Source organism: Barbatula barbatula (assembly GCF_947034865.1).
Source record: "Barbatula barbatula genome assembly, chromosome: 25".
In the NCBI taxonomy this organism is placed as follows: domain Eukaryota; kingdom Metazoa; phylum Chordata; class Actinopteri; order Cypriniformes; family Nemacheilidae; genus Barbatula; species Barbatula barbatula.
The window spans coordinates 915,703-987,791 of record NC_136788.1 but is presented as its reverse complement, the minus strand read 5'-3'; the positions used below and the strand labels follow the sequence as shown (position 1 = coordinate 987,791).

Below are 72,089 nucleotides of genomic sequence, written 5' to 3'. Positions count from 1 at the left end.
CACGCTGATTTTCAGGAGGGAAGCTCATTTAATCTCAGGGCACACCGCACTAAGATTACTTCAAATGGGAGCATTGATTGGTCAAATATTCATAAGTGCTTCTCTTTGGGGTAGTTTTAATTGTGTTTCCAACTTCAGACAAGACTCATCGTATGATATTCCAGTATGTCACTCAATGTGCACCACTCCACTTGGATCGCAGAGACTCCTGAAATGAGAACGAGAAGATATTTGCTCCAACTTTAGCATCTGTCTTTCCAAATTGACTAGAAACTGCTATCAAAATGGGGTACATTTTTGCTGACTGTCTTTGTGTCTTCAATTACGTCTCTCATTTCCTACAATTAATGCACAGTTCAAAGACTCACCTGGACGACTACAAAGAGAAGCATTATTTTTTCTTCAAGAATAAGTGCTTCTCTTTGGGGCAGTCTTGTTGGTGTGTGCTCATCATGTGGTTTAAACCTTCACAGCAACCTCTTCAGACACTAGGGGGTGCTATAAGTTATCTCCACTAGGGGTTACATCTGTATGTTTTGCATGCCTGTCTCTTTTTTTTCTCATTTAGCAAATTCTTCCTGGAATAAATGCTATCCATCATTAAAAACATGGGAGGGAAGGTCTGAACAGCTGCAGGAACCTAAGGTTTTCAAAAGCGAGAAAGGTCCAACACATTTTGAAATGGGCAGAGTTGTTCCAAGGACATTACCACAGCAATCAAAACTTGATGGGCCCAGAAGGCTTAAAAAGTGTGAACGACCAATAAAGAGCCAGGTGGACACGCTTTAAATGGTAGCTGTGGACTGCTAGCCTCAAATCAGATTTACCCTGCATCATAGAACATGCTCCTCGTGTCTCTGTCTGTAAGTTATCTCCATTGATTCCACACTGTTTTCTATTTAAAACGAGCAATGTCTTATGCTGCCACTATTGGTACCCTCACAATGGCATTGACTTGTCAGCTTTCTAGAGTAAGTGCTATTTGTTGGGGTAGTTTTAAGTGACTTTTGCTGCAACAGTGAACAACCTTCTGGAACTACACACTGATTTTCAGGAGGGAAGCTCATTTAATCTCAGGGCACACCGCACTAAGATTACTTCAAATGGAAGCATTGATTGGTCAAATATTCATAAGTGCTTCTCTTTGGGGTAGTTTTAATTGTGTTTCCAACTTCAGACAAGACTCATCGTATGATAATCCAGTATTTCACTCAATGTGCACCACTCCACTTGGATCGCAGAGACTCCTGAAATGAGAACGAGAAGATATTTGCTCCAGCTTTAGCATCTGTCTTTCCAAATTGACTAGAAACTGCTATCAAGATGGGGTACATTTTTGCTGACTGTCTTTGTGTCTCCAATTACGTCTCTCATTTCCTACAGTTAATGCACAGTTCAAAGACTCACCTGGACGACTACAAAGAGAAGCATTATTTTTTTCTTCAAGAATAAGTGCTTCTCTTTGGGGCAGTCTTGTTGGTGTGTGCTCATCATGTGGTTTAAACCTTCACAGCAACCTCTTCAGACACTAGGGGGTGCTAGAAGTTATCTCCACTAGGGGTTACATCTGTATGTTTTGCATGCCTTTCTCTTTTTTTTCTCATTTAGCAAATTCTTCCTGGAATAAATGCTATCCATCATTAAAAACATGGGAGGGAAGGTCTGAACAGCTGCAGGAACCTAAGGTTTTTAAAAGCGACAAAGGTCCAACACATTTTGAAATGGGCAGAGTTGTTCCAAGGACATTACCACAGCAATCAAAACTTGATGGGCCCAGAAGGCTTAAAAAGTGTGAACGACCAATAAAGAGCCAGGTGAACACGCTTTAAATGGTAGCTGTGGACTGCTAGCCTCAAATCAGATTTACCCTGCATCATAGAACATGCTCCTCGTGGCTCTGTCTGTAAGTTATCTTCATTCGTTCCACACTGTTTTTTATTTAAAACGAGCAATGTCTTATGCTGCCACTATCGGTACCCTCACAATGGCATTGACTTGTCAGCTTTCTAGAGTAAGTGCTATTTGTTGGGGTAGTTTTAAGTGACTTCTGCTGCAACAGTGAACAACCTTCTGGAACTACACACTGATTTTCAGGAGGGAAGCTCATTTAATCTCAGGGCACACCGCACTAAGATTTCTTCAAATGGAAGCATTGATTGGTCAAATATTCATAAGTGCTTCTCTTTGGGGTAGTTTTAATTGTGTTTTCAACTTCAGACAGGACTCTTCGTATGATATTCCAGTATGTCACTCAATGTGCACCACTCCACTTGGATCGCAGAGACTCCTGAAATGAGAACGAGAAGATATTTGCTCCAACTTTAGCATCTGTCTTTCCAAATTGACTAGAAACTGCTATCAAGATGGGGTACATTTTTGCTGACTGTCTTTGTGTCTTCAATTACGTCTCTCATTTCCTACAATTAATGCACAGTTCAAAGACTCACCTGGACGACTACAAAGAGAAGCATTCTTTTTTCTTCAAGAATAAGTGCTTCTCTTTGGGGCAGTCTTGTTGGTGTGTGCTCATCATGTGGTTTAAACCTTCACAGCAACCTCTTCAGACACTAGGGGGTGCTATAAGTTATCTCCACTAGGGGTTACATCTGTATGTTTTGCATGCCTGTCTCTTTTTTTTCTCATTTAGCAAATTCTTCCTGGAATAAATGCTATCCATTTTAAAAACATGGGAGGGAAGGTCTGCGAACAGCTGCAGGCACCTAAGGTTTTTAAAAGCGACAAAGGTCCAGCACATTTTGAAATGGGCAGAGTCGTTCCAAGGACATTACCACAGCAATCAAAACTTGATGGGCCTAGAAGGCTTAAAAAGTGTGAACGACCAATAAGGGGCAAAGTGGACATGCTTTAAATGGTCGCTGTGGACTGCTAGCCTCAAATCAGATTTACCCTGCATCATAGAACATGCTCCTCGTGTCTCTGTCTGTAAGTTATCTCCATTCGTTCCACACTGTTTTCTATTTAAAACGAGCAACGTCTTAAGCTGCCACTATCGGTACCCTCACAATGGCATTGACTTGTCAGCTTTATAGAGTAAGTGCTATTTGTTGGGGTAGTTTTAAGTGACTTTTGCTGCAACAGTGAACAACCTTCTGGAACTACACACTGATTTTCAGGAGGGAAGCTCCTTTTATCTCAGGGCACACCGCACTAAGATCACTTCAAAGATTACAACTGTCTTTAAATTAGAGTGTTTCAAATCTCCCGCAACAATAAATGCAGCCTCAGGGTGAGCAGTCTGTTGTTTACTGATGGCTGCATGCAGTTCTTTCATAGCAACCTTTGCATCAGCATCCGGTGGAATATAAGCTACCATTATAATGGTGGAAGTGAATTCCTGTGCCAGATAAAACGGTCTACATTTAACCATGAGTATTACATTTAACCATGAGTATTACATGAGTATTACATTTAACCATGACTCAGGGTTAGCCAAGCAGTGTCTCCTAACAATAACAGAGTTCGTGCACCAAGCTTTGTTGACATAAATACACACTCCACCTCCTCTTGTACGAATTCCTCTGCCGTTCTATCTGCCCGGTGTGTGTTGTAGCCCGCTAACTCAACTTTGTCCGGTATGCCGCTGTGTAGCCATGTTTCCGTGAAGATTATGACATTGCAGTTCGAAAGTATTTTGCTGTTGATGGTGGCTTTAAGTAAAGTGAAAACATAGGATGCAGTTTTCCTATTGCAAATATTAAAGAATCATGAAGATTTAATTATCCATTTTAAATGGTTTATTTGCTAATCCTGAAACCCTAATAATACAAACAGTTGCGATTTACATACTAGTAAACCCAGCAACATTATTGGCCATTAAAGACATAACTGATAAATAAATGCCTTAATACTACAGCAAACAAGAATGTCTGAAACTATGCCGAGGGAATCGTACTACAAAGCTGCTAAAATAACACCTTAGAGTCATTGAATGGGAGTACTGGCTGGCAAGAAATTACAGATATGACATTCTCTGATGTCTCATTTATGATATCAGGAAATTCAATGTGCATGAGTTTATTTAGCCAGTTGCTCTACATTTTCTGTCCATAAATGATCAATGATCGAACATTAGCAAGGAAAATGCTATGTAAAGAGAGCGGGTGTGGTGTTAGTTTTAGCTTAGCTCTTAGCCCTCCGCAGTTCCCCCTGCCTGTTTACGATCTCGACGCCGTCAGCGAGCACTTCCGCCCGGTTGTGTGGGGTGCGTAGCATCGGGTGTTCTGGCGATCTCGGGGACGAGTTCGAACGCTCTAACCCCCAGGCCACAACTGACCCCACAGCTAGACACAGGTGCTCCTCTACGCTTAAAGAAGATTAAAAATGACAGCCCGACACCATGGTATAATGAAAAACTCAGGCTCTAAAGGAAGCGGCACAAGAAATGGCAACTTAAAGAAAAAAACATTTCAGGTATTTCGTACAGCATGGAAGGATAGTATATGAAAATACAGGAAAACCCTAAAAACGTCTAGATCCGCCAATCTTAATCATTAATAGAAGAATACAAGCACAAATATTCATAAGTGCTTTTCTTTGTGGTAGTTTTAATTGTTTTTTTAAACTGCAGACAAGACTCATCTTATGATATTCCAGTATGTCACTCAAGGTGCAGCACTCCATTTGGATCGCCTAAAATCCTGAAATGACAACAAGATGATATTTGCTCCAATCTGTCTTTCCAAATTGTCTAGAAAGGATTTGGAAACATACCCAGGTAGCAAACAGAAGTTGGGCCAACGTCAATATTGGTTGGTTACGTTGGGCCAACCTATCTGACAGAAATACAACGTTGGGCCAACGTTGGTATGGTCAGCTGCAATTGCCCACCACTTCCCTCAAATTATATATATATATATATATATATATATAATTATTAAAATAAGTATAATTATTAAATTATTAAAATAATCATTGGTTGTTATTATCTTAACAGATAATTTTCTTTTGATGTTTATTGTTGTTGTTAAATAAAAAACCATAGTAACTACACTTTTACTATAATAAAACCATTTTGATACATTTTTATAAAGGTCTGTCCATTTAGAACAAAATGTGCATTTATGTAGAAGTAATTGAACACACCCCCGGATGAAGATCTAAAAAGCTATGCTTTAAAAGCACAATATTTCTGTTTATTTTAATACAATTTAATGTTAAACAAGTTCTACCATCTTTATTGTTTTTAACATGTTGTCTTTTGTTATGTGTTATTAGTCATGTTCGACTTCATGATGACGTCAACGTATCGCGAGAGCGAGTCGAGAACTGACGCGTAGAGATCTAATTTCGAATCGCTCTCGCGGTACATTGACGTCATCATCCTGTCAGTGCCGCATGAAGCTACACACACGTATTTGTGGGCGCGTGCGCGCCTCCGTCCTCGTGAGTTCAGAGTCAGAAGTTTACCTCAGACGAGTTTCCGTTTCTGTTGTAAATTCTGAGGTAAGTTTTCATTAATTGAATTTGTGAATTTCTTGCAAAAAAACTTTTTTGGGTTGTGTAATTAAAATAGAACGACACACCTTAAATGTTCTAAAAAGTTGTTTGTATGTTTGTTGTTTTTACAGGAGTATATGCTGCTGCTTCTCCTCCTCCGCTCCGTCTTCATCATCAAATAGCTTCAAATCTGCAAAAGAATTTGGCCTTCTTTCGCATTTTCTTTGCCTCCTTTTTTGTCACTTTGGTTCCTTGTTGATTTCTTTGACTTTGTTTTACTTTGCTTTGCATTTTTTCTGCTGTTTTTTTTTGTTAACAATAAATTTCATTTTTATAACCAATTCAGTTTGTCTGTTGTTCTGTTTTAATGCAATTCAACAATGAATAGGCCATATCACAATCTTAAAATGGTCCGTTGGCCCAAAGTTGTTTTAGTGGTTTTTAAGTTGGCAGAAGGTTGGTAAGGTATTTTTTAGGTTGGCAGAAGGTCTGCTGGCCGCCCAATAACATGGTTGGCCCAACGTTGGCCCAACGGACAAAATTACGTTGGCCCAACGTTGGGCCAACGTCTGTTTGCTACCTGGGTAAGAGTCCAAGGGGGGAAAAAAGAAAAGTCCAAACAATGGCGAGACTGGGGAATAAGACGGGTGTGCCTAACCTAGCTTTTGCAAACTGGACACATAAGCACAACTTTTCCATCGCTAGGGTAAAACCGAGAAACGTGCATTGTATGCACAGGAAAAAAGAGGCTCCACGTCAGTGGCAAGTTATTCTAATCAAATGAAGGACCTCACATTGTTACATGCCGCCACAAATACAAATATAAACGGCAGTAAGCTAATAGTGTTATGATGTATAGACAGAACCCAAGCGCAGGCAGCGGTTTGCTAAATAACAAAACCTTTATTAAAACAAAGACCCTCGATGGGGAAAACATGAACACAAACAAGACTGAAAACTAAAACTTCCCACAAGGGGGACAAAACAAACAAGGTCTTAAGAATAACAAACTATAAATCCACAAACTGAGTCCAGGGAACAGGAACACGGGTAATCCAGACAGACTAGGAAGGGTAAATGTGCAAAGTGTGCAAAATGAACCGACAAGGGACAGAGGGGAAACTGGGGCTTGATAAGGGGAAACACTAACAAGGACTGATGACACAGGGAGAGTGGCCGCAGGTGACATGGATGAAACACTAAGGGAAAGCTAACAGGAGGATTGCACGAGGCAGGTGAGGGGACTGAAACACTAAGGGAAAGATGGACCAGGGCTGGAGACAAGACTAACACTAATGGACCGCTAACCGGGGAAACATGGGGCGGGACTATAGGACGTGACACCGGAGAGAGAGCATGGCTTCTCAAACCAAAACAATGCTCTTTCTCCACACAAAACACATGGGACTGACATGACTCGAAAACCAAGACAAGGAGAGGCAGGATCATGAAAAATAGTGTTTAAACTACCTTTTTCTTCTTCTCAATATGTGTTTACTAATATGTGAGTACAGGTTTGAACAAAACTACATTAAGCAAATATATTCTACTCAGTTGTTTTAATTTTAAGTTTTGAAGAAATATTTTGTTAAGAGAACTGAAATTTAGAGTTTTGCAATTGAACAGTTAAGCAATTGAACAGTTAAAAATAAAGTTAGAAAAAGTTACAGTAAGACTTTCTTTGAAGCCCATGCTTATAATGAATTATAGCCCCATTTATAATTATTAATAGGTACTTATGACTGTTTTATAAATATATTTATAAAGAAACAACAAATCCTATCGCATTTATAATATCTTTATTGCTTCTCATAAGCGATGCATTTGCTTTTTAATGTGCTTATTAATTCAATGTATTAATTATGGTATGGTATGGTTCCCTACTGTGTGTAAAAAAAGACATTGTGTACATCCCACCACAAGAGCTCACACACAACATCTAGAGCAAGCATGGCAGACATTTAAAACAGATGTTCCCTCGGCATCGAGGGAATCGTACTACAAAGCTGCTAAAATAACACCTTAGAGTCATTGAATGGGAGTACTGGCTGGCAAGAAATTACAGATATGACATTCTCTGATGTCTCATTTATGATATCAGGAAATTCAATGTGCATGAGTTTATTTAGCCAGTTGCTCTACATTTTCTGTCCATAAATGATCAAATATAAAAATACTATAGTTTCAGACATTCTTGTTTGCTGTAGTATTAAGGCATTTATTTATCAGTTATGTCTTTAATGGCCAATAATGTTGCTGGGTTTACTAGTATGTAAATCGCAACTGTTTGTATTATTAGGGTTTCAGGATTAGCAAATAAACCATTTAAAATGGATAATTAAATCTTCATGATTCTTTAATATTTGCAATAGGAAAACTGCATCCTATGTTTTCACTTTACTTAAAGCCACCAATAATGCATTTTTAGAGGGTAGTAACTGTATTATGACAATAAGTAACTTAAAACATAGCTATTAACAACAATACAAACAACTCAGTTATTTGACATAAAACTAAAACTGCATTACTAACAAGCTACTATAATATAATGACATTATAACAGTGCAGGCTGCATCTTTATAAATGCACCCATGGAACCATACCGTACCGTAATTAATACTTCAGTATATAATGGATTATGAGCATGCACATTGAAAAAAGCAATTGAATTGCAGGGCATATACAGTGTAAAGTTATTTTTAATCATATTAAAATATTACTGGAGAAAAATTATTGTAAAATTATTGTATGTTTTACAGTAAAACATACAACATGTGAATACATTTACAGCAGGTTGAATATTGTCTTTAATATTAATACATTATTTCAACTGTCAATTAAATAAGTTATTGTAAATTCTACAGGAAAGTTCTCACGTTGTAGCCCTTTCCATGAATACACATTTTAATGCTACAGCATATGATGTTCTAGGGAATTGCATGCTTTAACCTTTATAGCAACAGATTGGGAAGGGCCCTTTTCAAATCTAACATGACAATTCCTCTAAAGCAAGATTTAAATTAAATGTGGAAGAACTTGACTGATCAATAAACTGCTAAAAACGTCCCGTTACTATATCTTGTTTCGTCACGCTCACAATTGCCAATTACATTACATGAATCACGTAAGTGACATATTTTCCATTTAAAACTGCATTTTGCAGTTTGCATCCGTGGATCCTTTAGCTCAACATTTCTATCGTTGCAAAATATTGATTGTTTAGCCACTTATATCGTGTGTTGCACTGGAACCTTAACTGTCTTTTATTGGATTGGTCAACACAATGTGCCTGTAAACGGTAACTTCCGCCTTCTTACATTTGATTGGCCAATGTCCACCTTAATTTCCACTGACAGACCACTGAGTAAAAAAGTTAGCAGGCAAATTGTATTACACACCACAGAAAAAAATTGGCGGGTACCACCATGGATGAGAAATGAATGTGTGGCGTGGGAGCGTGAGAAAACAGTCAATTGCGTCAGTCTTCCGGCAATTGTGTGAGAGTTGGCAGCCCTGATTGAATGCATTTATAAACTGCTTCAGAGATCTAGAACAATGGTGTAATAATGCAAATGTAACTTTAGGAATTATGCGGTAACCAAAGAAAATCACCCTAGAATTAGCTAAATAACTTTTATCAAGCAGCTTCTTGAGGTTTTACCCTGAGATGCTTTTAAACTGTATTTAGGTTTTTAATATAAATTGACACAACGAAACATCTGATCTTTTTAATAACATGAGAAACATTTCACTCAAGTGACCAAAGAATGTTGATGGTAATTACATACACCGCCATGTGACTATTGTTTCAAATAAAATCCTTATTTGTCGTTAAATGATTTGGTAAGGTCAATAAAAAGACTTAATTAGTTATGAATCAACATTTATTAGTTATAATAACTGTATGTACACCAATGGCACAACACATAATGATATGCATGAACAATTTTCACAGCTGTGACAAAGTGAAAAATGTTATACCACTTTCCTTTTGACTGTAATTTTCTCTCCCTTTTCCATAAAAAATCGCTAAAGGATGAGAGAAAATAATGACACAACAGATGGTTTTAAATGTAAGACCAATGTAAAAAAAATGTAAACTAATGATGGCTTCAATAATATTCAATTAGGTAAGAAGAATCAACTTCAACTTGGGTTCATATAATATTAATATGATTCTCAAAATAAAACAGTATCCGTAGATGTCTTAAAATATAATAATATACTTGAAAATCAAGCGAAGAAGCATGGAACGGAGAAAAAAAACAGTTTTACAGATACTGTAGATTTGTCTCAACACAGAATTAGTACAGCATGCTTTATAATATAAAAATCTTTTGCTTTTAAAAGATGTTACACCAAACTGTCAGACATAGTTTTTTAATACACACATGCACAAACATATATATATATATATATATATATATATATATATATATATATATATATACTGTATTGGACTATCAGATTTGAAAACATTTGTGTATTGTATAGCACCATCTAAAAAAATCCATTTTTAGATGCCATATTTAATACGCAAATATCCATTTGTATCATCTATAACAGATTAATTTATGTGGGAGAAAACATTCCAAGCACAGAATAGATACGAGAATGGATACAGAATTTCTGAAAGAGCTACATACAGCTAGTCAGAATTAAACTTAAATCAATATATTATCTTTCTATAAGAAACATTTAGCTCTACTATTCAATTTATCCAGCACAACGGATTACCAAAAAGGGATTACAAAAAAACTTCAGTTAATTTGTCACAACATTAAAACACTATATTTATGTTTCTACAACTGAAAAACAAAATAAGTACAGTATGTTACCCACAATATTTACAAAAAGTGCAGAGGCACTTTACCTTCATGTGTTTAGGAATCTGATTGGTGTCCATGTATCTAAAGAAAGCTCAATGTATCTCTTGACATCCGATGGTTTAGCCGATGACCCACATGTTCTGATTCAATTCAACATAATGTACGTGGCAACTTAAGCCTAACTTCATATGGCATTTATTATCTTGGCAAAGGATATAACACTGAAAAATCAAAACGTTTCTGAGGTTATGCAAGTTCTTAGAAACAAACACGAATTTGAAATATTAGGGAATAGTGTTTTGCCCCTTGTTACACAAAAATTAAAAATATCCACAAATACATTTCTATGTGTCTGTAATTTATATATCAATCCGAATTTGTTGCTTATTTGAAAGAAAATATGTATTTTTGTCTAAATCTCTGACTGGCATAGTGAGGTATGCGGACATGACAGGTGTGTGCTGATATGTCAGTGGGTAAGGCAGTGATGAAAAAAAGTCGCAGCATTGTGGGGCTAAGGAACAGTCTGGTACATTATGAACTGTAAATGCTTTAACGATGCCAGAGGTAGTGCTTTGGATCATTATATCTCCAGGATAACCCATGATTTACCCCCTTTCAATGGAATACTTTGCTGTTGTTTTAATAGCAATTGAACCAAGCATAAAACAAAAAGATTGTAATTACAGTAGCCTTGGCAATTTCTCGTTGAGGTAAAAAGTCATTTAAAAGGGTTGTAAACAACAATGACAACTACTGTATGATGAAGCAGAAGTGAACACATTAGGCATTAGGTATTTAGAATTGTATAAATTCACAATGATAGCATAAAATAGCTCTCTCCAGTTTAGAAACAGGGCCATAATACAAATGATTTCATCCGCCCGCACTAGGAGTGTTTCGTCCCTGACAAAGCGACTAAATCGTTTACATGCCTGAGAAATATTTCTACATCATTTGATGTTGGTTTTGTCCAGAATTTAGTATACAAACTATAAAAACCTTGTGAATGTGCTCTTCATTTTGGTCCTGGACAAAACGAATAACCCAGCTCGACCCCCTGTTAATATGTGTGTGTGTGTGTGTGTGTGTGTGTGTGTGTGTGTGTGTGTGTGTGTGTGTGTGTGTGTGTGTGTGTGTGTGTGTGTGTGTGTGTGTGTGTGTGTGTGTGTGTGTGTGTGTGTGTGTGTGTGTGTGTGTGTGTGTGTGTGTGTGTGTGTGTGTGTGTGTGTGTGTGTGTGTGTGTGTGTGTGTGTGTGTGTGTGTGTGTGTGTGTGTGTGTGTGTGTGTGTGTGTGTGTGTGTGTGTGTGTGTGTGTGTGTGTGTGTGTGTGTGTGTGTGTGTGTGTGTGTGTGTGTGTGTGTGTGTGTGTGTGTGTGTGTGTGTGTGTGTGTGTGTGTGTGTGTGTGTGTGTGTGTGTGTGTGTGTGTGTGTGTGTGTGTGTGTGTGTGTGTGTGTGTGTGTGTGTGTGTGAGTGAGTTAGTGGAAAAAGGGTAATTCATCCCATTTCAGATTGCAAAGCAGGTGTCCCAAACCTCAGCAGTCCTGCAATGTCTTAGCACATCTGGATTTCAAAGCTCTATTGGACTTAGCGATGAGATGTTTCCACGCAGATACCATCAACTGTACACATGTGCAGGCATGTACAAGGCAGTACAAGGAAAATAAGCAGTGCATTGCATATGTCCGTATGACAGCTCTGTCTGAAACAACAGGGCTCTTTTAAACCTGACGTGGTAACTATGATAATTGTGTTTGAATGGCTCTTGTGCTTCTTTGACAGAATAAAGACTAAATCCCACCCCTACCCAATCCTATAAAAGAGCTCAGAGGGGGGAGGTGCCAAACGTGGCTTGTGCTTTACATCTATGTGCAGTTGCCTCCATCCCTGCTGCTGTATCCTAGCAACAGCACATCAGCCTTATGACAATAGAGGTTATAAGATTTGTTTAGAAATAACGTTGTGCAAGACAGTTCGGTTGTCATAGTGAAGATGATCTAGAGGTGAACAAGTTTATACATTGTAGCTTCATATAAAGAGCAGCTGGGCATGAAAATGAATCTAGTAAACTGAGTTATCTTTCTTGACCCTTCCACACCATACATAGACTTGGGATGACATATACTATATTTATCAGGATCATGTATAGTTTATGTAACTGCCTCATATATTTAAGGCAGATGCACGTGTGAGCCTGAGGCTTCACATTCTTGTGTTACATCAGACAACCAAATAGTTAAACGTGTTAAAAAAGGACAAAAACCATAGAAATAAACTACAAAACCCATCAGTTGTTCTATGTGCATGATTCTCTCTTGTTTTGGGTGCCGAAGATCTGTGTGCTTTCATTCATTGTTTTTCCAAGGTTCTTCCTCAACAACTGTGTACTCCGCACTTGAGCCGTGTGTGGCTGCCAAGGTTACCTGAAACAATTATTATAAAAACTAAGTGCACAGCCTTGTTAAATTTAAACATCATATGTAAATGTATAATGGTAGTCAAATTTGCTCCATTTTCCATGACAATAACAATTTTACCTGTACAAGACCATTCAATGACAAATATGAAGACTGATGTACAATTCCAAATCAGAAAAATAGAGAAAAATCTGAAAAATGCTATTTGCAAATATCATAAACCCATATTTCCTTCACAATATAACATAAAAAACAGATCAAATGTTGATACTCAGCAAATGTACCAATTTGGAAATTGATGTCTCAAAAAGGTTGAGATAAGGCCATTAGTGTTCACTTGTGTTTACTCACTGTGTAGCATGTGTTCTGCTTTTAGCAACACTTTGTATAAGTCTGGGAACTCAGGGGACCAGTTGCTGTAGTTTTGGAAGATAAATGTCCGATTGGTGTTTGATACCAGATTCTTAAACCGGACCCGTATGATTAGAATAGTAATTTATTGCTTTCCTCAAATACAATGCATTGGTTTGCTGAATTAGCACCTCTACCACCAGCAGGAAAAGCTTTTGTCTACCGTCATCATGAAATAAAATATATTGTGCTATAATTTTGCAATACTGACATGCACTGCAGTGTGATTTTCATCTTAATCCATCAGGATTGTTTTTTAAATATTACAAGTGTACCGAGGTCAAACGATCTATTTCATGAGAATAAAATGCTAAAGGGATCATCATCTGCAGCGAGTCTTCAGATGTAGTTTAATATGAGTGCCAGACGAAATGATATGTCAGCTGTTTTATTGAAAGACTAAAGGCTTTCATGACCTACAACATCTTGATTCACGTCTGAAAGAGATCTGACGGTGTGCTTTGCATTCACAGATTTCTTTCTTATTTTATGGCTTCAGTGCAGAAGGTTTGCAACGCAATTGTTTTGTTATATGCAAAACGTCCCAGTTACGACTGTAACCTCCGTTCCCTGATGGAGGGAACGAGACGTTGTGAGAGACTGACTGGGGTTTGATTTTGAGAACCTATCAACTCCAAGATAATTAAAAAACACGCCAATGGGCTTGGCGAATGGCACGCGCACGCCAGTCTCCGCCCTGTACATACGGGTATAAAAGGAAGATGGCGGTGGTCATTCACTTACCCTTTGTACTGAGGAACCTGAGAGCTCCTGCAGTGGCTCGGTGAAGTACTGTGGCATGAAGACACAACGTCTCGTTCCCTCTTTCAGGGAACGGAGGTTACAGTCGTAACGTTCCCCTTCAGGCGGTCTCTCGACGTTGTGAGAGACTGACTGGGGATATATCTACAAGCCACAGCGCTACGCGGTATCACGACCTTCAGCGGCGCGACCCTGACCAGACTAGCGAGTCACAAGAGTGCTACCGCGAGACGTAATCTTCCAGTAACAGAGTAGTGGTCATACGAAGAAGCCTGTACTAACGGTCGTCACGGACAGTGGTGTACCCCTCTATTAACGATGTGCTATCCAGAGCCGAATACTGGGGAAACACTGCTCTTCTCTTGAAGAGTGTGTTACGGAGGCCACATCCTACCCAGCGGGGAGGTTACATGTGGAGACACTAACATGGTCTCACCAGTGGGGAGAACGACATACAAAAGAGAGGTGTCAGCCTGAGTAGGGGGACAAAACCAGGTGGGAAGGCCACCGGCGGGGAGGTCACAGATTCACCAACAGGGAAATCGGGAGTGAGGAATTCAACATACGGGATGAACCATAGCCCAACCCGCAGAACTTCAAATGTCTGCCAGAGAGACACCATGTGCCAGTGCCGCGTGGAGTGGGCTCTCACTGCCAGTGGGCACGGGCGATCTTGGGATTGGTACGCCACCGAGATGGCCTCGACAATCCAGTGCGCCAATCTCTGTTTGGAGACAGCCCTCCCCGGGTGCTGTCCGCCAAAACAAACAAAGAGCTGCTCGGAGCCTCTAAGGCTCCTTGTGCGGTCCAGGTAGAGACGTAATGCTCGTACCGGACACAACACGTTGGAGGTTGGGTCTTCCTCCTGGCACCTGGTCCTTGAAGGGAGTGGTGGGAACCTTGGGCACGTAGCCGGGACGGGGTCTCAGGATCCAGCCTGTAAGACGGTCTCCCGGACCGCTACCGCCAAGCCCCTCAAGCTCTCCTCGTCCCGTCTAGGGGCCAGGCATGGAGGTTCCAGAGGCCTGGGTTGGGTTGCCAAACTGTGCCCTTCCCCTGTGACAGAAGGTCCTTCGTCAGGGGAATTAGCCAAGGGGGAGCTGCCGCCAGATCTACCAGATCCGAGAGCCAGGTCTGGGTGGGCCAATAGGGCGCCACTACCAGAACCTGATGCCCCTCTTCCCTGACCTTGCACAGGACCTGTGGAGGCTCACTGGGGGGAAGGCGTACTTCAGCTTGTCCCACGGCCAGCTTTGCGCTAAGGCATCCGAGCCTAGGGGACCCTCGGTCAGGGAGTACCAGAGCGGGCAATGGGTGGAGTCCGGGGAGACAAACAGGTCCACCTGTGCCTGGCCGAACCGCTCCCATATGAGCCGGACTGCCCGGGGATGGAGTCGCCACTCTCCATGGGGAAGCCACTGACGAGAGAGCGCATCGGCTGTCTGGTTCAGGTTGCCCGGGAGAAAGGTGGCCCGCAGGGATTTGGACACCTGCTGACTCCATAGGAGGAGGCATCGGGCGAGTTGCAACAACTGCCGTGAGCGTATGCCGCCCTGGCGATTGATGTACGCCACAGCAGTCGTGCTGTCCGACCGGACTAGCACGTGTTTGTCCTGCACAAGGGGCTGTAGACTCCTCAGTGCCAGACGGATGGCCAGCAACTCTTGGCAATTGATATGCCACCGCAGTCAGGGGACCGTCCAGCGACCCGAAACTGCGTGCCCTTCGCACACCGCACCCCACCCTTTCTTCAGCGGGGTCGAGGGACGCTTGATCAACCTCAGACAGTTCAGCACCAACTGCGCACGCTCGCTGGTGAGCAGGAAGTCTCTCGAAGAAGAGTCGAAGTTTAGACAGCATATGTCAAAACAGGTTCCGAAGAACAAAGGATAAGTGAATGACCGCCGCCATCTTCCTTTTATACCCGTATGTACGGGGCGGAGACTGGCGTGCACGTGCTTTTTCAAAGGTGTTTTTCAATTATCTCGGAGTTGATAGCTTCTCAAGATCAAACCCCAGTCAGTCTTCATTCACAACCAACTAAAGGGGAACACACACTCACTGCCTCGTTTGACCTCACACGCCTCGCCACAGCCGGTACTCACAGATCAGGAAACCCGCTTGATCTCATCTACACCCGCACCTTATGCTCTACACATACGTTCTGTCTAGATATAGATAGCTCGTGCCACCCCCTCCTGCCCTTGGCTGTCTGACATCCTCTGTGAATTGATATGCCACCGCAGTCAGGGGACCGTCCAGCGACCCGAAACTGCATGCCCTTCGAACACCGCACCCCACCCTTTCTTCAGCGGGGTCGAGGGACGCTTGATCAACCTCAGACAGTTCAGCACCAACTGCGCACGCTCGCTGGTGAGACGTGCTGTCATATGGACAGAAACTAGTTCCATACCGAGATAAGAGGAGCTCTGCGCGGGTGAGACCGTACCCCCCGCCGTCCAGGCCCTTCAGGACTCTCACCTGAAAGACCTGGAGGAATGCCATGGCATGGAGGGCGGAAGCGGCTCGTCCAGCAGCATTGTAAGCCCTCGACACCAGGGTTGACGAAAGCTTACATGCCCTGGACAGAAGTCTAGGTTGGCCTCTCCAGGTGGCAGCAGTCTGCGGGCACAGGGGAACCGCAACATAGCCTCTAGCCGCCCCACCATCCAGGGAGATCACAGCTAATGAGCTCTCCAATCTGGAACGTGCAGAAAAGGGCGCATTCCAAGATTTAGTGAGCTCCTCATGCACTTCCGGGAAGAACGGCACCGGGGCCCAGGAACCACGCATCCAACCGTGAGCGTTTCGGGAAGGCGGTGTCACACATTGCAACCCGATGCAAGCGGCTGCCCGGGAAAGCATGGCTGACATCTCAGCATCGGTTTCCTCAGGGGCTCGACTGCCCGAAGGCAGGAGCGCCAAGAAATCCTCCGCATCCAATGCCAGCAGATAGCTGTCCGATGCAATGACAGATATCTCGTCCTCATCCCTGTAAGGAGTCATTCCGCCCGTAGGGGACGTACCAGATGAGCGTACTGGGGTATGGGTGGTCCGCAAGCTCACAGCTGACACTCTCGTCGGAGTGTCAGACAGACGCACCTGGGAAGCAGACAGGGTGGCGGCGACATTCGTGAAGAACGAAGCCAGCCGTGACCGCAACATCCTGATTGCCATGCCTCCGCAGACGAGGCATGCCGAATCAGTGAACGCTGCCTCAGCATGCTTGAGCCCCAAGCAAGTGACGCAGGTATCATGGCCGTCAGACTCCGGGATGAGTCTGTCACACCCAAGGAGGCAGCTACGAGACATGCTCGCAGCTGCAGAAATTATGCTCTTTTAGCTCTGTGGCTCCTCTGCCGAAACGCCCAGGGGAAAATCCACACCAGAAGGAGAAGTCCGCTGCGCTGCGTCGTAGATCCAGCAGGAAGTCTCTCGAAGAAGAGTCGAAGTTTAGACAGCATATGTCAAAACAGGTTCCGAAGAACAAAGGATAAGTGAATGACCGCCGCCATCTTCCTTTTATACCCGTATGTACGGGGCGGAGACTGGCGTGCACGTGCTTTTTCAAAGGTGTTTTTCAATTATCTCGGAGTTGATAGCTTCTCAAGATCAAACCCCAGTCAGTCTTCATTCACAACCAACTAAAGGGGAACACACACTCACTGCCTCGTTTGACCTCACACGCCTCGCCACAGCCGGTACTCACAGATCAGGAAACCCGCTTGATCTCATCTACACCCGCACCTTATGCTCTACACATACGTTCTGTCTAGATATAGATAGCTCGTGCCACCCCCTCCTGCCCTTGGCTGTCTGACATCCTCTGTGAACACTCAGGGCTGCTGAAAGGAAATGACACAAGACCAAGAATCCTGCTGTCCTAGAGGACTACCAGTAATTACTCTCATCTTTCTCTGCTAGTGTTACCACAGCAAAAACATATTTTTATACAACCAAGGTGGGCAATGCACCTAAAACTCATCAGCTTTTCAAGACCTTTAACTCTCTTCTTTGCCTCTCTTTCACTACCTCTTTGACTGCTGAGGACTTCGCTGTATTTTTCACTTAGAAAACATCATCCACCAGCAAAAAATTCTCAGCACCGCAGACCTCGGTACACACTACCCTCACTTCAAACATTGAGCTCTCCTCTTTCGCCCCACTGACTGAAACCGAAATTACCTGACTTCTCTCCCACCACCCCACCACCTGTCCCCTTGCCCCAATCCCCTCCCATCTCCTTCAGGCCATATCCAGCACACTCACACCTGCACTAACACACCATCAACATCTCCCTGCTCACCGGCACTTTTCAATTCACATGAAAACAGGCCCAGGTCACGCCCCTACTTAAGAAACCAACATTGGACCCCGCTTCTACCGACAGTTACAGACCTGTCTCTCCCCTCCCTTTTATTGTTAAAACTCTTGAAAGGGCAGTTTTCAACCAGGTGTCTTCATACCTATCCCAGAATAGTATTTCCGGCACACCCCATGGTGCAACACAAGGTGGTCTCACCATCCACCTTGGCAATTCCACAATCACGAATCAGACAGGAACCTCTGAGTCATATTTGATGAACAACTGTCCTTCAATGATCAAATTGCAAAGACAACGCGGTCATGCCTATATGCCTTATTCAACATTCGAAAAGTTAGACCCTATCTCACAGAGATGAGGCACAACTCCCTGGTAATCTCAAGGTTGGACTACTGCAATGCTCTCCTTGTTGGTCTTCCTGCAAAGGCCATCAAACCACTTCAGCTGGTTCAAAACGCAGCAGCATGCCTCGTCTTTCAACAGCCTAAAAAGGCTCATGTTACAACCCTTTTCATCTCTCTCCACTGGCTGCCGGTTAAAGCCCGGATCAGATTCAAGTCACTGATGTTTGCCTACAGGACTATCACTGGATCTGCAGCGGCATACCCCACTACACTCCTACACCCTATCAAGAACCCTGCATTCAACAAATGAGCGGCGCCTTGTAATGCCTTCTCATAAGGGCAGTAAACCAGCAAACATGCAGTGCCTTTTATTTCCTTCTTTCCTGCTCATTCTCCTTCACAACTCCTTCCTGGTGGAATATTCTTCCTAACGCGGTCCGGTCTACCATATCTCTCACAACATTCACAAAACTACTTAAAACCCATATTTTCTGTGAATAATTAACAGACAAATGAAAAAAAAACTCTCTCTCATCTCAACAGGTCGTGGTCTAGCTTTTGTCGAAACTAGTAAGTTTGTATAGCACCTATCGCGTCTAGGCTGAGAAGAGGGTTTAGGGTGGGCTTGGGGTTAGGGGCTCCAAAATATCTTTAAAACCATAAATATTCATGAAACTATTGATACTTACAAGTAAAATAATAAAAATGCATAAATTGAACAAGCAAAAGCAATAGAGTATCCTGAATGTCAATACATGCATGTCAACCGAAGGTCGAAATAAGCTAATGACACTAGAGGGTACTCATCCTGTCATAATAAAATGCTTGTACAAATGATCTACAGTATAGGCTCGTTTGTTTTGGAGGACAGTCTCCGGATTCTAGCTGCTCGACTGTCCTGGGGCTTCTTTGTCACACTTTTCATTTCATTATATTGTTACACAATCTGTAGACACGGTTTTTAACAGATTATTAGACCTTTGCTCATTGTTACCTCATAGCCTCTACAATCATGTCACTGACCTTTTGGCAGGTACCCTAATTAGTTTCTTTTTTTAAAAACACTTACCTTTATATCCTTTTTTTACAGTCCCAACTTTTTTGAGACTTGTTGCAGCCATCAAATGTAAACTACAGTACAGTGCTGAGTTAATATCAACATGATTGCATTCAGTTTTTATTTACGTAGTGTCCCAAATTGTTCTGATTTGGAGGTGTATTGTATTGAATGAAACCAAAAGTTATTTATTTGAAAACTTTACAAGGTACAGCATTTTTACAGACATTTGTGAGTGATTATTTGCAAAGCTTCTACCGTGGTTGCATTTGTAGATAAACTGGGTTAGTTTTGGTTGATTTAGAAAAAGAGCATGCAAGCTATGAACAGGAGCAGACCTTCTGACTACAGAAATCTTGAATCAAATCTTATTAACAGCCCAATATGCCATGTGCACAATTAATAGTAAATCAAAGAGATTTGATTTTTGGATTTGTATAAACTATATGTGGAAAAAGGCACAAAATCTGCTCCCTGCATATTAAAAAATAATTTAGATGTATGTATGTATTTATTTTTATATCGATGGACGGATGGATGGATAACATGCAAGGATTTGTGATGAGTAAGATATGTCTACGTCCGCAAGCGTGATTTGTACCTTGCAATCATCTACTAACACAGAATTTTGAGCAGCATGGACGCACTGGTTGGAGTTGTTTTCGTGATGGTTTTTGAGGTCATCATAGTAGGACTGGGTCTTGGTCATCTCTATGTCATCTGACTTTCCATGCTGTGCATCTAGGGCATCAAGCTCTGCCTTGGACAAGTGGTAGACAATGCCAGCCCCATAGGAGTCTCCAACCACATTGACTGAGGTACGGAAACGATCTCTGTAATGAATAAATAAGCAGGTTAAAAGCTTCGCTTCAACATGCAAACGATTTCCAAACCTAAATAAACAAATCAGGAATAAATATAGATTCACAGTGTAGATTCAGAATACCCACAGAAGCCAATCAACAGCCACCAGCAGACTGATGTCTTGGGTTGGCAGTCCTACAGCTGTCAGAATAAGTAGCATGGTAACAAGTCCAGCACTCGGGATACTCGCTGCTCCGATACTGGCAAGTGTTGCTGTAAGACTAAATTGTGGAAGGAAGGGTACAAGCACTTGTTGAATATTCAAATCTAGTAGGCACTCATCCTGTATTCAATGCAACACAAAAAAATGTCTAACTGGTATAAAAACACTTGATTTTTGTGTTTAATATGTGATTTATGCTCATCTTATCTACTTACGTTTTGGAAAGATGATAATATATAATTATGAATTCTTAATTTATAAGTTATGAATGAACAAGTTGAATTATATGTTTAAAACAAAAGATTAAAAGTAAGTTTGTTCATAATAGATAAATATAATATACAGTATGTAAATATTCTGTTTTACCTGACAGTGACAATCTGACCGGGATCTAAATAAATTCCATTCATTTGGGCAATGAAAATGGCAGCGACAGCCTCATAGAGAGCCGTGCCATCCATGTTAATGGTTGCTCCGACTGGAAGCACAAAACGTGTAACTCTTTTGTCAATACCGAGGTTCTCCTCAAGACAACGGAACGTTACAGGCAGAGTACCGGCGCTAAAAGAAGACAAACAAGTAAGTTATGCTTGGATCTGTGTCTCAACAATTAGCATTTTGGCTGGCTAATTTAACAACAATCTTAACTAAATGTAGATACATTTATGTTTAGATACAGTAATGTATTTTTTCATGCAAAACATTTTCAATCACGTTTTTAAAAACAACCACATAACAGACCATTCGGGAAGCGGACATCCCCCAGGGCTAGCTGTGGATTATCCCGCTTATACCATGGTCATTTGCCAAGTTAAAGCTGCCAATGATGTTCACAAAAGTTATTTTGTCAGTTAATTTCAAATGTTGATTAAATTGAATGTAACTGCCCTATTGAATGGTTTTAATGCACGCCTTCCAACCTATCAAAATCCAGTATTCAAACAGACCATGATATATCAATAAACTCTTTTTGTCTTTTTGTTAATATCAATTACAAATGTTCTAATTTTATTTGTCATAAATCGCCTACTGCACATGTTAAATGTGGTGATTAATAGATCTGGTAAAAAGCCATTTTAATGCAAAACCCGAAAGATGTCTCATACCTAGAGGCTGTGCCCAAAGCAGTGATCCAGGCTTGGAAGATACCCATGAAGAACGAGTAGGGGTTTTTCCTCACAATTGCAAAGTAGATACACGGCAGGAATATGGCACCATGGATGATCAGACCAATGATAACTGTTACCATGTACATCCCCAGTTGCCTAGCCACTACCTCCAAATCTCTTATGGAGATGATCTTTCCACAGATGAGGCAAGCGATGCCAAAGGGTGAATACCTATGAAATGATTGTGATGTGAGTCCATCCATGTAAAATTTATAGAAGTTCCTAACTATGCTGCAGTTTGAAGATTAAATAATTACCACATGATCATGATAACCAGCTTCATTACAATCTCATTGAGAATGTTGAAGAATTCAATCATAAGCTTGGCTTTTTCTCCCATCTTGCCCATACAAATACCAAAGGCGATGAAGAATCCAATTATTCCTAGAACATATCAATGTCAACAAGTAAAATGTGAACTATATGAATAGAAAGTAAGGACACGTAGTTGTCTCAAAAGTAATGCCCATACCTAACACATTCATTCCACTCTTGTATTGCAGAGATTTCTTGTCTATGAAAATTGGGGGAGGCTTGGTGGCATTGGAGAGGAAGTCACCCGTGCTATTGGTATCATCAAAATCAGGTAGAACCTCTACCTTCTTTACAACAGTTTGGACCTGTGTATTTAAACATCACATCAATTAATTCCCCATTTCATAGCAATTTCCTAATGAGCGCATATAGTAGGACGCATCTTACCTGCTGGAAGCAAGCCTGAACCAAGTTCTCGGGAAAGAGGTTTCTGATAAGATCAAAAAAGGCATCAAGACTGGAAACCTCATCGTTTTTGGCTCCCTCTCCCAGATTCTCCTTGAGTTTTGGATTACCAGGGTGAATGAGAAGCACCAGGATAACCCCCAGCACAGCCGCAATGATAGTGGTGGTCATATAATAAATCATGGCTCTGGAACCCAGACGACCACTTGACTTTGCATCCAGACCAGAAAGACCTTTGTAAAAAAGAATTTAGCTGATTATTGTACACTTATAGTTTTCTATTCGGTTTCAGATTGCTAAACGGTGTTTAATAGTATACAGGTCAACCGGATTTGTTTATCGGTTCAACTTGTCATTTAGTCAGCTGTTCAAATCTTGTTGGTTACAGCTTTGTGTTACCTGTAATTAAGCTGGAGATGATTAAGGGAAGGATGAGCATCTTTAGCATCCTCATTAGAATATCTCCCGGGAAAGCAATTACCATAACAATGTTGTCATCAATCGGGGAAGCAACACGCAGCAGCATGCCAGACACAGCTCCCAAAATCACTCCTATAGTGGAACAGTGTTAGAAAGAACGTATTCAGATTTTTATAATAATTCAGTAAACAATTAAAGAGCATGAAAAACCCCAAAATGACCCAAAAGCATATTTAGAAAGGTGTATTAAAAGGTAAGTACCTAAAATAATCTGCAGTTTAAAGATTTAAACAGAGATGTTGACACAGAGGCAAAAGTTACAGCTTGCATCTTATACTTATTTGTGCCCATAATTCAAAATTATTTTTATGTTTTTATTTTGCACACTTCATTTTGCACAATTTACCTTGAATTTCAGTAATTTATTTCAGCACTTAGGCTGCAAAGTTGTGTATAAAGAAAATACCAAAGTTGCAAACCCTTAAAATGGATCAAAAAGAAGAGCTTGAGTGTGAATTAGGGTCCCCATATAAAAGCAACATAATGCTCTCTCCCAACACATAACGGACCACATAGCTGGCTCTGTGAATCATTTGCAAATGTAACCCACAAATTGCAAGAGGATCAACGCACTTAGTATGCTATAAGAAAAAGACGTTTTAGACAATACCCCTGCAGGCTTCTGAAAAACCATGGCGGATTTATACAGCTATATACTGTATCAACCATTATGACGGTTTTACTGCAGTAACAGTAGTTTAATGGTTACACTTTTAACCCTATAACACTTATAGTTGTTCCCCTGTCAAAATGACCTGGCTACCGAAGAAAGCTTATAAATCCCATCACGCTCTCTAAGATCTCAAAACGCAGGACTTTTGATAATACCTAGAATAACTAAATCCACCAAAGGGGGTCGAGCTTTCTCATACGTAGCACCTAAACTCTGGAATAACCTTCCTGATATTATTCCAGGATCAGACACACTCGCCCAATTTAAATCTAGATTAAAGACACATCTGTTCAGCCAAGCATTCACTTAAAGCTAAATATGCAAAATAAACCACCAGGAGATGCTGACATTAGATATTATTTACTAGAATAATTGGGTTTATTATATAACACACCATGTAGTGTGTTTTACCCTTTCTTGGGTTTTTCGTTTTTCCCCTGTAAAGCTGCTTTGGAACAATGCAAATTGTGAAAAGCGCTATATAAATAAAAATTGAATTGAATTGAATAAATCACTGGTTAAATGATTTTATCACCAAATATTGAATTCAATCTTTTTGTCAACTTGTTTTTTTCCTTTAGGACTAGTTTTGTGTTTCTTTTTCAAACAGATTGTAGGCCTAGTTCATCTGGGCTTAGACACCTCAGACTTTGGCAGAAAAAATATTTTTTGGCGAATAATTTTGGCAATTTTATATAAAATATAACCAAAATTGGCTTTGTTGTTCACATTGGCCTACTTTAATCTAGACTGATTTATTTAACCAGGAAGTTTTTTAGCCTCCTTAAAGTTTTCAGCTATATTTATTTGATTTACTTTTGAAATTTGACCATTGCTCAGCTCACGTGGCATCATATTTCTCGCCTACTGTTTTTTGCATACTGAGATACTATTCATGACTCATACTCATTTTCACCTACTATACAGTATGGAAGTAGGCGATTTCAGACACAGCCCTAGTGTCTTAACACTAGGTCGAACCTTTATGAATCTTATCTTATCACTTGTTCTTAAAGTTCACCCAAATAATTAAACTCTGTCATCATTAACTTTGTTTTGATGAACACGGAGAAAGATATTTGGAAGAATGCTAGCAATTATCAATTCCAGTTACATCACTATAGTAGGACAAATTAAACAGTATTCAAAGGTCCCCCAGAACTCTTTCTTTTCCTTGATTCTTCAAAATATCAAACTTTGTGTTCAACAGAACAAAAATTATACAATCTATGTTAGTTGATGATGTCACAGAACTGAAATTGCTAATATGTAACCATATATATGTCTTTTTTTAATTTATACAGGATAAAAACAACTTGAGGAAGAGTAATTTATTTTTTGGTGAGCTGTTTAAGTCTAGGAATAAGAGTAAAATGACCTCATTCTTAGAATTGTGACACACTTTAGGCCACATTTTTATTCTTGGCAGCATTATACATCCAGCCCCTGGTCTGTTCATCATTGACTCCATCTTTAATTACATGAAAGTAAGAAAGTTGTGTTTAAAAGAGAAATGGTCAAAATGCTTTAATTAGTTAGTTTCTATGTCTTTCTCCTGCTGCTGTTTAGTGCAGCCATGATTTCTTTGAGACTTCTGTGAACTATCTTCGAATAATTTAGAGGAACCATGTGTGATTTTCAGGCTGTTAATAACCTTCTATATTACTCACTGCCTATCATATGTTCCAACAACTGCAGAAGGCAATACTTAAAGAAAACTAATGCCTGATTTGCTGCGAAATTGGATTGATCAGCTCTTCCCTTTATCATTCTCGAATTGAAAGGTTCATATTCATAATGAACACACTTTGTGCTAATTATTAATAAAGTACTGGTAATGTAATATAGTCTAATAAAATGTGGTTCAACAAACACATAGACAGCGTTTTCTCATTTTGAATTTAACTTTTGATTTCCCTAGAACGTGCAAAATACATTACTGTAACAGCACAATTACAGTAGATAAGTCCCATCTACATAGAAAAAGTATTACACGTTGCCACATTAACATTATTCATCTACCACATGCACATCGGGTGAAAATAATTAGCCCTGAACATTTCACAAAAAACAGCCGTTGTATAAGGTGACACTTCCGAATGAGAGTTTCGGAAGGAGGGACTTCATAGAAAGAAAAAAACGATCGTTTTACGAGAAGATGGAGAGCAGTGAACAATACACTTGAAATATGTTGAATATAAAGTGTTTTTTAAAACTAGAAACATGAACATCCATTGTTCCGAAGAAGGGCCCCTTTAAAAAGTGTTATATGCTCTCCTACTTGTAAGTCGCTTTGGATAAAACCTTCTGCCAAATTAATAAATGTAAATGTAAACTTAATTAAAAGTGTGTGAGATCAAGCCAAAAAATAATACATATTTATAATAGTTTTGCACATAATGCAAAATAATATTTTGAGATTTTCTTTTATCTAAAGTCAATCTAATCTAAAGTCAATCATCAGCTCACTGGCTTCCGGTAGACGGAGTTTCACCTCACTGCAGCGGAATCGGTTTGTTGTATCACTGCACTTGTACTTTCTTTCATATTAGTGTATTTTATTCATAGAATACATTGTTACTTATCACTGCTGTTGCTAAACTTATCCTGATATCTCAATGACCATCTCCTGGTTATTTACTTGAAGATCTTAAACCAAAACACTCAGCGGCGTTAGCATAGCACAAGCGTGCTAGCTGGCTTTCTGTTTACACTGCTAAATATCATCTCGCCTTCTAGTTTTCTTGTGTGCTAACGGTTTCTCTCTTAAGCGTATATACTAAGAATCACCGAGCAGCCTTGGTAAATTGGAATTTCTCTTCAAACCCGGTGAGTTATGGCTTCTTCTCTTATTATTGTCACTTGCACCTCATGTCAAATGTTTAGCTTAGCCTTCTCTGTCAGCGGCGAGGGCTTTACATGCGATAAATGCAGGGAAATAGCTTGGCTGACAGAGAAGATCTCAGAATTAGAGTCTCGCATCCAATCTTTATCTGAGGATAGTAAGAATGTAAGGAGCTTAGAAAACACTTTGGATGCGAGCAATATTAGGGCGCACAGTTCGGTTCCGGTTGAACAACCCCCGCAGCTGGGAAGCTTTGTGACTGTGAGATGGAGTAGTTGCAGGTCAAAACATCACTCAACCGTTCCGACTACAGTCTCGAACAGGTTTGCCCCGCTCAGTGACGCACCGACTGATAAACCTGCTGAAAGTGCCCTAGTTATCGGTGATTCTATTGTTCGGAACGTTAACATAGAGGCACCAGCCACCATAGTCAAATGTTTACCGGGAGCCAGAGCGCCTCACATCAAGTCAAATTTAAATGTGCTGGCTAAGGCTAATCATAAATTTAGTAAGATTGTTATTCACGTCGGCACAAATGATGTTCGACTCCATCAATCGGAGATCACAAAAGATAATATTAAAGAGGTGTGTGAGCTCGCAGGCACGATGTCAGAGACTGTAATATTCCCTCGCCTAAAAGGCAGAGGGGAGGTATTGCTGCACTTTACCGTAACTCTTTTAGCATTTCTCAGAAGTCTAATCCTAAATACAATTATTTTGAAGTCATGGTACTTGATGCATCAATACCTAATACTAAGGACAAAACATCTTTAAAATGTATTCTGGCTATTGTATATAGGCCTCCAGGGCACCACACAGATTTTATTAAAGAATTTGGTGGGTTCTTATCAGAACTTGTACTGGCTGCAGACAGAGTCCTTGTTGTTGGTGACTTTAACATTCATGTAGATAATGATACAGATGCTTTAGGAATGGCTTTTAAAGACACTCTTAACTCCATGGGCGTTAGTCAAGTCAAGTCAAATCTTTATTTATAAATCCGCTTTTTACAATTTTCATTGTTACAAAGCAGCTGTACAAGAAAACATTGACTATAAGTAAAACATAAAAGGTTATGGAAGTCAAAACACAGGTCAAATATCAGACACACAATAAATTCCTATATGCAGAGTTAATTAAATAAGACTATCAAATTCTAGCAGCCCCCCCGGCCAGGCAAACAGTGCAAAACAGTATGCAAACGGTGGCGAGGAACCCAAAACTCCATTGGAGGAGAAAAAAAACCTCAGAGGGAGACCAGGCCTAACCAGGGGATTCCAGTTCCCCTCTGGCAAAAACTGCAGCCTCTGCACAAGCTCGACAGTGCTTGCACAACAAGGCAAAATAAAAAACAAAGTTAGATTTAAAATTATCATTATTAATCTAATAGCGACTGAAGTTTTGTAGAGTCGCCACGTCAACATGTGTCGGGACCTACTCACCTTCGTAATCATACTTTAGATTTAATATTGTCTTACGGTATAAACATGGATGACGTAAAAATCCTTCAGCAGAGCAGAGACATTTCGGATCATTATCTGGTATCATGCTTGCTTCACTACCCAATGGTGGCAAATCAAACTCCAAGTTACAAATATTGCAGAACAATAACTTCGACTTCAAAAGGTGCGTTTCTAGATAATTTGCCTGAATTGTCTCAAATCTCTAGCATGAGTAATAACGTTGAAGATCTTGACTTTACCATTGAAAATATTAATGCCACCTTCTCGGAAACGCTAGACATAGTTGCTCCTCTGCACTTAAAGAAGATTAAAAATGACAGACCGACACCGTGGAATAATGAACTCACTCAGGCTCTAAAGAAAGCGGCACGAGAAATGGAGCGCAACTTTAAGAAAACTAAATTAGAGGTATTTCATACTGCCTGGAAGGATAGTATTAAAAAATACAGGAAAGCCCTAAAAACGTCTAGATCTGCCTACTTTTCATCACTAATAGAAGAAAACCAGCATAACCCTAGGTTTTTATTTGATACAGTGGCTAAATTAACCAAAAATAAATCGTCAGCGACTTCTGATGCTGTATACCAGCATAGCAGTGATGATTTTATGAACTATTTCACAAATAAAATCCAAGATATTAGAGAAAAAATTATAACTATGCAACCAGAAGTGAATCCCGCTGAACAAACGACTAACTACAGCGCCAACTAACTACAACTAACTACTATAGATCACGATGAACTCTCTAAAATCATTAGATCATCTAAATCAACTTCATGCATGTTAGACCCTATACCTACAAATCTACTGAAAGAGATCCTCCCAGAAATTATAGATCCTCTACTTAGCATTATTAACTCATCTCTGACATTAGGACATGTGCCTAAAGCATATAAGGTGGCTGTTATAAGGCCCCTTGTCAAAAAACCCCATCTGGACACTGGAGAACTAGTTAACTACAGACCTATTTCGAATCTACCTTATCTACAGTTCTGGAAAAAGTAGTCTCAACTCAAATATGCTCCTTCCTCCAAAGGAATGAGATTAATGAAGATTTCTGGATTTAGAGCACATCACAGTACAGAGACTGCTCTGATTAGAGTTACAAATGATCTGCTTATGGCGTCCGACCGAGGTTGTATCTCCTTATTGGTGCTGCTAGATCTTAGTGCTGCATTCGACACCATTGACCACAGCACGCTCCTACATAGACTTGAAAATGATGTCGGTATTAAGGAAATAGCTTTGAAATGGCTTAGATCTTATTTATGCGACCGTTTTCAATATGTAGCAATAAACAATGAGGTATCACGCAAATCGCATGTCCAGTACGTTGTACTACAGGGCTCAGTCTTAGGGCCTATGCTCTTCGCATTATACATGCTACCTCTAGGAGATATAATAAAGCGACACGGAGTAAGCTTTCACTGTTATGCTGATGATACGCAACTCTATATTTCCTCGAAGCCTCATGAAACACAGCAATTCCATCGAATAGTGGAATGCATAGTTGATATAAAAAAGTGGATGAGTAATAATTTCTTATTACTGAACTCGGACAAAACTGAAGTGTTACTTATCGGACCGAAAACCGCCCTACGTAACAACCAAGAATACTGCTTAACTATTGATGGATCTTCCATAAAACCCTCATCTTCAGCTAAGAATCTTGGCTTTATATTCGATAGTACTCTGTCATTTGAGAACCAGGTCGCCAACACCTGTAAAATTGTGTTTTTCCATCTTAAAAATATATTTAAACTACGACATATGCTGTCACCATCAGATGCAGAGAAGCTTATACATGTCTTTATGACATCAAGACTAGATTACTGTAATGCACTATTAGGTGGTTGACCTGCAGGCCTATTACAAAAACTCCAACTGGTCCAAAATGCACCAGCTCGAGTTCTTACGCATACAAAAAAGTATGAGCATATTAGCCCGGTTTTGTCAACCTTGCACTGGTCTTGTCTCATTGTTCCAAGGTTACTAGAGCGGGCAGGATACAGTCCAAGGTTACCGGAGCGGGCAGGGCGCAATCCATTCCCAGACCTGACAAATGCTGGACGAAGGACGTGGAGACTCTACAAAACTTCAGTCACTATTAGATTATTAATTAATTTTAAATCTAACTTTTTTTATTTTGCCTTGTTGTGCAAGCACTGTCGAACTTGTGCAGAGGCTGCAGTTTTTGCCAGAGGGGAACTGGAATCCCCTGGTTAGGCCTGGTTTCCCTCTGAGGTTTTTTTCTCCTCCAATGGAGTTTTGGGTTCTTCGCCACCGTTTACATACTGTTTTGCACTGTTTGCCTGGCCGGGGGGGCTGCTAGAATTTGAAGTCTTATTTAATGAATTAGAAGTCTTATTTAATGAACACTGCATATAGGAATTTATTGTGTGTCTGATATTTGACCTGTGTTTTGACTTCCATAACCTTTTATGTTTTACTTATAGTCAATGTTTTCTTGTACAGCTGCTTTGTTACAATGAAAATTGTAAAAAGCGCTATATAAATAAAGTTGACTTGACTTGACTTTTGCATCTCTGTTGCCATCTCTGTTGGAAAAATTGCAGGTAACTTTATGTATTTATCTTCATATGGGATGAATTCAACCAATGTTAAATGTCCTACAAAATAGTACAGCTCAACTTTTCAATCACTATTATAAGCTGTTGTTTTAAATCAGTGGAAGGTATGAAGACACATCATATTGATGTACTTGCCCAATAACTACATTTTGGTTTATTTTAAATAAGTTATGTATTGCAGCTGTTTGTATAAATTAATAAAAAAATAATCAATTAAATATAAACATTTTGTAAAGTCTTAATTCAGTCTAAATTCAGAATAAATGGTGTAATGCTGCTGTGACTTCACCATTGCAGGCTCCCTCTTGGCTGATTCAGAGGTGTGTGTTTAAATAAGTGTTGTACTGTGAATTAGGGAATACAATAAAGTCAGAACTTAAGAATCGGTCTTAAACTTAACTGAACGTTGCTTTTAGCTTCTTTTTAAAAGTATCCTAGTCTTAGAAATGTCCTACTTCTTACTAAGAGCTTTTTACACTTAAGTCAAAGCTTAAGACTATTTTTAAGAGCATTTCTGAGAAGTTTTATACATACAGTATAGAGATGAATTTTCTCATAAAATCCTTTATCTTTCAACATTTTCTCCAGTTTTCTCCAAATGCTGCATGTACCTTTGGTGTGATCCCTTCCACACTATTTACAGTTTTGTATGATGTGACTTGCCTGGATCTGTGCACCAAATGCAACATTAGAATCGCTGCCTATGCTGCATTGTCTTACATTTTGCGAATAGTGACTTTCTGTATTCCCTATAGCTCCATGAAAGCACTCAAACATCCATGAACAAACTTATTTTTATTGGTGTCAAATACCACTAAAACACGACGGCATTGGCATAGCCAGTGTAATGGTTGAAAAACAGAATATTACATTCATTCATTTGGCAGAAGCTTTTATCCAGTTTTTACAGTGGCACATTACTGCAGAGCAATCAGGGGTAAGGTGTCTTGCTCAAGGGCACTTCAGTCATGACATACGCTGAGATTCGAACCAGCAACCTTCTGATCACAAGCCCAATGCTCTAACCACCAGGCCACGGCCACAGGCAGAGCAGTTCCAAGTGCGGTTGCAAGATATTTACTCACCCATCACAGTCAACGTGAGCAGCAGGTTCTTGCGCATCTTCTGGCATATTGTGCCTAGTTTGGAACGTGGCCTGGTCTCTATAGGCTCCAAGTGGCTTTCGTGCATTCTTACTTCCACGTGCTTCGGCATGCTGTCAGAACTGCGAAAACATAGAGTTACATGAAATAAAAAGGAAACAATAAATTATTAAATATTTATCACTGAAGGATATACATTTTTTTTATCATGAATGTCATATAAACTTTTGATGTAAATGTCTAATCAGTCCTAAACATTGCAGCTTTGTATTATCTCAAACAATAGGGTGAGTATTTAAGCCCTGTGTTCTCCCTAGCTCAATTGCTGGTTATTGTTTCGCGTTACCCTGTGTGTGCGTGTGTGTGTGTGCGGACGCTCTTTTATTTTCTTCTTGGAAGTATTATGAATAAATGTGTGTATTGGATAATCGTCTCCGTTGTGTACTTTGTATTGGACCACGTAGCGAGACACTAACCCTTGCAATAATAATTCATAAAAATAATAAATTCCACCAAACAGTTGGGGACAAAAATATTAGGCAACTTGGTAAATATGGGCAAAGAATGTTGTGGAAATATATCTGCATTATTTCTACTTTTTATCTTTTATATAAACAAAATCACAGAATTGAAAGTGGAGACATCACATTATGAAATAAATGTTTTTCTCTTATACACACGCCAAAATGATTAGACCCAAAAGAAAATATCTCTGATGTATACTGTATTCCCATTGATATTTACATTAAGTTAGCACACAAAGGTTACTAGAAACATGATGATGTCCAGACAGGACCTCTAGTTAAGTACCACGAATCCTCTTTATCATTTATCAATAATGGGTCAAATAAAGAGCATTAACAAAAGATTGTTGTGCTACACAAAATAGAAAGTGGTCTTAAGGAAAGAGTTAAAACAATAAAAAACATGAGGGCAATGATCAAGTAGTTTTAATCGACTGGAGATGTTGCAAATTTACCGAAAGAGTGTGTCTATATTGTCTTATTAATTTAGAATAATTTAAGTGGCCAAAGACTTGAATCACATATAGAGAATTGCAGAAAACAGAAAGCATTTGAAAGAAATAAGAGAAAACTGCACCTCCATCCCCACAACTAGTGTGGGAAACAGTTCAATAAACAAAATTCTAATGCAATGTCAAAGTCCACCATATTAATGTAGCATACTTCAACTTCAACCAGGAATGGGTTCTATGGTCAAAATCCAGTTCTTTCCATACAGTAGCTATCCTAGTTCGTCCTGAGAAGATTCAGAGCAGTTGTTATTGCAAATGCAATAATTGTTACACCCTCCACATCCTCCAGCAAACCTTGGTGTTGACTTTGACGATCAGCTGTCCTTCACGAAAAACATTGCCAAGACAAAATCCAGAATATCAGGCCTTACCTAAGGACTTGCAGCGCAACTGCTTAACAAAGCCAGTGTGCTTTCTAGGCTGGACTATTGGAACGCTCTTCTTGCAGGTCTTCCAACACAAGCCATCAAACCACTCCAAATTTGTTCCATTACGCAGAAGGGCACAAGATCAATCTCCCGCTCATTCTCCTTTGCTATCCCTGGCTGGTGGAACAATCTTCAATTCAATCCGATCTGCCACATCCCTCACATCCTTCAAGAAAAAACTAAAAACTGATAATTTTCAGCAACGGTCCACAGGAATATGCTAAATCTAACAGTTTTTTCTCTCCCAACAGACATTGTCTTGCTTTGTGGTACCTAGTAACCCGTTATTGCACTTCTTATTCTTTTGCTACCTCTATGAATTAATGCTTGGTACACGCAAAGTCGCTTTGGATAAAAGATAATTCGGCCAACCCTCATACACTTTCAATGGTTTTCTTCAGTGAAATGTATTTTTGTGATTTATTTTTAATAAAAGATCAAAAGTAGAAACAATTTATATTTATTTTCACAGCATTCTTAGCTCATATATACGCAGGGGGCTAATATTTTTGTCCCCAACTGTATCATTTTTGAAAATAATCATGTTGTTTAGGCAAAGGTTGTAAAAAGCTGTAACTGTAGAGTTAAATATGTTCAGGTTCATTATCACCGCGCTGTTAAGACACTGTGGTGTTGATTTTGGTTTACCGTGTGTGATCCTTTATAATTATACATGCCTTTAATTGGATGCAGTTCAACCCCCCAGACTTAGTTTTTTACTCTCCTTCCCGGCAGGTTCGGTGTCCGAAGTGTTTGGCGCTAGTTGCCCTGACTTTCTGTATTCTGTTCCCTTCGAAGGGATTGCCGCTTGGCAGCTTGACTTTCTGTATTCAGTCCATTCGGGGAGTTGCCACTAGGCGGCTCTATTGTTTTGTTGATATCTCAAGCCCGCTACCTCTGCTGCTCCCAATAGACTGCAACTCGCCGAGACCGGACCCATGCATATCGGGCGCCTTCACCTTACCCCCCAAGAGAAGAAACAAAGCCTATCCCAAGGTCCTTCAGTAACCCGGAGAGTCCTGTGGGCGTTATTTCCCCTTTACCTCTCCGTCCAGCCGGGCTTTGTTGCCCTTCAAACTCCTGTTACGGGGATCTTCACTGGTTGGCCACGCTCTCCTTGACTCAGGGGCAGAAGGGAACTTCATCGATGCCTCCACAGCCCGGAGATGGGGAATCCCTTTCATTCCCCTCACCGATCCCATGGATGTCGAGTCGCTCACAGGCAATCGTTTTGCTTCCATCACTTGCGTCACACCCTGTGTAAGTTTAGTTCTCTCAGGAAACCGCCACAAGAGCATTGTGTTTTACGTCCTCAATTCCCCAAATAACCAGATTGTTCTTGGGTATCCGTGGTTCGTAAAACAATCCTCATGTGGACTGGAGGAACGATTCCCTGTTAGCCTGGGGTCAGTCTTGTAATTTGTCTTGTCTGGGTCCTGCTCCCTCTCCTGTTTCTCTGTCTTGTGTTCCTCAGGTGCCTCACGCAGACTTGACCAGCGTCCCACTGGAGTACCGAGATCTCAGCGCGGTGTTCAGCAAGTCCCGGGCTACCTCCCTACCTCCGCATCGCTCCCTTGTCTGCGCCATTACCCTCCTCCCGGGCACTTCTCCGCCTAAAGGTCGTTTGTACTCCCTGTCTGGGCCAGAGAGAGAGGCGATGGATAAGTACATTCAGGAGTCCCTCCTGGCTGGACTCATTCGGTACTCCTCATCCCCTGTGGGTGTGGGATTCTTCTTCGTTGAAAGGAAGGATGGCTCCCTGCGTCCTTGCAGAGGCTTGAGTGGACATGATCAAACATTTACAGCCATTTTCAGTGGAGAAGGAGAGCTTCAGGGCATTTGTAAAGAATTGTAATTTGTTAACGATTGTCTAAATCATTGAAACATAGTGGTAATTTGCCTGTGTTGCCCTAAAAGGGTCGCTGTGGAGGCGGGTGTTGAATTGTTTCGAAACCTTGAAACCATACAGCACATTTCATTAAACTGATAAGGGTGTTTCACGAAGCTTCGCTCCGCCCACCACTAAAACAGTCATGTATTTTCGTGTGTTCTGCATTCGTGTTGCGTGCATTCACATTTATTATACGTCCATCTGAGCGCCCAAATCATCTGTTCCGTCCCCAAACAATAGCGGGCCATCAGGAACACCAGTTCATCTTAGGATATCTAATGTATTTAAATTAAAGTTAGCAAAATGTACTACTCCTATCTTTCTTATTCCTGTTTTCTTTGTAGGACTGTGTTCAGGTTGTCTCAGACAGCAAGAATAGAGATTTCAATATGAACAAACATTGAAATTCTTTCAATAACATAATCTGAGCTATAGACACACATTTTACAGTTTAGTTCTAAAATACCCAGTTTTAAGATGATACTAAAGTGACACTTTGTTACAAAGTTCCATAAAAGTATTGAAATGAAATCCTCCACTCTATTGTCAGATCTTATGCTGGGTGCAGTGCAGAGCCCTCCTGGTGCATGATAATACCCGACCTTATGTGGCCAGAGTCTCTAAGCTGTTTCTGGATGATGAAGGCATCGATGACATTTACTGGCCCCTCACGTTCTCCAGACCTAAATCCAGTTGAGAACCTCTGGGATCTCATGTATCCAAAGCCATTAAATAGCACCATAGACTGCCCAGGAGCTCACTTATGCTATGATCCAGGTCTGAGAGGAGATTCCACAGGAGACCATGTGCCATCTCATCAGGAGTACGCCCAGACATTCATACTGGCACAGGGCCATGCACATTACTGACTAACATTATTAGTTACTGTGGATAATTTTTAAAAGTTGAATGAGCCAATATTTAAAAAAATTACAGTGATTTTACTGTAATTCCTGCCCCGAATGTCTTTATAATTTTGGCTTTCATTGTCACATTATTTTGTTCTCGCAAGTTACGCAAAGTATGTAAGTGAAGAGATTTAACCTGGCTATTTTGTTCATTGAAATCTATTGTAGTGTGATTTAGGTGTTTCCTTTATGTTTTTATACAGTGTACTATATAAAAGTCAATAAAATGGGACTTAGCAAAGGACGAACAAAAATAAAGACAATCTAAAAAATTGCCAAGACTAAAAACGCATTTTTCAATGCATAGTTCAACTATATTACACATAGAATACAGCTACTATACAGAACATATATCATTTGCATCCTCCTGTAGACTTAAAAGACAACACTGATAAAAACGTTTCCCTCTAAATGTAATAAGGGCAAAATATGCTTCTCAGCCCTGTCGGCAGCTCAGTAAAAGAAAGGAAAGACCTAGAAAACATGTAAAAATAATTAAAAACTGTGTCTTTAAATAAGGCATGATGTAATTTATTTGAGTTACCAGAGTAATCATGCAATCATAATGGTCATCAAAGATGATGATCAGAACAATCTGACATGTGGAAAGACAACAGCAGTTATGGGTGGAATGTAGATTGTGTGTGTGTGTGTGTGTGCATGCATGTGTTTGATGTGAACTGCCAGTTCCATGCCAAAAGAGGCCAGTGAAAGGTAACGCAAAATTCCCTCCTTTTTTTCTATCATTCTTGGCAGGGACCATGTGAAGTTCCACGGCTACTTGTCTACCCATCTGAGGGCTTTTGTCTTGCCCCCCCTGCCCTTTTCCCTGCAAGTACCCCTCAGCAAAGCTTTGGGTTCAGTCTGGCATGGAGAGGGATGCTGGGGAATGCCAGCCCCATTCAGCCCGCTGATGTCATGAATGTGCCTACCGTGGGAGAGCGGCGGATGGACTCAGAGGGGGACATGGGTCCATTCTCCTCTTCCCCAATCCACTCTTTTTTCGAAAGAATGAATCTTTCAGCTATGGCAGCCCACTGTGTGGCACAATTGATGGTGATTATCCTAATTTTATGCTACCTTCCCTGGGCGAAGTTTCTCTCTCCGTCTTTCCTTCTTTCTCTGTATCTCTCTCTCTCTCTCTCTCTCTCTCTCTCTCTCTGTCATCTATTACAACCTTATGACCTTGCTTGAAACAAACAAGACAAAGAGAGAACTCATCTTCTCTTCAGCTCTTCACATACCATAGAACTGTTACACCAGAATCCCAGAGTTCTTAGTATCAGCCTATGCTCAATAATATCAGCAGACACAAAATATCACACTCAGTATGTGTTTCTTCAGTTAACGGTCGTGAAAAAGAATGTGGAAACATAAAAATATGGAAAGAAAGCAGTATTGGCAGGGTTTGAGGTTAAGTTAATTATATAGCACCATTTTAAGAACTAGCTATGTGCAGAAAAGTGTGATGGTACTGTGAATTTATCCGTGCATGTTTATTGAGGCTGCATTCCTCTCCTTTTGACATTCATAAAGAAAATTAATGGTTCTTGGCACTATCAATATATTTTGAGAAGTAAATGCTCATGCGACATAACAAAAACGCCTAAGAATGCTTTAAATCTTAGAAGGAGTTATTATTATCTACATACACCGCAGGTCGCCTTACATGGAATTTACCTTGATGTTTCTACAGTAGCCCTAAACGGACAAACGGCTCTACAGAATGCATTTCGTAAATACGTCATCTCCTTCAGCAAAGAAGCAAAAATGTGACAACATCTTTGACATGTGTCAGCCACCACAGTGCTTCAAGAAGAAGAGGAGGGAGCCGTTGGGGAGGGGTGGAGTGATGCCACTAATGCTGAGCAAATTAAACTTTCTGTCTCTTAAGACTCTAACCACACTGTCAAAGATAGATAGATAAAAACTTATTTGAATGCTTTCTGAACTATTTAGTTCGATAAGGTGACCAGACGTCATTTTATTGTGCGTTATTGCATGCAATACTGTTTTGTTCATTTGCAGTGGTTAGTGTTCCCGGTATCATAGTGGACAATTTTTCCATAGAGTTTTGCTAAACTATGGTCAGTTTGATCTGGAAACAATATTTTACTACTGTAATTAATTGCAATAGTGCAAAAATTCAGTAATAATTTAAAGTAAATTATATAAAACACAAAATTTCCTTATTATAACAATTGAGATATTGAGCATTTACCTAGGAAATGGTCACCTTAGTCTATGAGGACACAGGAAATGTCCCTGTAAACCATGTCTATGTGGTAATACACATGTAAATATACAAATTTGTGTCTTCATAAACCACATATGCCACACACAAATAAAGGCACAACTCTGTCCAGGACTCAGGGCAACAATGAAGAAATGTCTAGACAAAGGTCGGATGTTTGCTGGAGGATACACAGACAAGGACACACATGTTCCCGCCAGGTAAAAACAACAAAGGAAAATACCGCATTTGTGCTTTAGATGCTGAATCATATTAATGCACACAATGCAGTCGCATAGAGGCTCCGTGCCAAGCTGGAGGCTCCTTTAACTTTAATTCAGGACATTATTTTGACTGCATTTAATGTCGATGTAATACAGATTGCATCTTAAATAATGTTTCATGTGTTCAGAAGTTTCTTATAAGTGTCAAAGTAATTCAATCCAAGTCAAGCTTTTCTTTTGCTTAACTATCTTGCTTAACTATTGATGGATCTTTCATAAAACCCTCATCTTTAGCTAAGAATCTTGGCTTTATATTCGATAGTACTCTGTCATTTGAGAACCAGGCCGCCAACACCTGTAAGATTGCGTTTTTCCATCTTAAAAATAAATCTAAACTACGTCATATGCTGTCACCATCAGATGCAGAGAAGCTTATACATGCCTTTATGACATCAAGACTAGATTACTGTAATGCACTATTAGGTGGTTGGCCTGCAGGCCTATTACGAAAACTCCAACTGGTCCAAAATGCGGCAGCTCGAGTTCTTACACGTACAAAAAAGTATGAGCATATTAGCCCGGTTCTGTCAACCTTGCACTGGTTACCTGTAAAGCATCGCATAAATTTTAAAATCTTGCTTATTACCTATAAAGCCTTGCATGGTTTAGCTCCTCACTACTTGAGAGAACTTCTAACATATTATAGTCCATCACGTGCACTACGCTCTCAGGCGTCAGGTCAGTTGGTAATACCTAGAATTTCAAAATCAAGTCCAGGCGGCAGATCCTTTTCCTATCTAGCGCCTAAACTTTGGAACAGTCTTCCCTGCAATGTCCGGGAGGCAGACACACTCTGTCAGTTTAAATCTAGACAAAAGACGCATCTTTTTACTCTTGCATACACTTCACTATCATAATATATATATTTCAAAGATCTAGGCTGCACTAGTTAGATCAACCGGAACCAGGGACACTTCCAATAACAACTGATGCATTTGTTGCATCAAAGAGTGCAGAACAGTACTCTACTCTCAGCCAGTCTTGTCTCATTGTTCCAAGGTTACTAGAGCGGGCAGGACGCAGTCCAAGGTTACCGGAGCGGGCAGGGCGCAATCCATTCCCAGACCTGACAAATGCTGGACGAAGGACGTGGAGACTCTACAAAACTTCAGTTGCTATTAGATTATTAATGATAATTTTAAATCTAACTTTGTTTTTTATTTTGCCTTGTTGTGCAAGCACTGTTGAGCTTGTGCAGAGGCTGCAGTTTTTGTCAGAGAGGATCTGGAATCCCCTGGTTAGGCCTGGTCTCCCTCTGAGGTTTTTTTTCTCCTCCAATGGAGTTTTGGGTTCCTCGCCACCGTTTGCATACTGTTTTGCACTGTTTGCGTGATAGTCTTATTTAATTAACACTGCATATAGGAATTTATTGTGTGTCTGATATTTGACCTGTATTTTGACTTGCATAACCTTTTATGTTTTACTTATAGTCAATGTTTTCTTGTACAGCTGCTTTGTAACAATGAAAATTGTAAAAAGCGCTATATAAATAAAGCTGACTTAACTTGACTTGACTTTTGAATGAACGGCTAGTTAAACTAACAACATTATACTGTATGTATTCAAGGGACAGTAGTTGATATCTGAATGAGCGAGAAAGTCAATATGACATTAAATGAGAGTTTTGTGGGCAGTGTGAGGTAAATGCAAACATATGACAAACCCATGTGCTCTATCTGTGTGCATGGACACTATAATGAGCAGGTGAGGTGATAAGGGTGTTGTGCGTATGCATGGATTTGAGAGCTGTAATGAGTGCACAGATCGTTGCGGCTTAATGGATAAACATGCACGCGAACAGAAAGATCCCTTAGTTCCTCACCAGCTCCAACTTGATTTACTCTCTCTCTCTCTCTCACTCTCTCTCTCTCTCTCTCTCTCTCTCTCATATATGCCAAGAGTATCAAATCTAGTGTTGCTCTTGTGATTTTTGCACATGTGTATATATGACGTGTTTTGCGTGTTTATTCTCTACCATTCAGTTACGCGAACTCACACAAATGTACGTTTTCACCTTTGATGTTCATTGTACTTATTTAAGTGCAAAAACAGCATTTATTCATGATAAAGACTGCACAATCCTGTTGTCTGCAGCATGTTCAGCACACTACACGAAGCATGAAGTGGCCGACCTAATGGCCGTTTTTTACTCCCACCCGCCTGCAATCGGCAGATCTAGCCAGCCAATGGAAGGCTACAGTGGGTCAACTAGATCAAGCATAATAGAGCCTATTAAGAACGAATATACATACAGTATATTTGTTGTTTATTAGTTGTGTAGACATCTTCTATTTTGACATTTCAGAAAATCATTTATTAATCATTTGTTCATGTTTTTGCAGTACCCAATCTAAAGTTGACTATTCTCCATGTTTGTGAATGTTTATAAATGTTTACTAATCATTTAGTACCTTTATGGGCATTGGACTTTTACAACATTTGCTCGGGGCATAACCCACATTGTCATTTATGTGCAAGGCATGTTGAGCCTCAATATTTACATTAGTATACAATTGTGTACAATTAAATAATATATTCCTTCAAACCAAAGAAATCAACATTTAAAGAGAACAGTACAGAAAACAGTTATCATCAGTAAACGAACAGTAATCCTCAACCAGTCTGATCTTATAGTTTATACATAGGTTTTTGTACAAGTTTACAAGCACAAAACGTGCATTTTCATACGTTTTTATTGATGCTGCAATGTTAAATAGGGACGTATTACAACGTATAAAGTGTAAAAACTGCTACATATTTTTAGCTTAATAAGCTTGTATATCATCCAGATATTTGTATCGATGCGTTTCAACTATTGTATCCATAAGCAAGATTTTTAGACCCCTTAACCAACCCCTAAACCAAAAGCCCAAACCTACCCATTTAATAGCAAATAGGGCCTATAAAAAGATATCAAATGTAATATACCGAAATATGCAGGAAAATTATACTCCTACCTCTAAACCCAACCATAACTATTCCTTAAAAATATCTTCAGTGTAAAGAAAAACATGACAGACAGTCATGAAAGTGCAATCACAATAATTTATTTATTTTCCAAAATAGTCCTCTCTGGAGGAATACAAATGTTTTGTGTGAGGAACAGAGCAGAATTTCAGTTGTTAATCACAAAACTACAAAGACTCTAAAGATACACCTTAACTCGAGTTCTATCTTTTCTAGGCATGTATACCTGAGGAGGATACTTTATTACGTCCCACGATATCAGGTGCTGTCCATTGCTGTGGTGCTGAATTAATGGATATCGATCGATCGACAATCAGTTATTCACTCTATACAGGGACTGCTTCACTGGGTTATGTGAGGTATAAAATAAGCACTTTAGAAATAGTTGCATTTATTAGGACTCATTGGATAAAATGGCAAACTAAATCCAACCATGGATATTATTTAATTGTGAAAGGAGTGTGTGAACCCCCAATCTCATGCCCGAATGTGTCAACCCGCTACACTAACTGGCAGTATGGTCATTTACATAAAAGGTTCTCAAACCTTGGGTCACAAGAAGGGTCACGCAAAGCCACTTGTGGTTGCGGTGCATTAAAGATGTTTATTCTAGCAACTAACAATTATACTTGTATAGTTAATGTGTTTATTGTGCTTGGACACTGGATGCTGCACATTTACAGTGCGAGGCATTTAGCTTATGGCCACGTTTATAAAACATTAAAACATTACCCACATTATTAATCACACGTACAATCTCTAAACTCAAATGCAATGCTTTTTTGCAATGTTAATTGGGGCATATGCTGAAAAATGCTTTATACTGAACTAGATGTTTCTCTTTTATTCCACTTCAGTATTCCGGTATATAATTCTATTTCAACCACTTGACACAAACCAGTTTAATCACCTTGCCATGTTGCTTCTACAGCCAAAGGCCTTTGTCAACATGTTCAGATAAAATGGTTTCATTTTTTTCAATGCTGAACAAACATCTGATGAGAAGAATCCATCATGTCTTTTAGTGTAATTTGTTAAAACAAAAACAACTTCATATAACGATTTCCCGACTTCTGCACATCTCCAACCACTATATCGTATTAATTATAAAATATCAAACATTTAATGAATTGTATTTTACAGATGTAGAATGTTCTTCCAATTCTTTTAGGACTGAAATCACATCATTCTATGTTGCACTCAGCTGGTATCTCAAAAAAGACGGATGTTGCAAACATCATGTCATTCTTAGAAACGTTTGACACTTTATATTTAAAGCAAGTCATTTTATCCAAAGCGCCATGGGAAACAATAGAAGCAATTTGTGCAACAAAAGAACAACAACTGCTCTAAGTTAGCCTACCACAGTATACAAAGCTAAGAATGTTTTTTATTGCATAAAAGGGTCATGTTAATTTCTACACGTACACTAACTGGTGAGTTTGTACAAGAAAAAAATCACAGATTATGTAAAATAGTCTGCTCCACACTCCAGCATTGATGGGATATTACAGTATGATGTATGCCTGTGATGGCATCCTCTCATCTCATAAATCAAGCGCTCTGTCCAGTGCTTTCATTAAAGGTGGCACATCTGTTATGTGACTGCAATGAAGAGCAGAGCAGCATTTGATCATCTCAGCTTGAACCCCGGAGGAGCTCATTAAATCCCCCACCCAACCCCCACCACACCATACACCCCTTTCACACACAGACAGCCAGAAAGAAGTATTCAGAAGAGGATCATTAGAGAACGACTGGAAATGAACAAATCCACACATACACACCAGCCAGCGGGGCTAGAGTTCATTAGGTAAATTCTGAAAGATGGTTGATGGTGTCGTTTCACTAGCAAACGAGAAACAATGGCTCACTTCTTACACTATATTCTGCTGTATCTGTTATCAAATACTCGAGAATGAAACAATGACAGAAAGAAGGCAGCACATCCCGGTCTTGGGTAACAAAACATCATCTGGTCATTGCGTTTCTGTGACTGATGGAGGTTCACTAACAGGGGTTCTCTCATTTATTTGAATGTGTGCGCACATGCACACGCAAGCACAACTAATGCTGCAAAGTGAGTTCAACTGGAAGCACTTGACCATGAGGGTTTGAGAATTACATAACATAAACAACCACATCACTATTGTGTGCACGTTATCTACGAAGTATGTATTTCAAACATTTCTTAAAAACAAATTACTGCTGAGATAAAGACGGATATACTACAGAAAAAAAACCATCCAAAAATGAGTACATGGATGACAATGTTAATGAAGTAAACTGCATGTGCGCTTAGCCAAGTTTCCCACAAAAGGGTTCTGTGTCGAGTTGGCCATTGAAACACAAGCCGTTCTTGCGCTATGCCAAGTGCTGTGAAATAATGGAGCCGTTTAAAGGCTCTGTGCTTGTTCACAGGCTCCCTGTGCTGGGAAACTGTTAGTGCAACGTTCAGGAGGGGCTTTTCATTGTTTTGTCATCTATCTTTTTTCTCCGCCTTTCAAAAGCAGGGCTCACAAACAGGCAGTGAACGGGATTGTTTTGTGTTCCGCTGGCCGTGGCCGGAGGTAAACACAACGCGCCTCTGTGTTCCCCCAGCGGCTATGGCCGGGCCATTTTGAGAAGGGGGAGAGATGGAGATTGAGGCCCTCCGGAAGCCAATGGAGATGCTCATAGGGTGCCATTGTGAGAGACGGCATTGTGCGTGGGCCTGAGATTCTCACGCATGTCCAATAAGAGCGAGCCAGGGTGATAAAGCTTTCTTGGGCGAAGTAAGTACCAACTATCCGCTCCCACACTTTTTCTTATTTACATACTCAAGAGTGAAATGAATGCCCCGCAATATCCGGCAGTGCACACAAAACTACCTTAAAGGTCCATTAATGACTTGAGTAGTTTGGGAATAGACGGCTCATGAATCTGAGGGTTTGGGAGCGGCAATTGAGACCCTGCCAACAAGCGTTGAGTAGAGGATGCTCTCTTGAAAACTAAACTTGAAGATTGAAACGGGACAATCGTTCGCCTCAGAAGAGCAGAGATGGGTCCTTCTTGCCTTTGTGTTTGTGTTAAATGATGTTCATGATTTGTTCGTTTCGGCTGACCACCAAATGAAATAATGTACTGTAACAGTCAATTCTGTGTGTGTTTGTGATGCTCCCAACCAACATTTTAACAAGATTTATTCCGAATTGCCTGTCCTTCTCATCAATGGAAGCTGCTATATTAATGGCCACATGTGAATGCATATAATGTCTGGATTTATAAAAGCTGAAACCTAGCAGAGAAAAGCCAAATACAGAAAACACTACAGTGGATCCAATTTTCAGGTTCACTTTCACAGACTCCAAATACTGTATGTCCATGTTCATTTATATATTTAGGTTTACAAAAACGGATTGAATTTTCTCTAAATATGTATGAGGATATCGGACAGGGAATCCAGACATGAGACTCTGTCCTGGTGCACCTGCTCAGAACAATGGAATGGTTTAAACACCTCACATAACGATGTAAGACCAAGACACCATCTCTACCAATTCTAATGACCAAATTCATTTACAGCCCACACAGAATCCGGACAAGATGGGATGGGGGAGGTGAAAGACCCAGAAATAAGTGATGAAGACGGCTAACAGAAAGGAGTTGGATGACATTTTGGCAGCACATGCATGTTCCCAGGAGGATTATTCAAGCCTGAAACATGCACATATACAATTGATTGTTTTCACACGTTTGTCAAACACTGTTCAAAGGCTCTCTTTCTCTCTGTTCGTTCACACTTCTTCAGCATCTTGCTTTTCACATTCAGTCTTATTTCTTGCTCTTCAGTTGCCTGTAGGCAGAGGAATGTTCATCCCAGGATATGTGTTCAGAATGCATGTAAGCAGCTTTCAATGCCCACAGTATTCAAACAAAAGCCTTTCTACCGCCATTCAATTCCCCTTCAATCTTTCATACGTAATGGCCTTGATCTTGATTGATTTAACAGGCTATATAAGAACCTGAATATATCCTCCACATTTAAATCAAATCAACTCTTAATTCATCTTTGCAGCTGGTAAAATGAACTCTGTGTGGATGAATTCACACCATTCTATGTTTCCCTGGTGACACTTTACATTGATCCTGACCTAGGACAACCAATCCCCACAGACTTCACTTCACCCCCACCACACCTGCTCTCCCCAGCTAACCTTTGACCTTCAATGGTGAAATTAAACAGGAGGGGAGGGGCTCATCTCACTCCGAATGCTTCATCACTCTGTGAATTTTACAGGTTTGAATAAAATATTACTTCCATCTTTGGAGTCATTACTCGGCTTGTGGACAATGTGATGGCTTGCACGGAACAAAATAAGCTCATTTACATTATTCCCGCTTTTCATTTTTTTCCTTTCTCGTTTCCTAGTCGAGTGTTGCAGGATTGCAAAACTGTAAATGTACCATTCAAATGTCCAAATGATATGAATAGCATTCTTTGAAACTAATCCCAATAGGATAAAATACAATGTGTAAAGTATACATTATGTCCCTATTTCTTTTTTCACAATGTTTGAATTAGTTTCTTTTTATAAATTTCTTTCAGATTCATTCTGATCTAAAAAACTAAACAAATGATAATTGTACATAGAGAGAGAAAGAAAAAGTCATGCCACTTCTAGTCAGCTTAATGCATGAGAAATATGCAGCTTTTAAAAATAAATAGGTACACCTTGTGTATCTGGTAACATGTGAATAAATTCAAGTTTAAATCATTACAACAAATCAAAATATAAACAAAGGCAAAAACAACAGCAGATAAAAACTGTTAAACTGTGTTTAATCCAGACAGGCTACTACTGTGAATAAAAGAATGAAGAAAGAAAGAAAGAAAGAAAGAAAGAAAGACTATCCTTACAGACCAGTTATATACAGCACATCTGAAAGATAACATTAGTAAATCTGAAACCACAGATCATTTCTGAGAATGGCAAACATATTATTATAGAGCTATAGCTGTGAAAACAGACATGCAAAACGTACCTATGCAGCTCTCACCTTTACTGTCCACCTGGAAGATTCACAATGCTGCTGTTTTCTTTACTCTTTGCTCCGTTTCTTTCATGTGCTTTGGTGAGATGAGATGAGATGCGATGCGTTGGGAGCATGCAGAGGAATAGATGTGCATCCAGTCTTCAGTTTGGATAATCCGCTGCTCCGAGCACATCTACAATCACACTGGAGAAAGACTACCTTATTGAGAGCACACAGGCTGTGTTTACGTTGCTTTAGCTCCGCCTCACAACCCCCCTGTCCCCTCAGAGCCCCCCTGCTATCTTACCACGTACAGTATGTCCACCTGGTTCAATGTTTTAGAAGAAACATAAATGTACAACCTATACCGTCTAACAGGCGCCCCACTCTGTTTCAATTTTACTCCTTAATGCTTTCCGGTATCAGTTTAACATCCATTTTCATGTTAAGATGCAGTTTAATAAACAAACACTCTGATGAATATGATAAAATATAAATATATACTAAATCAAATAGTTTGCACTTACACTGTACACCATACAATAAAACACAGTTGAGAATGAAGCATGAACAGAATGCACAGAATTATTGTGCAATCCACTTATGATTTCTAAAAAATGCAACAATTCAACGTGGAAAAATTCCAAGTTAATTTAACATTTTTAAATGTTTTTATGTTCCAAAAATCTGAAAATATTGTATGTGTAGCATTTAACCAAGCTGTAAATATATAAGTCAATTTCTTTCTTGTCTGCCCTATGTTGTTTGCTGTCCTTTGTTTTGTCAATGTGCTGTTTCATGGAATCGAGGTGGTGGTGGTGGTGCTAACATAGTTCATAAATATTGGTCAGTATACATTGGTCAAGTGTCAGACATATGACAATCATTGTTATATGATGTGTGGCGATCTTTGAGGTGGATCCTCTGACCTGATCACAGAAGGGTGTGTCTCTATTGTTCATGAGAAACAGTAGACAACATCGTGCAGCATTTTCATATATTTACACATCCTTCTGGTGATATTTGTAATGTTTGGAAATAATGTATACAACGTAACCTAATAATGTATGATTACATATTTATCATTTGAACAAGAAACAATATGAAGTGATGATACTAATGCTCTTTATTAACATAATTTAACAGTACCGCTCGACATTGTAAAGTGAAATCAATTCACTTGTTACTCACATTTGAAATACAAGCAGAACAGGTGTAAAGTGCAAAAAATGGCAATTTTTAATATTTTTATTCAGACCAGAGGGAAAAGAAAACAAAATCTAGTTATACTGTAAAAATGTCCCAAATGTCCCAAAAATCCGGCAAGTTCTCCAGTGAATACTGTAGGTTACATTTAATATAAAGCCTCTACAGCAGCGCCCATTTTGTCAATAGTCTTGGCTAAATCCAATGCAGACATTGAATCTTAAAAGGTGAACAATACTTAGATAAAAAATCCATGAGTAAACAAAAGACAGAGAATAGTGCCCTCATGCTCCACCAGGGGGCACTCCCTCTTCCGACACTGTATACCACTCCCTCCTATAATCCCATTCAGCACTCATTGTCCCAACACAATTCACCTGTGTCAAGTCAACTGTGTCTATTTATATCCGGTTAATCCTGTCTTACATCGTGACGTTTTGTATGTTACAACTAGGGCTGCAACCAATGATTTTTAGTCAATATTTTAACTTTCCCCTCGCTTGTTGTAGTATCCTGGAGTAACCACTAGGTGTCATTATATTACAAGTGTTGTGTTTCACACTGTGGTGTGTTGTTAAGAAGATGTGCCATGCGTAAGACATGGAATGTTATGTCTGTTGCTGTAACTGTTGCAAACAGAAAGTAAAGTATTTAAGTATTAAGTACTATTCATGTAGTAGTCTGATTATTATGGAAGATACTACATTTTTGGCGACGAGGATAAAGCGGGTAGCCTGTGATGACAACGGATTGAGGATATGAAAATGAGCAGAGTGCTGATAACTGGTTGTAGTGGAAACAGACGATTCTAAAGGAAAAAGTGAAGAGGATTAATCATGGCTACAGGAACTATTGGCTCACTGGCAGCATTTGATGCAAAAGCTCAAACATGGGAAGAGTATTCTGAAATACTGGAGCAATTTTTTGAGGCTAATGACATCGAAGAGGAGGGTAAGCAAAGAGCTATTCTCATAAGTGTTGTGGGACCACAAACTTACAGTGTGATGCGAAATCTTCTTAGCCCTACAAAACCAAGTGAAAAGACTTATCAGCAACTGGTAACGATGCTAAAAAATCATTTCAATCCTCAGCCAAGTGAGATTGTACAGAGATTTAAATTTGATTCGAGAACGAAGAAGCCAACAGAGACTGTGACAGAATATGTAGCAGAGTTGCGTCGGTTAGCACAAGATTGTAATTACGGAGCAACTTTAGACCAGATGCTGAGGGATCGACTTGTGTGTGGCATTGATGATGATCGGATTCAGAGACGTTTGCTTTCAGAAACAAATCTGACGTTTGAAAATGCTCTTAAAAATGCAGTAGCCACTGAAGCGGCAAGCAAAAACGTGCTCGATTTGCAAAATAAATCCAGCGTACAGGCATGTAACAGCGTCATGTTTAAAGCGAGGAAACCAGATCGCTGGAAAAAGGGAGAAACGATTGCACAAAAAGAAATCAGAGAATGCTACAGATGTAGTGGAAAAAACCACAACGCCGACGACTGCAGATTTAAGAAGGACAAATGTTATGTGTGTGGGAAAATAGGCCATATTGCAAGGGCCTGTCGCAACAAAAGCAAACAGAGTGGATACGCACAAAAGGGAAAAGGAGTGCGTCCGCATCGAGCATTTAATGTAAGTGAAAATAATGAGAGTGATGAATCTGAAGAAACGTTCACTTTGGCATGTGTAAAAACGGATGCATTGAAGAAAGTGAAACCACTCACTGTTGAGTTAGATGTGGATGACAGACTTGTAACCTTTGAGATTGATACCGGGTGTAGTGTCAGCCTTATGAATGAGGGAATGTACAAGGACATCTGGAAAAACTCAGAAGCTCCCAAACTGAGACTCACAAAAATCAAGTTGAGAACGTATACAGGAGAGCCATTACAGATAGTGGGTGTGGCTGATGTGCAAGTAAAGTACCAGCAGCAGGAAAAGAAAATGCCACTTGTTATAGTGAAGGGAACTAGCTTATGCTTACTAGGCAGAGCCTGGCTGGAAGAAATTCAACTGCAATGGAGTGAAATAGAGCTGATACAGTCGGAGATGATGACATTGCAGCAGGTGCTATCCGAGCATGAGGAAGTGTTCAAAGAGGAGCTTAGTACATTAAGGGGCACTACTGCTACTATTCATGTGCCGACTGATGCCATACCAAGGTTTTTCAGACCTAGATCTGTGCCATACGCCCTGAAAACAAAGGTGGAGGAAGAGATTGATCGTCTGCTGCGGGACAAAATCATCTCACCTGTTAAGTATTCAGAGTGGGCAGCACCTGTTGTTCCTATCTTGAAACCAGATGGCAGTATAAGACTATGCGGTGACTACAAACTCACAGTCAACAGAGTGTCAACTTTGGAACAGTATCCAATACCCAGGGTGGAAGATCTTTTTGCTCTGCTGGATGGAGGAAAGCAGTTCACAAAACTGGACATGAGTCACGCATACCAACAAATCATCATGGATGAAAGCTCCAAGAAATACTTGACAGTGAATACACAAAAGGGTTATTCACATATACATTTACATTACATTTAGTCATTTAGCAGACGCTTTTATCCAAAGCGACTTACAGATGAGGAAACATTGGAAGCAATTATAACAACATAGGCAACAAAATACATAAGTGCATCAAACTAGTCCATTAAAGCCTAGCACAGTATACAAAGCTAAGAATAGTGAGGTTAGTAAGTGTTTTTTTTTTGTTTTTTTTTTTTTTTAAAGGAAAGGGAAGAGAATTAGGAAAAATCAATCAGCGACGTGTTGACGGAAGAGATGCGTTTTTAGGCGTTTTTTAAAGATGGCAACCGAGTCTGCTGATCTTGTAGCAGCTGGTAGATCGTTCCACCAATGTGGAACAGATCCAGAGAAGGTACGGGAGAGTGATTTTTTTCCTCTTTGGGATGGTACCACTAATCATTGTTCCTTTGCAGACCGCAGTGATCTGGCAGGAACATAGATCTGCATTAGCGAGTGGAGATACGATGGTGCAGATCCGGTGTTGGTCTTGTAGGCCAGGAGCAAAGCTTTGAACTCTATGCGGGCGGCAACAGGGAGCCAGTGTAACCTGATGAAGAGCGGAGTTACATGCGCTCTCTTCGGTTCATTGAAGACCACTCTTGTCGCCGCATTCTGGATCATCTGGAGAGGTTTGATTGTGCAAGCAGGAAGTCCAGCCAGAAGCGCATTGCAATAATCCAGTTTGGACAGGACAAGAGCCTGGACTAGGACTTGTGGAGAGTGCTCCGATAGGAAAGGTCTAATTTTCCTAATGTTGTAGAGGATGAATCTACAGGACCGGGTGGTGCTGGCAACATGACTTGTGAGGTTAAGCCGATCATCGATTACCACTCCCAGGTTTCTGGCTGTGCTGGACGGTGTAATCGTTGATGAGCCTAGTTGAATGGTAAGGTTGTGGTGAATCTTTGGGTTGGCCGGGATCACAAGCAGTTCTGTTTTTGCAAGGTTTAGCTGCAGATGATGATCCTTCATCCAAAGCGAGATGTCACTCAGGCATGCCGCGATGCGAGCAGCGACCGTCGGATCGTCCGGTTGAAATGACAAGTAGAGTTGTGTGTCTTCGGCATAGCAGTGATAGGAGAAGCCATGCTTCTGAATGACCGAGCCGAGGGATGTCATGTAAATGGAGAAGAGTAGCGGTCCAAGCACTGAGCCCTGTGGCACCCCCGTGTTGAGCTGTTGGGACGCGGAGACCTCATCTCTCCAGGATACTCTGAATGACCTACCCGAGAGGTAGGACTCAAACCATTGCAACGCCATTCCAGAGACACCCATAGCACTGAGGGAAGCCAGGAGGATGTGATGATTGACAGTGTCAAAGGCAGCAGACAGATCCAGTAGGATGAGCACAGATGACATGGATGCTGCTTTTGCCAGTCTCAGGGCTTCGATGACTGAGAGCAGTGCAGTCTCTGTGGAATGACCGGTCTTGAACCCAGACTGATTGCTGTCCAGGAGGTTGTTTTGCATGAGAAAGGAGGAGAGCTGATTGAACACAACTCGCTCCAGGGCTTTGGCGATGAAGGGAAGAAGGGAGACAGGCCTGTAGTTTTCTAGAAGTGCAGGGTCCAGGGTGGGTTTCTTTAGAAGCGGTGTGATGCGGGCCTCTTTGAACGCTGTGGGAAATGTCCCAGTGGTGAGCGAGGAGTTGATGATGTGGGTCAGAGCAGGCACAACCGTTGGAGAGATGGCCTGGAGGAGATGGGTGGGGATGGGATCCAGTGGGCAGGTTGTAGGGTGGTTGGAGCCAATGACCTTTGAGACATCAGCTTCAGACAGAGTTGAAAAGGCAGGGAGCACACACGTGTCAGGGATGTGGGCGGGTTCGACAGATGGTGGCGTAGAGAACTGGCTGCTGATGGCAGTAGTTTTCTTTACGAAGAACGATGCAAAATCAGCAGCTGTTAACTCCGATGTAGGTGCAGGGGCAGGCGGACAGAGGAGAGCAGAGAAGGTTTTGAAGAGCGTTCGAGAGTCCGGAGAGTTGCAGATCCTCGAGTGGTAGTAATCTGTTTTTGCAGAGGTGACATCTACAGAGAAAGAAGAGAGAAGAGATTGGTAGAGAGAGAGGTCAGCAGGGTCTTTTGACTTGCGCCATTTTCTCTCAGCTGACCGGAGGCTGGCGCGATGCTCACGCAGGACATCAGATAACCAGGGAGCCGACGGGGATGGACGGGCTGGTCCAGATGCAAGGGGGCATAGGTTGTCCAAGCTGGATGAAAGCGTGGAGCACAGGGTGTCTGTGGCATTGTCGTTTGGCCCCGCCCTCAGATGACACGCGCACACAAAGCAAACAATTTAAACTAGCCCAAGAATGAACGAAGGAACGAAACTACCCGCGGTTTCACCACGTGACAGAGCGGAAGTAAATACAAAGCGATTTCTCAGTTTAACACAGCACTAAAACTCAACAAGACACAATTTAAATACACTTACACAGTTCTGTACGCTTCTGCTGCTAAATTGCTTCTCCTACAGATTGAACACTAATCTCCGTTTAAATAACAGAGCTGGCGTTTGGCCCCGCCCTCAGATGACACGCACACACAAAGCAAACAAATTAAACTAGCCCAAGAACGAACGAAGGAAAGAAACTACCCGCGGTTTCAACACGTGACATATAATCGTCTGCCCTTCGGAGTTGCTTCAGCTCCTGCTATCTTTCAGAGAACAATGGAGGGATTGCTGCAAGGTATTCTGGGAGTCGTTGTTTATCTGGATGATATATTGGTGACTGGAGTAAACCAAGAAAATCACTTGAAGACACTGGAGAAAGTGCTGTTGAGACTGAAAGAAGCTGGTTTGCGACTGAAACGGGGAAAATGCGTGTTCCTGGCAGATGAGGTGGAATATTTAGGACACAAAGTAGATGCACAGGGTCTACATCCTTTAGGAATTAAAGTGAAAGCCATTGAAGAAGCACCAGAACCAAGGAATGTCACAGAACTTAAAGCATACCTGGGGTTGCTGAACTATTATAATAAGTTCCTTCCAAACCTGGCGACACTACTAGCCCCCCTACATCTGCTGCTGAGAAAAGATGTTCAGTGGATGTGGAAAAAGCCACAACAAGAAGCTTTTAAGGAATCTGAGGCTCTACTAAAATCAGCAGAGGTGCTAGTCCATTACTCATCAGATTCAGAACTGGTTCTGGCTTGTGATGCCTCACCATACGGGGTTGGTGCAGTGCTCTCGCAGCGTAAAAAAGGAGAGAGTGTGGAGAAACCCCTTGGGTTCATGTCACGAACGCTAACGTCTGCAGAGAAGCGTTATTCACAGTTAGACAAAGAAGGCTTAGCTGTGATTTTTGGCATCCAAAGATTTCATAAGTACTTGTATGGTCGTGCATTCACAATTTGTACTGATCATAAGCCCTTGATCCATTTGTTCAATGAAACGAAGGCAGTTCCTCAAATGGGATCACCTAGAGTGCAAAGGTGGGCTGTGATGTTACAAGCATATCAGTACAACATTGTGTATAAACCCGGAAGGTACCACCAAAATGCTGACGCGCTGAGTAGACTCCCAGTGCCAGGTGATGGAGAACCGGATGACACTAATGATCAAGTGTTAATGATGGACTTAATGGATGATTCGCCTGTAAGTGCAGCACAAATTAGGAAGTGGACATCACACGACATAACACTCTCCACGGTACATAAGTACATATTACAGGGTTGGCCTGAGAAGGTAGAGCCACAAGTGTTACCGTACCATCACAGGAGAGATGCTCTGAGTGTCAAAGATGGATGTGTGACCTGGGGAGCGAGAATCATCATACCATCACAAGGTCGAGTGGCTGTATTGAAACAGTTACATCAGACTCATTCCGGCATGTCTAGAATGAAGGGATTGGCCCGATCATACATGTGGTGGCCTGGTATGGATCAGGATGTAGAGAGAGTGGTTCAGAATTGTGAGGTGTGTCAAAGTTTCAGAAAAGCACCTGCTCAAGCTCCTTTGCACCCGTGGGAGTGGCCGGGCTCACCCTGGGAAAGACTTCATGTAGACTACGCAGGGCCCTTCTTAGGAAGAATGTTCCTAATTCTGGTAGATTCTCATTCTAAATGGATGGAAGTTTATCCTGTCACACATGCCACTTCCCAAATTACAATTGAGAAACTGAGAATGTGTTTCAGTACACATGGATTACCCAGAATGTTGGTGTCTGATAATGCAACATGTTTTACCAGTACAGAGTTTGAAAATCTCATGAAGAGGAATGGCATTCAACATGTCACGTCAGCTCCTTATCATCCTTCGTCGAACGGCCTTGCTGAACGTGCTGTTCAAACTTTCAAGGAGGGGATGAAAAAGATGAAAGGTGACACTGTGGAGACAAGAGTAGCAAGATTCTTGTTTAATTATAGAATCACTCCTCATACAACAACTGGGTTGTCACCTGCTCAGATGTTAATGTCATGGATGTTGAGATCTACATTTGACTTACTCACGCCTGATGTGAAGTCCAAAGTTCTAAAAAAACAGCAGAAACAAAAAGAAGGCCATGATAAAAGCTGTAAACTCAGAAGTTTTGAAGTGGGAGATTCAGTGTACGTGAGGAACTACGGTGGTGGACCCAAATGGATTCCTGCAGTAGTGGAATGTTGTACAGGACCTCTTTCATACAAGACTTCTCTAGGGCATGGACAAACTGTGAAAAGACATGTGGACCAAATAAGAAATCGCAGAACAGACGAGATGCTTGAGACTGTACTACCCACAGAAAGTGAACAGGATGTTGACACTTCGGCATTGCCTGGTGCAGATGTTGTCAATGCATCAGCAGGAAAGGAGATGTTTTCCCTTGAAACAGGACAATCGCTAGAAGTGACGGTTGTTGAAAAAGAGACTAAACAACCTACAAATCTGAGAAGGTCTGCAAGAGAGATACGTTCTCCAGCGCACTTGAAAGACTATGTTACATAAGTAAAGTCAGTAAAAGACAATCAATAATATAATTGAGTCAGTTGTTGTAGAGTTCTCCTTTTTCTAAAAGAAAATACTAATCATTAAAATATTGAGAATGTGATTGTTACAGTGTTATATTCTGTAAGTAAGGTTATGGGTATTTAGCTTAAGAAGGAGGGGATGTAGTATCCTGGAGTAACCACTATGTGTCATTATATTACAAGTGTTGTGTTCCACACTGTGGTGTGTTGTGAAGAAGATGTGCCATGCGTAAGACATGGAATGTTATGTCTGTTGCTGTAACTGTTGCAAACAGAAAGTAAAGTATTTAAGTATTAAGTACTATTCATGTAGTAGTCTGATTATTATGGAAGATACTACACTTGTCTTTCTATTGTTTTTGGGATAGTTGATTAATCTTGGTTAATTCATTTAAATGTAACATCTGCCATGAATGTCAACAACATTTTATTTAAACATTTTAGCATATACATTTCTAAAAAAATATACGATTTTATCTGCGGGCGGATGGCTATTCAGACGTTGCAGTCACGGGTGGCTGTGTTCTTTTAAGAGCTTGCCACCACCTCGTTTGCTTCCCGTCCTGTGACAGCGGTGGCTCCGGCCACGCCGTCAGCGACGGCGAGCAGCGTGGATGACATGGGGATTTCCGTGAGCGTTAATCCGTCAGCCACCGGCCCGTGGGACCGTTCATGCCCCGTCTCGCTCGTCTAGCCACTCCCTAAAAGACGGCACCTTGCTCCTTCCCCACGTACTCGGACACGATGCGTGACGAAACGAGATGTCCCTTGCAGCATCGGAGGGTGACGTACTGGCTTCCGACCCGGATGATTCCTTGGAGCCCCCTCCCCCGGGAGGTTGAGCTCGGGATGAAACGGACGTCGAAATGTCAGCCGTGCGCTCTCGGGCCACCGCGATGAATTTATGAACTATTTCACAAATAAAATCCAAGATATTAGAGAAAAATTATAACTATGCAACCAGAAGTGAAAGCCACTGAAGAAACGACTTACTACATTCATGCTAGACCCTATACCTACAAATCTACTGAAAGAGAAACTCTCAGAAATTATAGATCCTCTACTTAGCATTCTTAACTCATCTCTGACACTAGGACATGTGCCTAAAGCATATCGAGCTTGTGCAGAGGCTGCAGTTTTTTGCCAGAGGGGAACTGGAATCCCCTGGTTAGGCCTGGTATCCCTCTGAGGTTTTTTTTCTCCTCCAATGTAGTTTTGGGTTCCTCACCACCGTTTGACTGGCCGGGGGGGCTGCTAGAATTTTATAGTCTTATTTAATTAACACTGCATATAGGAATATATAGTGTGCCTGATATTTGACCTGTGTTTTGACTTGCATAACCTTTTGTTTTGCTTATAGTCAATGTTTTCTTGTACAGCTGCTTTGTAACAATGAAAATTGTAAGACTTGACTTGAATATTGAATTAGTCTTATGGCGTGTGTTTAATGATGTCTGTTATATGTCTTGCCGCAAAATTATTTGCTTTGTGGGGATGTAAATAAAACTTGAAATTGAAACTGAGTTAGGTCTAAAGCACTGGACCATCTAAACACGTTCTCATTTTCTTTCTGGTAACCATTAAATTAATTCACAACATGCACACATTTATTCATAAAAATCATATAGTGCCATATATGCTTTCAGCATTTTACAATTTCACATACGGAACATTTTATTCCAGTTTGCAACAGTGGATAATACTGTCAGTGGCTCAACATTTTTGTTGTGGAAAAGGTGCCAATCATGAAACGCAACAGAATTTTTTAACATGCAATGTTTAATATATTTGATCAAAATCATATCGCTAGCCAGATCACAGAACAATTTGCTGTGAATTGCTGCCCTGGTATGTAACATAATATTTAAAGTGATGTTAAATAGCAGTATTAAAAAAATGAATTCGCAGAGTACTCGGTTCAACCTGTTCTTGATAAATACCAGAAGTCATGTTTCACGAGGCACCTAAGCAATCACATCACAGAAATATATGATATCAGTGTCCCACTGTGAGCCAGGTCCTTACAAGTGCCCAAACCCATGTACACCGTGTCCTGATTCACCAGCTATTGAGCTATGGAGACACAGATGCGTTGCTTTGCTAAAGACGTGAACGGTAAGGCTCAATCCCATTTCTAGCCCTTACCCCTCCACTTTCCCCTACCCCTCTGTTAAGCATGTTTGCGTAAGTGGTAGAGATGTCTCAATTCTCTTTTGATTTTAGGGGTTGGGGCCATATAGCCCTATATTGTCTGGGGCTATATGCCTCTGGTAGGGTCTCCCAAGGCAAACAGGTCCTAGGTGACGAGTCAGACTAAGAGTGGTTCAAAAACCCCCATATGATGAAAAAGATTGAAAGGACCGTGACATCGCCGGTATGGCGCAACCGGGGCACCACCCTGGAGCCAGGCCCGGGGTCTGTGCTCGTATGCGAGCGCCTTTCCCCACGGTGTCCACCAGGGCTCAGCCCGAAGGAGCGACGTGGGGCCGCCTTCCCATGGGCTCACCACATGCGGGAGGGACCATAGGGGGTCGGTGCATAGTGGATCGGGCGGCAGTCGGAGGGGAGGGCCTCGACAGCCCGATCCCTGGACACGGAAACTAGCTCTAGGGACGTGGAATGTCACCTGGCGGGGAAGGAGCCTGAGATGGTGCGTTAGGTTGAGAGGTTCTGACTAGAGATAGTCGGGATCACCTCTACGCATGGCTTGGGCTCTGGAACCACACTTCATCACTCTGGAGTTGCCCATGGTGAGAGGCGGCAGGCTGGTATGGGTTTGCTTATAGCCCCTCAGCTCTCCCGCCATGTGTTGGAGTTTACCCCGGTGAACGAGAGGATTGTTTCCCTGCGCCTACGGGTCGGGGATAGGTCTCTCACTGCTGTTTGTGCCTACGGGCCGAACGGCAGTGCAGAGTACCCGACCTTCTTGGAGTCTCTGGGAGGGGTGCTGGAAAGTGCTCCGACTGGGGACTCCATCGTTCTACTGGGGGACTTCAACGCCCATGTGAGTAACAACAGTGACATCTGGAGGGGCGTGATTGGGAGAAACGGCCCCCCTGAACTGAACCCGAGCGGTGTTCAGTTATTGGACAGTTTGTCTATAACGAACACCATTTTCAAGCAAAAGGGTGTCCATCAGTGCATGTGGCACCAGGACACCCTAGGCCGCAGGACGATGATCGACTTTGTGGTCGTTTCATCTGACCTGCGGCCGTATGTTTTGGACACTCGGGTTAAGAGAGGGTCGTCAACTGATCACCACCTGGTGGTGAGTTGGATCTGATGGCGGGAGAGGAAGCTGGACAGACTCGGCAGACCCAAACGTACTGTAAGGGTCTGCTGGGAACGTCTGGCCGAGTCTCCTGTCAGAGACATCTTTAACTCCCACCTCCGACAGAGCTTCAATCGGATCCCGAGGTGGACCATGTTCTCCACCTCCATTGTCGTAGCGGCCGCTCGGAGCTGTGGCCGCAAGGTCTCCGGTGCCTGTCGAGGCGGCAATCCCCGAACCCGGTGGTGGACACCGTTAGTAAGGGAAACCGTCAAGCTGAAGAAGGAGTCCTATCGGGCCTGGTTGGCTTGTGGGACTCCTGAGGCAGCTGACGGGTAACCGGCAGGCCAAGCGGACTGCTGCCCGGGTGGTTGTGGAGGCAAAAACTCGGGCCTGGGAGTAGTTTGGTGAGGCCATGGAGAAGGACTATCAACTGGCCTCGAAGAGATTCTGGCAAACCCTCTGGCGCCTCAGGAGAGGGAAACAGTGCCCTACCAACGCTGTTTACAGTGGAGTAGTGGTGTCCAATTTCTTAGGGGAATACTTTTAGCCCTTGCCACTCCGTTTCTGCAGGGGTGGGTGAAGGGGGTAAAAAATAGAATTGGGATCGGGCCTAACTGCTGGCAACCTCACTTGTTTTGACATGGAGCACTGTTGCTTTCTAAAACGTTCGCAGCAAAAAAATTGCCGCTGTGTTTTTGAAGTATTTCACAAATATTCTTACACGATACAGCCCTGGGTGAGAAAATGGATGTTTGTTGTGACGAGGTCAACAGAGTTCGCAGCCCTGTCATTTGATAGGATTCTCCACAATGTCCTTCTTCTCTGCTTTTCTTTCTTATTCCTGCTCGGTTTTCTCTGTTTATTCATTAAGACTGGTGTCGATAACCTCTGAGTTGCTCGCAGGGATCTTCTCAGTGTTCATGAGCGTGATTGACTCTTGCTGTTGATTTAATGAGGCTGATGTGCCATTTCCCTCAGCACTGCTCACCTTTGTGATAATCAGAGTCTGTTTCCTACCACAACACCTGTAGAAAGAAATTCCATTAAAAATTTTGACATGTATTCACATAAGCAGATTTCCTCGGAATCACTTGCGGAGAAGACATCTGACAGGATCGAGACAATCCTGTGATCTGTGTTTTGAAGAGCATGGCCATTTTTTGTTTCTCTGTGCTACGTGCTTTCCTGTCTTATATCTCATGCCCCACACTTATTGTATCATTTGTCATCATGCATTTTTATGCTGCCCTTGTGTTTGTTTGTTTTTTTATTTGTTTGTTTGTTTGTTTGTGTATGACCCAGAAGTCTTAATCTGAAGATATGTTTTAAATGTATCCTGTCCTTTTTTATGTAAAAAAGGTTTTGAAATGCTAATCTGTGGTTAGTCTCACAAACGCTAATAGAATGAATCAGCCAGTTAAGAACCCAACAGACAATTAGTAATTGCAAGAGTATTCTAAAATGGGAAGTGTCAGCTTTCTAAGGATTGCTATGCAAAAAAAAGCGAAATCGTTCCAAGTACCCATTAACCCGGAAGAAATGCCTTCATTCTTTATACCCCTGGTTAGGAGGTTCAAGTTAATAAATGTCACATACTTTGGTGTTAAATGTTAATTTCAAACATTAAGATGAAAATCACTTAAAATCTTTGCTGTTTTATGACCTTAAAAATCATGCAATGTATTTGTAATTCTACTGTGGTAAATAGACATACCTTTTTCTTGTAGCTGCCACAAAACACATAAGCAGAAGGACAAGAACCGCCAAAATTACAAGTAAAATAACCAGCCAATCTGTGAAAACAGAACAAATTATATTTAATTTTCAAATCCACCAATATTTAGTGTGAGTTAAGCCAGATGTAAAATTTCAACAGACTACACTCTCAAATACATGTAGATCAACATCTACCTGACAATAAGAGGATGTAGGGCTGGGTACAACATAACATATAACATTCAGAGTCTCTAAAGCTAAGAATCTTGGCTTTATATTCGATAATACTCTGTCATTTGAGAACCAGGTCGCCAACACCTGTAAGATTGCGTTTTTCCATCTTAAAAATATATCTAAATTACGTCATATGCTGTCATCATCAGATGCGGAGAAGCTTATACATGCCTTTATGACATCAAGACTAGATTACTGTAATGCACTATTAGGTGATTGCCCTGCAGGCCTATTACAAAAACTCCAACTGGTCCAAAATGCGGCAGCTCGAGTTCTTACACGTACAAAAAAGTATGAGCATATTAGCCCGGTTCTGTCAACCTTGCACTGGTTACCTATAAAGCATCGCATAAATTTTAAAATCTTGCTTATTACCTATAAAGCCTTGCATGGTTTAGCTCCTCACTACTTGAGAGAACTTCTAACGTATTATAGTCCATCACGTGCACTACGCTCTCAGGCGTCAGGTCAGTTGGTAATACCTAGAATTTCAAAATCAAGTGCAGGCGGCAGATCCTTTTCTTATCTAGCGCCTAAACTTTGGAACAGTCTTCCCTGCAATATCCGGGAGGCAGACACACTCTGTCAGTTTAAATCTAGACTAAAGACGCATCTTTTTAATCTTGCATACACTACATTATCATAATATATATATTTCAAAGATCTAGGCTGCACTAGTTAGATCAACCGGAACCAGGGACACTTCCAATAACAACTGATGCATTTGTTGCATCAAAGAGTGCAGAACAGTACTCTACTCTCAGCCAGTCTTGTCTCATTGTTCCAAGGTTACAAGAGCGGAGCGGGCATGGCGCAATCCATTCCTAGACCTGACAAATGCTGGACGAAGGAAGTGACGTCCCTACAAAACTTCAGCCACTATTAGATTATTAATGATAATTTTAAATCTAATTTTTTTTATTTTGCCTTGTTGTGCAAGCACTGTTGAGCTTGTGCAGAGGCTGCAGTTTTTGCCAGAGGGGAACTGGAATCCCCTGGTTAGGCCTGGTTTCCCTCCGAGGTTTTTTTTCTCCTCCAATGGAGTTTTGGGTTCCTCGCCACCGTTTGCATACTGTTTTGCACTGTTTTGCCTGGCCGGGGGGGCTGCTAGAATTTAGAATTTGGTAGTCTTATTTAATTAACACTGCATATAGGAATTTATTGTGTGTCTGATATTTGACCTGTGTTTTGAATTCCATAACCTTTTATGTTTTACTTATAGTCATTTTTTCTTGTACAGCTGCTTTGTAACAATGAAAATTGTAAAAAGCGCTATATAAATAAAGCTGACTTGACTTGATCTAAAGCACGCACATTGTCACCATTTTTGGACAGATGATCCTAATGAAAGGTCCAAATAAAGGCTTTATGTGGGCCTGTTTTGAAATGTTTTGAATTTTGAAAACATATTAAATTTGGTAATGAATTTCATACAATGTTTTTATTATTTTACAGTAATGTGCATTCTGTAGGGTAGTGCTTGCCTTGTGTGCATTGTATGCATGTGTAAAAGTATGAAGTAATTAAACATAATTGTGTATCCCTACTGAGAATGTAAATGTGTATTTCCCATACTAAAGTCAAGTTCCTTAATCTTATCAGCAGATTGGCACTAATGTCTAAGATGCTTTAGACCTTGTAACTAGATATGAAATGATATGATATCATATGTCACACGTTATAACTAGGGATGAGCGAGTACAGCATTATCTGTATCTGTATCTGTATCTGTTAACCATATGAATTATCTGTATCTGTACTCGGACTGGGCGGGGCCTAACCTGGAAGTGGGCGGGGTTTAACCCGGAAGTGGCCGGGTTGTCTTGAAAGGGGCGGGGCTTTAACCAGTATGTTATTTTTAATCATGCAATTGCTATGGGTTGATCAGAAATTGTTATATTTATTGCTGATTAGAAAACTATTTACATGACAGCATCAGCATTGAGCTTCAGATCAATGGTTTTGATCCCGATAACAAACGAACTATATACAGAGCAGACGGTTAAAAAAAGAAAAAAAAATCTCAGACAGGCAGAGACGCAACGCTAGTCGCGTTCTACCAAGCACCGCGTCTGAACAAACCCCACGTTTACCAGAACTCTACTGGTTAATAAGTACTGCAAAAAAAAACGAAATAAAAAACAAACCTGAAGCTGAAGAAACCCTAAACGTTAACGGAAAAGACCCGCGAACCTGAGTGACTGAGGGAGAGACAGAGAGAGAAAGAGAGCTGTTCTCTTCTCAGCGTTCTGTGTGTGAGTGAGTGAGCAGAGCGGGACACAGCAAATCTGTATGTGTAAGGGAGGGGCGCTGTGACTAGCCTATCACAGAACGCAGACACAGTCAGCTACCCAATGAGGATTTTTATTCCATCCGAGCACAGATATTGACTCGTATTACTCGTATAATACTTGTACTCGGCAAATATGCTTTATCCGTACCGGATACTCGTTTCAGCCGAGTATCCGGCTCAACTCTAGTTATAACACTCAGCAAAATGTTGAGAATGATGAAAATAAACTGATGACAAATGTCACATGTCATATGTGACCCTGGACAACAGAACCAGTCTTGAGGGTCAATTTTCGAAATTGAGATTTTTACATAATCTGAAAACTGAATAAAAAAAGCTTTCCGTTGATGTATTGTTTGTTAGGATAGGGCATTTAGGCGAGATACAATCAGGTCCAAATATAGCATATTACTCACAAAAAAATAAACGTATATACAGTTAATAATAAGTTATATGTATTTACATTAGGAAATGTACTAAATATCTTCAAGTAACATTATCTTTACTTAATATCCTAATGATTTTTGGCATAAAAGAAAAATCGATAATTTTGACCCAAACAATGTATTTTTGGGTATTACTAAAATTGTTCCTGTGCTACTAAGACCGGTTTTGTAGTCCAGGGTCACATTTGATTGATTTGCGATCATTACCTGAGTTCTCTCTGTACGTTTGAGAAGTCTCATTGTCCTTTGTAGAACTCTCATTTACAGATGCAGAGCCATCCTTGGTCCGATAGACTTCAGTAGACGACACGAGGGCTGTTGAGACCTTCAGATGTGTAACGTCGGATGTGGAGTTTTCATGATCTTGTAATGAGTTAAGCAAAACATCAAATTTATGTCAAATGAAATGTGCACATTTAAACATTTTTTGTTTCAAAAATGTTTCAGGTTACTGTCAGGAAAAACTCTATCATGCTACAAAAATGTGTTCTTGCTGAGGTAAAGAGATTGTGTTCCTGTTAAGCAACAGCAAATGGCTTCTGGTGGCTTAGCTGCTTAGGAATAAGATAAAAATACTATGGTGTACAATCTCATGGAATACAAAAACTGCTAAATGCATGACTTAACTATTGTAAGTTGCTCTGATAGAATACTAAGAAAGAAAATCATTATCTGAGTATCATGCAGTCATGCTTATGTCCCTAATACTAGAATTTCCATTATTAGACAACCTTACTGAATATTACAGTTCTTTCATCATAACTTTTGTTTGTAACATTCTGTCATATGTCTGTCATATGTTGATGAACTGATGACTTAAAGAAATGTCATTTGATTGATTTGCGATCTGTCACGGAAGGCATGGTGGAAGAACCCAATTGCAGGCAGCGGGGATGAAGGGGTTAACAAACGGACTTTAATAATAACAGAAAACAAAAACCCACGAGGGGGTAACAAAACAGAGTTCACAATAACAAACACGATAAACTGAAAAACTGAACACTCAACAAGAACTCAACTATAAAACACTAAGACTAGAACGAACACTCACAAAGACTAAATATACTTAACCGTATCTGTCAGGACAAGGCTTCTAGGATGGTGTAACAAGTACAACGAACGAGCACAGGACAATGAACACGAGGATGTTTTAAAGGGGAACAAACACAGGATAATTACTAAGGGGCAGGTGTAGGTGACACGAGAAAGCACATGGCAAGTCAAAATCTAAACAGAGCCATGTCTTTCTCACACAAAATCTAAGGCTATGCCATGACTCCACTGCAAGACCAAGACCAAGAATAAACATGACATGATAGCGGAATCATGACAGCAATCATTACCTGAGTTCTCTCTGTAAGTTTGAGAAGTCTCATTGTCCTTTGTAGAACTCTCATTTACAGATGCAGAGCCATCTTTGGTCCGATAGACTTCAGTAGACGACACGAGGGCTGTTGTGTCTTCCAGACTTGTAATGTCAGATGTGAAGTTTTCATGATCTTGTAATGAGTTATGAAAAATAGCAAATATATGTCAAATGAAATGCACAAAACATATTGGAAAAACATATTAGCTTGTTGTCATCAAAAAGTCTATTGTGCTACAGAACATGTGTTCCTGCCTGGCAACAGAACATTTGTTTGTGCTGCAGTACAAATTATGAATATTTACTTAACTACCGGAAATGTGATCTGGTGGGCATGGCAAGATACTGTGGTTATGAATCTTAGTATGAGGAAAAACTGAAAAATGCACGACTTGGTTGCTTTGGATAAAACTGTCTACATATATTAATGTATGTAGATGCTTACACAGGTGGTTTGTTATTATGGGTTGTCTTTCTATCACATCGAGGACCAAATGACTCATTTGCCATTGCCAAAAGTGTAATGTAAATGGTCATGTAAATCATACCTGTAGATACCAACCCAGAGTCACCATCAGATTTTTCAGGTTCAGATATATAAATGCCAGACAGAGCTGAACAGTTTTTTTTTGACAAATCTGTAATTCAAAATCGTTTCATTTGTCAATTGTCATGAATAACTTGTTTTCGTCAACATAAGTCATGTTGCAAAAAACAGACCTTTAGCATCGTAACAGAAGGCATCAGAAAGTGTATTTTTTTTTTCCAAAATCTTGATGCCAGTTTGGTTGCCTGCACAGGATTTATGTGGCTTATGACGAAGAATCACTGACCGTTTGTCATCTATCCAACCATACCTGCAGAGGTAACGTAATACAGAAAATTCTGTTTTATATTTACATTTATGCATTTGGCAGGTGCTTTTATCCAAAGTGACTTACATTGCATTATACTATACATTTTGTTTTTGAGTATGTGCAATCCCCTGGGATCCAACCCATGATCTTGGTTTTATTAGCAGAACGCAGTCTCACGGGAATGCGTGTCATTGTCACAAACTCAAATCAATTTATTTGTGTTTTCTAACACGAATTTCCCCCTTTTTTCATGTCATTCTGCACGACTTTCAATGTAATGTATTTTAATATATGATATCTTTCATATGTATAAATATATATCAACACGATCTGATGGCAATTCATACCTATTTTACAAGGTGGCTCATTCGTGTGAATTCCTATTTCCTACGATCTCATTGCTATGTTTGATTATGATTTGATCCTTTGACATTGCGTTTAGGGGCAGGGTTAGGGGAGCCATTTATCATTGCTTTGCCTCCTTGTGAATCTCACGTTTTTGGCACAATTTGTCTTTGCGACTGTGATTTTACGATGCTTAAATATGTACGACTTCGTTTGATATAAGGTTATAAATATGTAAATACACACGCAGTCTGTGTATTGACAGTCATGCTCAATGAACACAACGTGTCCATGAACACAAATTAATGGATTCCAAATTTCGTTTCAATTCCACAAACTTCCGTGAGACTGGGTTGGATAGTGCCGTGCTCTCAACACTGAGCTACAGTACAGCAGAAAATATGACGACAAAATCCATGTACACATGCTAATCTACAAAAGAAAAGTACATTGAATGAGTGACGATTATGTTGGACTTCATGTAGATAAATAATTAACATCAAACCTGCACGTCTGTAGACCTGCATCATAAGCTTTTTGGACCTGCTCCATTGTTGCTAATGAAGCTGATAGATGTTTACACAAGCTCTTGGCCTCCTCAAATTTCAGACTGTAGCGTTGTCTTCCCTCCACATGAAACACTCCAACATGACTGCAGCTACGCGACCTCACTACAGACAGAGAAACATCATATTAGCAATAATAAACATGATACTCTTTTGATCCCAATATGCATAATAGCAGAAAACCGGATTCAAACAATCAAACAATGAAAATCTTATAACCCCTCAGATTTACACATACTGCATTTTAAATCTGCTGTCTTCGAGAATAATTTGAATTGGACAATTTATATTGATGACCTTCATCCAAAGCGAGATGTCACTGAGGCATGCCGCGATGCGAGCAGAGACCGTCGGAACGTCTGGTTGAAATGACAAGTATAGTTGTGTGTCGTCAGCATAGCAGTGATAGGAGAAGCCATGCTTCTGAATAACCGAGCTGAAGGATGTCATGTAAATGGTGAAGAGTAGCAGTCCAAGCACTGAGCCCTGTGGCACCCCCGTGTTGAGCTGTTGGGACGCAGAGACCTCATCTCTCCAGGATACTCTAAATGACCTTCCCGAGAGGTAGGACTCAAACCATTGCAAATCCATTCCAGAGACACCCATAGCACTGAGAGAAGACAGGAGTATGTGATTATTCACAGTGTCAAAAGCATGATTTTCATGACAGATTCAGTAGAATGAGCACAGATGACATGGATAATGCTTTTGCCAGTCTCAGGGCTTCGATGACTGAGAGCAGTGCAGTGTCTGTGGAATGACCGCTCTTGAAACCAGACTGATTGCTGTCCAGGAGGTTGTTTCGCACGAGAACGGAGGAGAGCTGGTTGAACACAACTCGCTCCAGGGCTTTGGCAATGAAGGGAAGAAGGGAAACAGGACTGTAGTTTTCTAGCAGTGTAGGGTTTTTTCAGTAGCGGTGTGATGCGGGCCTCTTTGAACGCTGTGGGAAATGTCCGAGTGGTGAGCGAAGAGTTGATGATGTGGGTCAGAGCAGGCACAACCGTTGGAGAGATGGCCTGGAGGAGATGGGTGGGGATGGGATCCAGTGGGCAGGTGGTAGGGTGGCTGGAACCAATGACCTTGGAAACATCAGCTTCAGACAGAGGAGAAAAGGCGGGGAGCACACACACAGATTTTTGGATTAAATTTATTGTCATTACACACATACAAGTACAGTGCAACGAAATGTGGGCGGGTTCGACAGGTGGTGGCCTAGAAAACTGGCTGCTGATGGCGGTAGTTTTCTTTACGAAGAACGATGCAAAATCAGCAGCTGTTAACTCCAAGGAAGGTGCGGGAGCAGGCGTACAGAGGAGAACAGAGATGGTTTTGAAGAGCGTGCGAGAGTCCGGAGAGTTGCAGATCTTCGAGTGGTAGTAATCAGTTTTTGCAGAGGTGACGTCCACAGAGAAAGTAGAGAGGAGAGATTGGTAGAGAGAGAGGTCAGCAGGTTCTTTTGACTTGCGCCATTTTCTCACAGATGACCGGAGGCTGGCGCGATGCTCACGCAGTACATCTGATAACCAGGGGGCCGACAGGGATGCACGGGCTGGTCCATACGTAAGAGGGCATAGGTTGTCCAAGCACGATGTAAGCGTGTGTCTGTGGCACTGTCTGTATTCAAAAGAGAGAGCTCCTCAGAGGGGGGGAGTGCAGAGAAGTTATGACATATCTTTTGTGATCTCCGATTGACGAGACTGTGGTCGAAACGGTTGAGTGGTGTTTTGACCTGCGACTACGCCGTCTCACAGTCACAAAGTTTCCCAGCTGCGGGGGTGGTTCAACCGGAACCGAACTGTGCACGCTAATATTGCTCGCATCCAATCTTTATCTGAGGATAGTGAGAGTATACGGACCTTAGAAAACACTTTGGGTGCTCTAATTCTGAGATCTTCTCTGTCAGCCTAGCTATTTCCCTGCATTTATCGCATGTAAAGCCCTCGCCGCTGACAGAGAAGGCTAAGCTAAACATTTGACATGAGGTGCAAGTAACAATAACAAGAGGAGAAGCCATACCTCACCGGGTTTGAAGAGTAATTCCAACTTACCAAGGCTGCTCGGTGATTCTTAGTATATAAGCTTAAGAGAAAAACCTTTAGCACACAAGACAACTAGAAGGCGAGATGATATTTAGCAGTGTAAACAGAAAGCTCGCTAACAGGCTTATGCTGAGTTTTTTGGCTTAACATCTTCAATTAAATAACCAGGAGATGGTCATTGAGATATCAGGATAAGTTAGCAACGACAGTGTATGTAACAATGTATGCTACGAATTTTACATTTCTTCATTTGGCAGACGCTTTTATCCAAAGGTTTGGTGAAGAACGTGCTAATACATAATGAATTTCTTTGATCGGTTCCATGTTCGTGAGAGTGTATTTTATCATAGCAGAAGGGCAATATGGGCGTAGGATAAAATCAACTTGTTGTATTTATGGGCATTTGACAGAGGGTAATACTGGAAGTGAGTAACAGGGGCCCAAGATGATATACTGATTGTTCATGGTATTAAAATAACAACATTGTTATAATAATAAGCAAACCAAAATGTTCCATTCGTAAAAATGTTTGCCTTCCCATGTTAGCAATCCCCCATTAAAACAAAACAGTAAAATGGTTTGTTCTTGTAGTCCACATACTGTAACATAAAGTACAACCAAAATCAGCCCTGTACATTTTACACTCACGCAGATAAGGAATAGTTCTGCCATCCTTTCATTCCGCATGTCTTGAAAATTCACATTAGTCTACCTACAGTGAAGACAAAGAAACAGACAGCGTTTTCCTACCTGTTGAATTCTCGCATTTGGAAGAAGAAAGAAAACAAAAGATGAGTGCCAAAAACATTAACCACATCCTGATGGTGTGTATGAGCAGTGCGACTGAAGAAGTGTGTTTAAAGTTCAGAAGCAGGTTCGGTTTATAATAATTCTCACAAAGTGTCTGTTGTAAGTTTGCAGTATTGCTTGAGATGTTTTATAGTATTATTAGAGATCTAGATGAGGAGAGAATATAAAGAGAGAAGGCGGAGTGTGTATGGAAACACCCTTCTTCATTTCCCATAACCGCTTCAACCCACATCTTCCCCTCTCTGTCTCTCTCTCTCTCTCTCTCTCTGTCTCTCTCTCTCTCTCTCTCAACCTGGTATAACGCCTAAAGGCACGGGTATACTAGACTTTACTCATCCGTGTCAATCTCCACACTCTGACAAACTGTTCTTTGCATTTGGAAACTGAAACGATTAGAAAAAAACATATTATTTGTATTTTGATAGATATTTTAGAGCACCTAACCCCACTCATACAACACTTTCAAATTGAATTGAAAAGCACGTCGTATATTAGTGATACTGACTGTAAAATTAGGTGTTTGTAGGACTCTTATTCAATTCTGAATAGTAATTCCTCTAGTGTTGTTATTTAACTGTTTTAATTAGTTTCTTGTTTCTCAAACACACACAAAATGCATCTTGAGAATTCATACCTTTGCAGCTTGTATTAAACTGTTGCTATAGTTATGTTTACTTCCTTATGTGATGACAGATCTATAAACATGCATTCTCTCACCATAGCAACCATGTTGACACATGCTTTGAAAATGGTCATTATTACTGTAACAAAAAGACTAAAATACATATTTAGGGGTTTGTCAAAAGCATTGTAATGAGAGTTCATGACCAACAAACACATACATTTTCCTAGAGATGTAATTCAAGTTTGTTCAGTCTATTCAGATATGTTCCATTCTGAAGCATATTTATATATAATTTCACACACCAACACTTTTTGGAAATAACTGAGGCAAACAAGAGAAGACACTGGTGTGGTTAATCTATCAGAGAGCGAAACAACAACAAACCAGAGACCCCCCTGACGCCTGCCGTTACATCAAACAGTGATACTGTTAAGTTAAATAATAGAGCCATAAAGCTTTATTCTTCTGCTGAATCTGGTTTCATGAATTCCTAATATATTACCTACATTTCAAGACCGATCTGAAATGAAGTTACTCGAACACATAGGGGAAGGAAGTGGTTGCAGATTTCCTGCAGATTTCTATGGTGACATAAAAACAACCAACAGAAACAACAAATACAGAAGCATTTAGTTTATGGCAAAATAGTTTTTCCAAGTGTTCCATATGGATGAAAGTTTACCAAGAACTTTCACTGTGAATGAAAAATGTATAAAATGTCAGTAAAGAAATATGGGGTATATAAAAAATTGTATTTTAATACTATGGCACGTAGCGTGTTTACTTTCTGCAAATTAACTAACCCTAACCCTAACCCTGGCTCATGAATTTCGAGTTTGGCTTGCTGTTGAACTGTGTCAACGTACTGGAAGTGCATAATACATAGGGAGAACAATATAGGTATATATATATATATACAGCCGCGGACATTTACCATTTATAAATATGTGTTTACATAAAACAATCCATTTTGATTCATTGTGTAAACTACTAACAATATTTCACAAATTTCCAATAAAGTGTAATGATATGTAGACAAGGAGATGCAAATAACCAAATTATATTTAATCAACACAGAAGTAACAGGTAACAGGATTCAAAATGACATCCGTTACATTTAAGACTCGACAAGGGATGCAAGAACACAGTAGCTGGGTTTCCATCCAAAGTTGCAAATTTTTTTAATATTGCATTAAACATTTGTGAATAAAAACAGTACTTGTAAAACTAGTAATCCAGTTATATACATTTATATATAAATGATAAGTTATAAGTTATATACATTTTCATAAAAATGTTATATGTTATTGTATATATAAAAAGTTATATACATTTAAGAGGACTAACAGGCTAGGCGGCACCGGTGCCCTCATAAGATTCCGTCATATAATTTATTTAGACATAGAAGGGTAATATCGTGAGTGGGCGGGGCGCCGTGAGTTACGTTAAGTACGCAGTAACGTTAGTGAGTTGTCGTTGAAATTTGAATTTGAAAAAGATGGATAAACCAAAAAAGCCTTCGGGGGCTAAAAATAGAAAAAGAAAGATGGAAAAAGGAGATGGCCTGTCAAGGGATGCGACAGCAGCTAAATACGTGGATGGTGAAAGGTAACAGGAAGGATTCAAAATTTGACGTCTATTCTTGCAAATACAATATTCATGTTAACAGACTAACGTTAGCTAGCGAGTTTGCTGAGCAACCGACCGTGGAATCATGAATAGATTTGCTACCAAACTTGGAGGCTTGCAAATATAAATGTTGACTGGCAAGTGTTTGCTAACTTAATGCAAAATAATGTTGCTGCTGATATCTACATTTAGATTTTGGTTAAACCCTATTGTACCAATGCATGACATATCTCAATTTTATTACAGTTTTTCTCAAACACAATCCTCCATTCTCATAAATCTTTACACATTTTTCCTTGTTAAAACACAAGTTGCAAAATAACTCTGCTCATATTCTCAGATGAAAGCTCATGTGATGCAAAATGCTTGCCACAGTCAGCAATATTTGAACACAATGAACACACCGGGCACCATTCATTACACACATCGACTCAAAATTTAAGACACTTGTTGCCAATGCTGTGACCACGTGTATAAAAGCAAGTTCAGAGTGCACAGTTTGCTGAAGATTCGAGTCAGAGGAGGGAGAAGAGCTGGCTATGGAAGAAGAGGAGGAGGCCAACAAGGGAGAGGAGAAGGTCCAGGAGGAAGAGGAGGAGCCCAACAAGGGAGAGGAGAAGGTCCAGGAGGGAGAGCAAGACAACCTCACACCATCATTACAGACAAGATGCGAGCAACAGTCATTGACCATGTCATTGTCCATGGCATGACAATGGCTGAAGCAGGACTAAGTGTCCGTCCAAACCTGAGTAGGTTCACCGTGG

General features: G+C 40.7%; 2 protein-coding genes across 2 annotated transcripts; both read right to left on the bottom strand.

Moving 5' to 3' along the window:
• Positions 1-19,766: 19,766 nt before the first annotated feature.
• On the bottom strand, positions 19,767-46,608 carry slc1a2b (solute carrier family 1 member 2b). The gene is made up of 10 exons (XM_079449730.1): positions 46,461-46,608; positions 31,656-31,795; positions 22,918-23,070; positions 22,501-22,751; positions 22,271-22,418; positions 22,056-22,182; positions 21,736-21,969; positions 20,996-21,190; positions 20,553-20,687; positions 19,767-20,435 (listed from the first exon to the last, which is right to left on the bottom strand). Exons 2-10 carry the CDS (start codon positions 31,783-31,785, stop codon positions 20,120-20,122), a joined length of 1,689 nt encoding a protein of 562 aa, XP_079305856.1. The 5' UTR covers positions 31,786-31,795; positions 46,461-46,608; the 3' UTR covers positions 19,767-20,119.
• Positions 46,609-56,709: 10,101 nt separating this feature from the next.
• On the bottom strand, positions 56,710-69,298 carry cd44b (CD44 molecule (IN blood group) b). Its single transcript, XM_079450842.1, has 8 exons — positions 69,012-69,298; positions 66,159-66,324; positions 65,172-65,308; positions 65,000-65,089; positions 64,429-64,584; positions 63,293-63,448; positions 60,111-60,189; positions 56,710-59,421 (listed from the first exon to the last, which is right to left on the bottom strand). The coding sequence occupies exons 1-8, from the start codon at positions 69,076-69,078 to the stop codon at positions 59,256-59,258; spliced, it is 1,017 nt and encodes a 338-aa protein (XP_079306968.1). The 5' UTR covers positions 69,079-69,298; the 3' UTR covers positions 56,710-59,255.
• Between the last annotated feature and the right edge of the window lie 2,791 nt (positions 69,299-72,089).

Bases quoted from the DNA above. Each gene is read 5' to 3' on its own strand.
- slc1a2b (XM_079449730.1), bottom strand. From the start codon at position 31,785: ATGCCGAAGCACGTGGAAGTAAGAATGCACGAAAGCCACTTGGAGCCT. The intron at 22,752-22,917 runs GTAACACAAAGC...TTTTTTACAAAG, and splicing joins CATCTCCAGCTTAATTACAG to GTCTTTCTGGTCTGGATGCA. The intron at 21,970-22,055 runs GTAATTATTTAA...ATCATTTCATAG, and splicing joins CTGGTTATCATGATCATGTG to GTATTCACCCTTTGGCATCG.
- cd44b (XM_079450842.1), bottom strand. From the start codon at position 69,078: ATGTGGTTAATGTTTTTGGCACTCATCTTTTGTTTTCTTTCTTCTTCC. The intron at 65,309-66,158 runs GTTTGATGTTAA...TTACCTCTGCAG, and splicing joins GCAGGTCTACAGACGTGCAG to GTATGGTTGGATAGATGACA. The intron at 59,422-60,110 runs GTATGTCTATTT...TTCTTTCTACAG, and splicing joins GTGGCAGCTACAAGAAAAAG to GTGTTGTGGTAGGAAACAGA.